Source organism: Phascolarctos cinereus, unplaced genomic scaffold (genome assembly GCF_003287225.1).
Source record: "Phascolarctos cinereus isolate Bilbo 61053 unplaced genomic scaffold, phaCin_HiC Scaffold_3;HRSCAF=262, whole genome shotgun sequence".
Classification (NCBI taxonomy): Eukaryota; Metazoa; Chordata; class Mammalia; order Diprotodontia; family Phascolarctidae; genus Phascolarctos; species Phascolarctos cinereus.
Genome location: NW_027555736.1, coordinates 2,380,683 through 2,451,491, shown reverse-complemented (window position 1 = coordinate 2,451,491; position 70,809 = coordinate 2,380,683). Strand labels below are relative to the sequence as shown.

The 70,809-nt window shown below is 48.0% G+C and overlaps 1 protein-coding gene across 2 annotated transcripts; it reads left to right on the top strand.

The window, feature by feature from the left end:
- The first annotated feature begins 24,521 nt into the window (after positions 1-24,521).
- PPP2R2D (protein phosphatase 2 regulatory subunit Bdelta) lies at positions 24,522-68,889 on the top strand. Of its 2 annotated transcripts, XM_020973092.2 has the most exons (10): positions 24,522-24,718; positions 24,922-25,032; positions 48,477-48,574; positions 54,499-54,664; positions 55,068-55,180; positions 57,448-57,625; positions 63,973-64,137; positions 65,944-66,113; positions 66,192-66,283; positions 67,060-68,889. In XM_020973092.2, the coding sequence occupies exons 1-10, from the start codon at positions 24,712-24,714 to the stop codon at positions 67,337-67,339; spliced, it is 1,380 nt and encodes a 459-aa protein (XP_020828751.1). In that variant the 5' UTR covers positions 24,522-24,711; the 3' UTR covers positions 67,340-68,889. The 2 variants fall into 2 exon arrangements, with proteins under 2 accessions (XP_020828751.1, XP_020828752.1); XM_020973093.2 differs by lacking the exons at positions 24,522-24,718; positions 24,922-25,032 and adding an exon at positions 49,919-49,991 and having other exon boundaries at positions 48,490-48,574.
- Positions 68,890-70,809: the final 1,920 nt, after the last annotated feature.

The window sequence follows — 70,809 nt, the reverse complement described above, 5'->3', positions numbered from 1 at the left end:
AAAGAATGACCTAGTTTCATGGGAAACAGTCAAGGAGCTCAACGTGACTCACTCATTAATGGTCATATGATCATTCTGCAGCAAAGGCACTTCCGTCATCTCTTTAAACAAAAATAGTGGCTTCTGTTACTCATGCATTTCGAGGGCCCCACAAGCTCTGCCCATGTGTCTTCTGTCAGGGAGCAGAGATCTTCTGTGATTCCCTTTCTTCTTGCCCTAGTGGGGTGCCTAAATTCCCCCTGGAGCACCGCAATCCTGAGCCAGCAGGCCCAACCCATAAATTTCAAAACAGGACATGCGCTCAGAAGGACCAATGCTGTGTAGAACACACGTTAAGCCTGAGCCAACTCTTTCCAAGCCCTGGGAAGGCATAGGGAGTATGAACTCTGCTGGTGTTGGGGAAAAGTTTGGTACCTCTACTAGATCTTACCAGCAAGTATCCCTTTGTGACAGCTAAATGATATTAATTGGTTACATGAAACTGGGGAGCTAGTCACTGGTGGTTACTAGTGAGGGGAACACATTGGAATAGGAGGGGGTAAAGCCATTAGCATTGACCATTCTCCAGAAGAATGAGGCCACAACAAGCCTGTCACAATATTGTCAGAGGATGTGTAACTAGAGAAGGAAGGTGGGCCAGCCATGTGGTAAGAATGCAGTTTCAGGGGCCTTTGGGTTTCCATGCTGTGTTTCAAAATTTGGCAGAAGCCCTCAAAATGTTGGGCACATGCCCTGGGGAAGATTTATGAGCAGATCTGGACAAGGTTTGTGATGCATTCTGTTGGAGGATCTGTATCTATGAAATAAAAAGAGGTGCCAAACCTCAATTACTGCAGGAAACGTCTGCAAAGGGGGCAGCAACCCCAAAGAGCCTGCAGGGCATCATCAGGAACAGGACATGATGCACTAACTTCACTGACTTTTTGTGCCAATGCAGTCAGACTCCTAGACAGGAATTCTGTAAGCAGAGCTTGCTTAGATTTCAGCAAAGCCTTTGGCAAAGAGTCTGTCCTCTTCTGTAACATCCTGGTGACAGGTACCTCGTCCTCCCCTGGAGACCTCCCAGGAGGCGTAACCCCTCACTCCAGGACATCAGCCTGCAGGGTGCCCCAAGAAGAGGAAGATCAGGTTAGAGAAGAGCTTTGAGATCCCACCACTTCCTGAATCGCAGAACGGGGAGAGCCGTGGGAAGATTGGGTTGGACAAGAGAAGACTGAAGGGCTGGCATGAGGAAAAAGGAGTTGGCAAGCATTTATTAAGCACTTACTGTGTGCTATGCACTGTGGGGAGAAAAAACCCCACAAAAGACGTCCCTGCTCTGTCGGAGCTCTCAGCCAGGGAGGAAGACGCCAAACCAATAACGATGCATGAGGAGGATACATAGAGGCTAATTTGGAGACATCCCAGAGGCACTAGTGAGGGAGCGCAAGGGGTTCGCTACAGGGACTGAGGCAGAGGGATCAGGCTTGTTCCGGCTGGCCAAAGGCAGAACCAGGAGTAGGAGGAGAGGGAGGTTAGGCTTGATGTAAAGAAAACTTAATTCACAAAGCAAGTTTTCTCAAGGTGGGAACGGGCTGCCTCCGAAGCCAGGGTACCTACTCCCACTATGGAGATTCCATTACCATGGGCCTCCAAGGCCCCCAGCTCTTAAATGCTGTGATACGCATTTTAATTAAGGCCACAAGTAAGAGGTGTAGAGACACGTGCCTAAGTAGTCAATAACAACAGTTATGGAAAGAGTTCAGGTGAGACCCGAGTTTGAATCTCCACTCTGCCCTGCACGTGCCTGATGTGGACAGACAGAGCCTTCCTGCCAACTTCACAGTGAGGACCGAACGAGAGGATTGTGTAATGCGCTGGCAAAGTTTCAACTTTGAACTCTGTCTCAGCTGTGTGCTGTCCTCCAAACAGAGCAAAGGATTGCACAACTGATTTTGGCCATAGACAGCAGAATAAGGGCAGCTAAGCTGCAGTGGATGGAGTGCTGGCGGAAGTCAGGAGGACCTGAGTTCAAATGTGCCCTCAGACATTTACTAGCTGTGTGACCCTGGGCAAGTCACTGCCCCCTGTTTGCCACAGTTTCCTCATCTGCAAAATGAGCTGGAGAAGTAAGTGGCAAACCACTCCAGTATCTTTGCCCAGATAACCCTAAATGGGGTCACGAGAGTAGAACACGACTGAAAAAAAAAAAGACTCAAGAACAAGAAAACCCAGAACACGATCACAGATCATCACAAAATGGTGACCCACAGTAAGGGATGGAGGTGAGTGTGACTGAGGCAGAATCCCTCCCGAAGCCTGCAGACTGGATCGGGATCTCCTGGGACTTCAGCTGAGCAGCAGGAGGAGTGTGGGCTCTCACATGCCCCGCCCTCCATTCCCCTGGCTGCAGGGCCCTTCCCATCCCCCAATCTACACCTGCAGGTGCCAGGCTCAGCCAGAGGGCCTCTCCGGCAAAAGACTGGCCAGCCTGTGCCTTAGCTGGCGCCTTCCCTTTTTCTGTCATTTCCCCATCTGAGGCCTGGCTAAAATTAGTCCACTCTTCTGACACCCGGGAGCACTCCTCCATTCTCAAGCTGCCTGCCCCTCCCCCAGCTGGCTGGCCAGAGGCCACATCATTCAGAAGGCTCACCAGCTAGCGCTCAGTCAAGTTCCCACTTCTCCCCCAAGGCACATCCATTTAGGCCCAGGAAGGACTTCCAAGGCAACACCTCCATTTTACAAAAGAATGACCTCGGGTCCAGAGAGGCCAACTTGCCCAAAGTCACCAAGGTAGTAAGTGTCAGAGGTGACCTGTGACCCCAGGAGATCTTGGACTCCAGAGCTAAGGCTCTTTCTCCTCTGCCACGCTGAGCCTGAAGGAGCCCCTCACTGGCCTGGGGTGACAGCTTAGGGGAGCCTGAGGAAGATGTCAGCACAGCCAGGATTGGGGGGGGAGGGAGAGGGATTCCCTAAATCACTGCAGAAAAAGCAGCAAAGGAAGGAGGGGGAAGAAAGTGGCAGAGTCAAGAGCCTTCAAGGCAGTCTTTTCCCAGCCCTTCCCAAAGGGCAGCAGAGTTGACCCAAGCACTGTTCTTTTGGTCTTCCAAGTGCCCATCGGACAATGGGATCTTTCCAGGGCCAGCGTCCCAGGACACTCCATCCTCCTCAGGGGCCTGCCACAAAGGGCCAGGCCAGGCCAAGGAGAGGGGAGAGGCTGCTCCAGATAAAGGAGAACTGGCCCAGCCCCTCAGGCCCGGGGAGAAGAAATGAGGCCAGACCCGCAGGGAGCTAGTCAGCTCCCTATAAGGAGAGTTAGTGAACCCAGTCCCTTCCAGGATTCCTCTCCAAGTCTGCCAGTGGGTTTACATCAGCGGAGAATCTCTCTCAATCCAGTCTTCAGGTGTTTCCTGCTGCCTCACCCCATCTCTTTAGGGGCTTGGTTCCACCTCATCACTTGTTCATGCAATCAGCCCCTCCCACAAACCCAGTGCCTTCTGAACCCTCCTGACCATAAACTCCCACTCCTTCCAGGCTCTATTTAGTTCCCTGCTCTCCAGCACATAGACCCTGTCCAGACAGTGCCTGAAAGCACCTGCTCAATTGGCTAAAAAGACCTAAAAGGAAAAAAATAAATGTTGGAAAAGATGTGGAAAACTTGGGATGCTAATATTAGCAGTGTCGGTGGAGTTGTGAACTGATCCAGCCATTCTGGAGAGCAATTTGGAACTATGCCCAAAGGGCAACCAAACTGTGCATACCCTTGGTCCCAGAATACCACTACTAGGTCTGTATCTCAAAGAGATCATGAAAAAAGGGAAAAGGATTTACATGGACAAAAAGAGTTACAGCAGCTCTTTTTGTGGTGGCAAAGAATTGGAAATGGAGAGGATGCCCATCCATTGGGGAATGGCTGAGCAAGTTGTGGTATATGAATGTAATGGAGTACTATTGGGCTATAAGAAATGACAAGCAGGATGCTTTTAAAAAAAAACTTGGGAAGACTTACATTAACTGATGCATAATGAAGTGAACAGAGCCAGGAGAACAATTACAAAGGATGCATGATAGAAAATGCTTTCCACATCCACAGAAGGAACTGATGGGACTCTGAATGCAGATTGAAGCATGCTATTTTCACATTATTTGTTTTTGAGTGTTTTTTTTAGTCTGTTTCTTCTTTCACAACATGACTAATATGGAAATGTTTTACATGATTGCACATATATAGCCTATATCAAATTCCTTACCATTTTAGGAAGAGGGGAGGGGAGGGAAGGAGGGAGAAAAATCTGGAACTCAAAATTTTGTAAAAAAACACATGTTAAAATTGTCTTTACATATAATTGGAAAAAATAAAATACTATTTAAAAATAAAACAAATTAAAAAATAAACCTGCCCTCCAGCCTTCTGTATTGCCTTGGGACTGCAATAAAAGAGCTTTTTTGCCCAAACAACTGAACAGTTAGATGGGACTTCAAGGCTAGCAAGCCCCAATGTCTCCTTTTACAGAAGGAAGCACTGAGGCTCAGAGAAGGAAACACTCCAGAGTCAATATGAGATGATTGCTTTGTAAAGGTTTTCCTCAAATTCATTGACTACATTAAAAAAAAATCAAGAACTTTGTTTTACTTTTTAATTCCATGAAATGATAGCTATTCTCAACCAGACACAACCACACATCCTAGGAACAAAAGACTTTGGGCTAGAATCAAGGTGGGAGCTAAAAGCACTATCATGTTCTAAGGAGTCCTGTGTCCCACCCCACATGTGGAGTCACAGAATATCACAGTTGGGAAAGACCTTGGATACAACCAGAGTCCAACTCCCTCACTCACAAAGGAGAAAACCAAGGCCCAGAAAAAGAGAAGGCCTCACCCAAGATCACCCAGTTAGTTGTTAGATTCAGTACTTGAACCCAAGACCCAAGGCTTTTGCAATGCATTCCTCTGCCCTACTCCTTTCCATTTCAAGCTGTAAGGAAAGCCTCTGGTATGTAACTATAAGGCTGCCTATACAAGCCGCCAAAGTGTTGGTGTGACAGGAGGCACTGGCCACTGGAGCCCAGTCCTGAGGAGCTTGCACGGCAGTTCTATTCTGTCTGACTTTGGTTCATGACCAGGGATGCTCTGGTTCCAGGAAGTTAACCATGTGATTTTTGATTGGCACTGGTTGGCAGTCATGCTGGAACCTGGGATGCATTAAAGAATCTTTGGGGGCACTCAGAACTTTCTCTTTTCTGGCAGTCAACCAGTAGGCAAAGCTGCTGTGGACTTTGAGAGGGTCCTTAGAGCCATCCTCCCTCCCCTGGAGCCAGCATGTAGCCATCAGCATATGGCCCTCCTGCTGCTGAGATGTCATGCCAGAGAAAACTCTTCTCACCAGAAGTGGCCTGAAGTCATGAGCTTCATGAAGACCTATTATAGTGCCTGGAGCAGCTATTTGCTGCCTGGGTAAATAAAGGAGGATTAGAGCTGGAACAGACTGGGCTGCAATCTTGGGAGCTTCAGAAGGCTGGGAGAGACAACAGAAATCTGAAGAGAACAGGGCCCAGCCCCTCCATGGACTGACCAACCTTCCAAAATTCCAGAGATCATCTCTACCCATTGGCCATGGGAAGTAAATTTGGTAGGGGCAAATATTTTATAGCCACTGCATTACACCCAGGAACCAAAGTGGTATAAGGGACAGTGTACCCCCAGGAGGAAAGGTTTTTGCTTCAGTTCTTGTGCTCTCTTCTCAATAAATATCTCTTTACAAAAGCTAATTGATTGTAACTGGTTAAATGATACTGGTGTACTAATCACTGGCTATTGATGTTGGGGAGAATGCACCATAATGGGGGCTTGAGACAATATCATTAGAAGACACCCCAGCCCCACAGAAGTCCCAGCAGAACCCTGACAGGGAGATCAAGGTCTCTTGGGGGTCTCAACTCTTCAAAGTAAGTCAAAGTTGAAATAAAAGTCCCTGGGGCTTCTAAGGGCTATCTGGTCAACTGACAAAGGCTTTGTCCTGATTCCTGTGCTGTCTGGGGTGGAGAGAGGGGAGAGGAAAAATGATGAAAAGCAATCGGTCCACAAGAATTTCTTAAGAGCCTATTATGTGCCCAGTACTGTGCCCTGGCATTTGGAGACAAAACAATGAAACAATCCCTATTCCATCCATCAAGCAAGTTGGGAGCTCAGCGGATCAAGCAGTAATTTAAGGAGTCCCCAGCACCACTATCCTCTGCCCTAGGCAGACCAGAGCTGTGGGTATCATGCTCAGGTCTGGGGGGTGCATTGTAGGAAGGTGCTGAAAAGCTGGACAGCAACCACAGCAAGAAAACCTGTATAACAGAGGGAGTGAGAGAGAGAGAGAGAGAGAGAGAGAGAGAGAGAGAGAGAGAGAGAGAGAGAGAGAGAGAAATCCTTTGGCAGTATTGCAAATATTTAATCTGGAGAAGAAAAGACTCAGGGCAGTGACTGCTGTTTTTAAGTACCTGAGTGACTCTCTGGTGGAAGAGAGATTGGCCTGTTCTGTATGGCCTCAGAATGCAAGGCCTGGAACAATGAGTAGATAGATGTTACACAATGGTACATTTAGGCTTGGAGTCAGAGGAAAAAGTTACCTAAATTTTAAAGCCATCCCGAAGTGAAGTGAGCCACTGTGGCACTTGGCACTGTGGTGCCAAGAGGGTTACACCTCACTGGAGATGAGCAAAGACTGGAGGAGCAGATGTCAAAAAATGTCATGGGGCAGGAGGAAAGTTTAGGGGAGTGTGGAACTGGATGGCCCATTCTGGGATTCTGGGCTCCCAGCTCAGGCCCAATCAGGTTCCATGGTTCCAGGGCACCATGCTCATCGCCTCTTCCACTTTGTCATTACAAGGGTATATTTATTCCATTCTTTCCTCTCTCTCTCTCTCTCTCTCTCTCTTTCTCTCTCTCTCTCTCTCTCACACACACACACACACACACACACACACACACACTCACAAAGAGTTATTTCAGAGGCAATGTCAAGTGATTCAGAGTTTTCTGCATCCACACGTTCTCTGATATATCTTCTGACAGACTTTGCCAGGCCATGGTGGTTAGCCCCAAGAGCATCAATGCATTGGTTCATCTACCTCTCTATCTAATCATCTGCCCCCTCTACTTATTGACCCGCCTATCCATCTGTGCCTAGTTAACTCTCTACATGCCCACATTTATCATCCACCCATCCATCCACCTAAGTCAATTCCTTATCAAAGGATCTCCTGTTCTTTCTCTACCCACCACTTTACCCATCCATGCCTAATTAGCACTCTAATTACCTGTCTCTACCTCTACTTCTGTGGGTCCATCCATCTCTATCTACATCCATCTCTAGATATATATCCATCAGTGGAGTCATGAAGAGAGAGCTGGTGTTAGAATCAGAAGGACACAGGCTGACTGTGTGACCTTGGACAAATCATTTAACTTCTCAATTCCCTAACCATCTCTCTTTAACTATAAATTGTAGAGCAGATGATGATCTGCTATGGGAAAGGGTTTTTTCTCTTTCCAAGAGTTGCCTATGCCAATGAAATTCTAGATCCAGTCACAAATTATCTATATCCTTATCTAAAGCAGCCCCATGGGTTCCATTGGCCCATCCTCCATCTTGCTACTCTGAGGCTGGGCTGGAGAAAAGAGCAAAGAAGTGACCCAGAAGCTGCAGTGGGGAGATGGTATAGTCAAGGTCAGAAAGAGGGAAAGGCCAAGGTGCCAATGGTAGTGTGAGGCTTCTCCTTGCCAAGGTCTGCTACGGAGCCAAGTGCCTTGCTGTCTGACAGCCAGAACAGGTTGGAGTTCTCTGCCACCCGCCAGAGACCTGAGAACCTCAAGTCCAGAGCTTTCCTAGAGTTTCTGCTTCTGCCTCTGATGACCAGCTGCCCAACCTGGCTTGTAGCAGGAGCACAGCCTCCTACCGTAGCTGCAGAGTTCTATACTTCATTACTTCCTCCAAGGGGTGCAACTGGGAGAACCAATCAGAATCCCAGTTTTAGATCAGAGGAGGCCTTGTGTGGCCTTCTAGTTAAACCCACACTCACTGGGCTATTTGTGCAAGCCTTTCTGGGCAGAAAATGACTCAAACTGTGAACTCCTCTGAATTCCCATCTCCTGTGAGGGGCTTCTGGGAGAAGCCCAGCTCTAGGCTGCTTGCCATAAGGTTACGCTTTGCTATGCTTCATTAGCTAATTATTGTCACTTTTTATTTCTCAAACCTAATGCTAAGAAGAAAAACAACTGTATGCAATATCCAGGCCCTGGGGTAGAGCTAAGGACAGCAAGTGACTCAAAACTGGTGGGAGTCCTCCTCCATGAGGAGCCACGTCTCAGGACACCACTACACCAGCTTCAGCCAAGAGGCAGGACCAGGGACTCACCATCCACCCTGCTAGCCAGAGGTGGGTTCCTAGGACACCACCCCCTTCCTTACTGATAATTAAATCAATACCCAATGGGGCATCTAGGCGGCACAGTGGATAGAACACCGGCCTTGGATTCAGGAGGACCTGAGTTCAAATCCGGCCTCAGACACATAACAGTTCCTGGCTGTGTGACCCTGGACAAGTCACTTAACCCCACTGCATAGCCAAAAATTAAATTAAATTAAATTAAATTAAATCAATACCCAAATTGCAATTGAGAAGGGTGTGACACTCTCCTGCCATTCATATGGCTCCACTTACATCCTGTGATCCTGGGTCATAAGCTGCCCAGAACAAAGTTACATTCCCTGACTGCCCCTCCCTATTCCCTCACATCTATCCATGTCAAGCCCCTCCTTCCTGGGTTCCTATTCCATTCTACCCTATCCTTGCATTGTGCCAATTGGAATCCCTTCCATTTGTTAACAAGATGTTTTCCATGTGTACCCTCCTTCTGAAAATTACTTTGCACCTATTTTGCATTTAATTATATGTATGTGTGTGCAATTTTTACTCAATAGAATATACTTATCTCCTTAAGGGCAGAGGCTATAATGATTTTGTATTTATATTCTCAGAGCCTTGCTTAGTGCCTGACACATAGTAGGCACTATAATTAACATAATACATGCTTGTTGAGTTGAATTGACCTAGGGCTCATTTGGACATGGGAAGTATAACCTTAATATTAAAGCTCATACAATAAAACAATTAGAAGAGAAATAGACCATATACCTCTCACAGCTATGGGTAGGAGATGGATTCTTAACCAAATAAGATATAGAAGCCATTACAAAAGACAAAATGGAGAACTTTCATTACTTGAAACTGAAAAGCTTCTGCCCAGACAACATGAATGCATGGAGGATGAGAAAGAAAGTGGTCAAATGGGGGAAAAATCATTAGTATAACATTTCTCTAATGAGGGTTTGACATCCAAATAAACAGTTCTCAAAAGAGAGACTGTAAAGTATTCACAATCACTTTAAAAATTGCTCCAGATCACTAATAAGAAAGGCAGATCAAAACAACCTGAGATTTGCAAATTGGCAAAAAGGACCAAAAAATGGCAACAATCAATGTTGGAGGGATTGTGGAAAGATAGGCACACTAATAATACATTGTTGATGGAACAGTGAAATGGTGAAGCCATTCTGGAAAGTAATTTTGAATTATGCAAAGTAAGTAAAAAATTGTCCATACCCTAAAACAAAGACTCCATAACTGGGCTTATACCCCAAAGAAGCCATCAATAAGGAAAAAGTCCCTATAAACTCCAAAATATTTATAACAGTATTTTTTTGATAACTAAGAAATGAAAGCAAGGTAAATACCCATCAACTGGGGAATGGCTAGACAAATTTGGGGTATGAACGCAATGGAATACTACTACGCCATAAGAAGTGATGAATGTGATCAACACAGAGAAAGAAGCCTGGAAAGATTTACATGAACTGATGCAGAGGGAAGGAGACAGTACCAAGAAAACCATCTACCCAATGACCGTGACTACATAAATGGAAAGAACAGCCATATACCTCAAATCAGAAGTGAATGGAACCAGACCATAAAGAGCAAGAATCAGAAGGAATGAGAAGATGCCCCCAAGCCAGCCTTTGTGGAGGTGGCAAGTCCACAGGTGCTACACATCGCACATGCTTCCAGACTTACTCAATGTATCCATCAGTTGTCCTGACTTTTTTTTTTCTGTAAAAAAAAATGCTATTTGTCATATATTATGGCTCTACAGGAGGAAGAGGGGGACAGATTCATGGGATGCTAGGGTGACATAAGAATTTATTTTTTAAAAAATGCGAAATAGAGTGGGGCTCAGGCAGGGAGCTGATCTAATTGGGTAAATCTATAGCTTTACATACACTCTCATGCAATGACTTGGTTCTTCCTCACCTTTAGAGGCAGAGATGAGGTATAGAATGTTGGTAACTCTCAGAGCACCAGACAGCAGAGCACTTTCACGTCTGCCCAGGAGGACAAGCATAAACTGCCAGGGTTATCACAGGACTCCCCAGGATCCAATGCTTAGCACGGAACAGGCTTAGGTGAGTAGCTGCCATCAAATACACCTGGCAGGTGGGCATTTGCCAGGAGCTGCCCCTCTAAATGCCTTCTGCCACTCCCTCCTTCACCTGGGTCTCTCATAATGCCAAGGCAAACTTCTCTACGTACACAAATGATCTCATCCCATCCTATCTTCTCCAACAGATTGTTCCCACTTTAATCCCTTCCCTCTCACACACACATCTTAAAGGTCAGTATCTCTGTCTGTCTGTCTGTCTCTAAATCATTTTGCTGAGACATACAATGTTTTTCAACAGGTATAACAAAACCAGACAGAATGGAGTTCTTGCTTTTTCTGAATTCCAGCCATTAGGAAAATGAAGCATTGTCAAAAGACATAGGAAAGCCATTACAGCTGCCATTGGCTGACCCAACCAGCTCTGTGTGTGTGTGTGTGTGTGTGTGTGTGTCCATGATATCACAGGCCAGTGATGAAGGGGTCATGGGACCAAGAGGGTGGTAGCCTTCCTTGGTGATACAGGACAATGGCATGGTGAGATGAGATTTCTGACTGTTTCCAAAATTGACTCAACATTCCTGTAAATGTTATAAAAAAGACCATGGGATGATTATTGCTCAATCTGCATCTTCTAAGAAATCATCCTCACTGGATATCCTATGCGATATCTGGCAGCTAAAACCCAGAAGATAATGAAGGCAAACAAGCTGCCAGCACCCCTCCAGGGAAGAGAACCTTCCCCAGAAACTGCCTTATTTAGGCTTTGTTACCTACCACAAGGGCTTTCTAACTTTTTCTGCCTTCAGATATAAAAGGCTGCTTTCTGGGTTGATAAACCATACAAAATACCTAAGGTTAGATTTCAATATAGACTCTCTGTTGACACACAGAGATGGTCACACTCTTGATCAAGAATTCTCCTTCCCTGTCCATGTACTCTGAACTCTTTATCTGATCATACTCTTTTATCATTCCATGGTTCCCTCTGTCTTATACCTAATTCTGTTCTTCATCCTCAGCATGGCTCCCAGACTCCCCAGCCCTCAGTTCTTCCACAGGTGCTAACTAGAGTCTTCTCCCGTCCAAGCCCCTTCCTTAGATCCCTCCCATCCTCTACAATTGCATTCCTATTCATATGCTGCTGAATGGAGTTAACTATGAATGGCTCCCAGACATCTGCAGCCTGATCTCACTTGGTGATCTTATCAGCTCCCATGGATTCCATTATCACCTATGGAGAAGATTCCCAGATCTATATAGACAGCTTTACCCTGTCTCCTGAGCTACAGTCTCCCATCACCAGCGTCTTTTTGAACTTCTCAAACTGGGCATCCCATAAGTATTTCAGACTCACTGTGTCCCAATCAGAATTGATTTTCTTTCCCCCTGGGGCCTAAATCTTCCCTTCTTCCCAGTTTCCCAATGACTGAGAGAACCATCATCCTCTCAGCCACACACACCCAGAACCTCTGCCACTCATCTTACAGTCAATCCACAGATCCAACCCGTTGCCCCAGGGGTTGTTTCCTCCTCTACAATATCTTTCATCTATATCCCTTTCTGAGCACCTGGTGCAGGCCTTCTTTACCTCACACCTGGAGTACTGAAGTAGCCTCAGATGGATCTTCCTCCTTCAAGCGTCTCCCCACTCCATCCATTCTCCCCTCAGCTGCCCAAAGAATCTTCCCAGAACCCAGGCTGCACCATGTCACTGCCATACTCAAGCCCAGTAGAGGCTTCCTCCCCCCAGAATCAAATACAAACTTCTTTTTTGACAGCCAGCCCTCTTCTGCCTTTTTCTCTCAACAATGCAGCGTGAACACTGACCTGCCCTGGCCTCCTTGCTGCTCCTCAAACTCAAAGCTCCATCCCCAGACTCATGCATGGAATGATCTTGCTGGGCCTCTTGGCTGGCCTTGCTTCCTTTGGGACTCAGCTCAGATCCTACCTTTCTGGAGGCCTTTCCTGGTTCACTCCCCATGCCCACTGCTCAGCCCTTCCCTCTGAGGTTCTCGCATGTCCATCATTATTGCCTGTTGTCTCCCCCATTCATTCCTTGAAGGCAGGGACCATATTTTGGCTTTTCTTTGTGTTCTCAGAGCTCAGTACAGTGTCTGGAACATAGTAAGTGCTTAATAAATGGGCACTGAGTTATGACATGTCCAAATACCAGGAATCAGGGTAATCACCTTGTAAAATCCAGGAAGTTATCACAGCCTTGGATTCAGAATAAAGAAACTCCCAAAAGATATTTTAAAGTACTTAACATAATAAAAGGGGAAACAAAAATACAAAACCCTTTTTCATCTTTCCAGTCGGCAGAGGCACAGTAGGACACAGAGAATGTAGCTCCTGCACTTTGAAGAACCACAGTCTGCCTGGTTAGTCTCAAATCTCTCTGTCTTCCCCATTTGTCTCGAAACCCTTCTACTCATGCTCTTTCCCCCACCCCCTCCAGGTTCCTCCAGAAATGGTCTCTTTGGTGTTCCCTTCTCCTCTCTCTCATCTTCCGTCGCTCCTTCTTCACTGGTACCTTCCTTGCTTGCCATAACCACACCCAGGTCTCCCATCCTTAAAAATAAACAAAACAAAACAAACAAACAAAAAAACTGGACCCCTTCCTTCATGGCATCTTCCTTTCTTTTTAAAAATACTTATTTATTTGTTTTCAGTTTTCAACATTCACTTCTATAAGATTTTGAGTCTAAATTTTCTCCCCCTCCCTCTGCTACCCCCTCCCTAAGACAGCATATAATCTGATATTGGCCATACATGTACAATCATATTAAACATATTTCCACATTAGTCATGTTGTAAAGAAGAATTAAAACTAGAGGAAAATCATGAGAAAAAAGAGAGAGAGAGAGAGAGAGAGAGAGAGAGAGAGAGAGAGAGAGAGAGAGAGAGAGAGAGAGAGAAATAGTCTGCTTTGATCTGCATTCAGACTCCATACTTCTTCCTCTGGATATGGATAGCATTTTCCACCATGAGTCTTTTGGAGTTGTCTTAGATCCTTGCATTGCTGAGAAGAGCCAAGTCTATCAATATTAGTCATCACACATGGCTGTTACTGTGTACAATGTTCTCCTGGTTCTGCTCACTTCACTCAGCATCAGTCCATACAAGTCTTTCCAAGTTTTTCTGAAGTCTTCCTGCTCATCATTTCTTATAGCACAAAAGTATTCCATTACATTCATATACTACAACTTGTTCAGCCATTCCCCAATGGATGGGCATCCTCTCAATTTCCAATTCTTTGCCACCACAAAAAGAACCACTATAAATATTTTTGTACATGTAGATCCTTTTTCCCTTTTCATGATCTCTTTGGGATACAGACCTAGAAGTGCTATTGCTGGATCAAAGAGTACACACAGTTTTATAGCCCTTTGGGCATAGTTCCAAATTGCTCTCCAGAATGGATGGATTAGTTCACAACTCCACCAACAATGCATTAGTGTCCCAATTTTCCCACATCTTCTCCAACATTTATCATTTCCCTGTTTTGTCATGTTAGTATGGCATCTTCCTTTCTTCCTCTCACAGTAAAATGCTTAGAACTGATTGTCCACACTTGTTGCCTCCACCACCTGCTCTTCTCAACCCTTTGGAATTGGCGTCAAAACATACTTTACTGAAAGTGCTTTCTCTAGTCACCAATGATCAGGCTGCTCTGGGCCAATGCCCTTCCCACCCCCACCCCTCCTCATTTTACTTGATCCCTCTGAAGCTTCAGACATGGCCAGACACCCCTCCTCCTCCTCCCATCAGTGGCACTGTTCTCTCTTCCCACTGGCCTGAGTTCTCTGCCTCATTTTACTGAAGCATCACCATCTCCTTCCCCTGACTGTGGCCATCCCTTCAGGCTTTGTCTTGGGCTCTCTCTACATTTCTATTCTTGCTTATCTCAATCAATCAATTGCTCTCTCCAAAGGCATTTATTGTCTACTACGTACCATGCAATGTGCTAGGATACAGAGACAAATATTAAACATCCCCTTCCCTCATTTTATCGGAGGAGACAACATGCTTGTGTAAAAGTAGCTGTGGAAAAAAAGTGTGCATACATACATACATACACGCAGAAAAAATCCCCAACACATACATAGTAGTTCTATGTAAGAGGTGGAAGTAGAGAGAGTGGGAGGGAGGGAGGGAGAGATGGAGGGTGGGAGGGACTACCAGTTGAAGGAACCGCAGTCTTCTGGGAGGAGGTGATACTTGAGCTGCATCTGGAAGGAAGTTGGAGATTCTGTGACATGGAGGTGAGGAGGGAGGGCATTCCAAGTGCAAGGAAGAAGTCGGGGTGGTTAGGCAAATAGAAAGGGTTGGGAGATGGAGGTAGACTTGGCTGTATGGTAGACAGTGGAAGAAGAGATGATGTGGAACGAAGCCAAGCTGGGAAAGGCACTCAAGATGGAATGGATTACTTTGTCCAAGAGTCATTAGAGCCCCAGGAGATTCCTAAGTAGGGAAGTGACAAAATCTGATCTGTATGTAAGAAAAACCACCCCATCTCCTCAGCTCCCACATGCTGAATGTTCATCACCAGATGACACCCAGGTTTTATTATCCATCCAAAGTGCTTTCCTGACCTCAAGTGTTGCTCTATCCATTGTCTGCTGAACATCCCCACCAGGATTACTGACTCACAGAACTAGGCGGTCTAATCCAGCCTGGATCTGAATGAGAAGCCCCTCTACATCTCTACAATACACCCCATACTCTGCTTTTGCCTGAAGACCTGGCACCTGAGGGAAACCATGACTTCTTGAAGACATCTCTGTTGGGGAGGGTGGCTTTTAACCTCAATATCTAAATTGGTCTCATTGAAACTTCGACCCACTGTTCCAGGACCTGGTCCCAGGGAAGAAAACAGAACCAACCCACTCCCTCGGACACATGGCAACCTTCAATTACTGAAGGCGGCTCTCATTCCTCTGAAGTCTTTTTTCCTCTAAGCTAAATGTCCCCAGGTCCTGAATTCAAGGCACAACCTCGAAGTGCTTCTGACTGTCCTGAACATCCTCCTCTGGACTGCCTCTAGCTAATCAGAGTCCTTCCTCAATTCATACCCTTCCAGATGGAGGCCTGTCATCACCTCTCTAGACCTGCACACCTACATGCTAAGCAGGCACTGAAATTGCCTCAATCTTCCTGGTGGCCACAAAGACCAGTGACCCATTTGGATGAACCAGTCCTCCCCCAGCTTGTATTTGTGACCCCAAGGTACTACTTCTTCCTATTAAATGCCATCGGATTGAATGTAGCCCAATTCTCTACCCTTCAAGATCCTTTGGGATCTCAATTCTGCAGCATCCAGCCTGTTAGCAATCTATCCTAGCTTTGTGAGAGCCAGGTATGTGATAAGCATTCCAATCAGTCTATCTACCCCTCCCAACAATATAAACAGCACAGACCATTGGGGCACTCCACTAGAGACTACCTGCCAAACTGCCATAATTAATTACCACTGGTTCTAGCCATTCAACCAATTCTGAATTCACATAAGCGTACTTTCATCTAGCCCACATTTCTCCATTTCTTCTACAAGAAAAGCATCAACAACGTTGTCAAACACTGAAATCTAGGCCAGCTGTATCTACAGCATTTCCCTGCTTGATTAGTTTAGAAACCTTGTCAAAGAAGAGAATGGGGCTAATCTGGCATGAACAGCTTTTGCTGAAGTCACCATTTTATTGAGTCTTTTTGGTTACTGCTTCCTTTTCCAGGTGTTCACTAACCATCTCCTAATGATATGCTTTAGAATTTCCTAAGGCACTGAAGTCTATTCCAACAGCCTCATGATGGTAGTCTGCTCATTTCCACCTTTAAAAACAAACCAGGGCATTTGTCTTTCTTCAATCCTATGGTCCATTCTCCACACCCACTCCCATTCTCCAGGATCTTTCAAAGATCAATGACTTTGGCTCAGCAATCACATCTTACCAGTTTTCTCAGGACCCAAGAACATAAAGTTCTTCTAAGCCAAGTGCCTCTTCATCATCAAGGACATTCTTAGTCTCTTCCTTCCTATCTTAAGTATCCGCTTGACCAATACCACCCTTGTCTACCATACTTTTGCACTTGGCAAGGAAATCCTCATTGTTAAACTTTTACAGGAAACAGTGGTGTCTATATTTATGTCTATTCTTTTATCCATTTCCCACTTTCAACAACAATGTCTGGTTAAATAGGTCAGTATGGATCTGACAACCTCTAAGATGCTTTCTAGTGATGTCATGATCCTATTAACTACTTAGCCATGTTTTCGTTCTGTCTTTTGCCATCCAAACATTATTATCCTTTCAAATAAAATGGAAGGAAAAATATAATCGAAGCAGTGCTGTCCCCTTCAGTCTTCAGTTTTCAGTCTTCTCCCATAGACTCTGGAAAGTAGGCTGATCCCTTGAGATTCTCCTCCTCCCTCAATGCAGCTAAACAATGCCCTTGTCTTCTGGAGCTTTCCTTGACAGTCTTGGCTTTGCCTGAGCCTTCGCTCGCCCTGGGCCCTGACAGTGCTCTGTGGTGACTATTCACTCAGCTCTGTGCCCTTCCTTCCAACTTCTGAACATTCCTTCTTTTAGAATTTTTGAATTTAGAATTGCATTCTCTGAGCACCCACACTCATCCTCTTCTGAAAACTTTCCTTTTTCATCCTCATAGGAATTATTGCTCTTTGAAACTGGAGAACTTCTCATTGCTTCTATCTTTTTGGAAACCCTTTGAAGTCTGCCCTTCTGAAATACACAGTGCGCATCAGCCACTGCCTGGCTTTGCTCTCCTCTTCTTAAACTCTTAACGTTGCTCATCATTTCTGCCTCAGCAACATGGAAGGAAGCCTTCCTTGTGCATAAGAATCAAATCTGGAATAGAATTTCCCCTTGTTGGTATTCCACTGTTTGAAACGTTCCAGGCAACTCCAACTCCAAATGTCCGGAATGGAATTCCTATTTCCCGTTACTACCAGCTGAGCTTCAAGCACCCCTGCATCTGTTGGGGTCACTCCTCTGCTTCCCATCATCCAGGAGCATGAACTCAGGCATCCTGGTCTCTTCCCTCTCTTGCCCCCATAGCCCATCAGTTACCAGGCTTTTACATCCCATCTCCACAGCATGAGTCACATCTGTTCCTTTCTAAGGGACAAATCTGCTCTTTTTTTAAGATATCTGGTAGCACAGTGGGTAGAGAGCTGGGCCTGGAGTCAGAAAGACCTAAGCTCAAATATAGCCTCAGACACTTACTAACTGGGTAACCCTGGGCAAGTCACAACCTCTGTTTGCCTCAGTCTCCTCAAATGTAAAATAGGGATAATAATAGTCCCTACCTCACAGGGTTGTTGTGAGGATTAGATGAGATCATATTTGTTAGAGTACTGAGTACAGTGCCTGCCATATACTAGGCACTTAATAAGTGTTTATTGATTATTGAATGCTTGCTATAAAGGATTACTCCCTTCCTTTCACTTTCTCTTTATTCACACAGCCTTGTTTCAACCCTTATGAATTCAAGCCTGGACCTTTGAAATGGTTGCCCTGCTCCTAGGATCTCCCCTCACCAGTCCATCCTTCACACAACTGGAAAAGCCATATTTCTAGGACATCTCCCTGACTTAGTCACTCTTCTGCTGTACAAGATCTTTGGGTAACTCTCTACTGTCTCTAGGACAATACAGACACATTATTTGGCCTGGCCTTGTGAGATTCTTCTCTCTTTTCAAACTCACTCCATCTTGCTCCCTTCCATGCCCTTCATAGGATGGCCTAATGAATAGGCCTGTTTGCAGAATTCCCTGAACATAGAACTTCCTCCAAAGCCATGCCTTTGGACACAAGGGCTAGACTCCCTCAGACCAGTGAGAATCCTTGGCTTCCTTCAGGGCTCAGACAAGGTGTTGTCTCTCAAAAGATGGAGGTATTTACTTATCTGTGTTAACATAGTAACAATCAATCCATAAACATTTATTAAGAGCTTATTAAGAGAAAGGCACAATGCTGAGTGCTGGGGATTTTGTTATAAAACAATGAAAGCTTAGCATCTTTGAAAATCATTGTGTAAGAGCTGAATGGGGTATTAGGTCAACCCTTGTGCTTTAAGGATGCCTTTTGGCAGTATGAAGAGGGAACAGGACTTGGCCAAAGTCACATAGTCACCATTCCCAGGCCTCCTGAATCCAACTCTCAGCATTTCCCGCTGCTTGGAAACCTCTAAACTAAGGGAAATTCTCTAAGCTAAATTAATTACCTTCTCACCACTTTGAAAGTCTTTGTTTTTCCAGATCCTAACCAGTGGTCCAAAGACAGTCCCATGTTTACCTAAGGTTGTCTCATCCACTATGTGCATGCCAGCACTGCCTCAGCTGCTCCTCAGCGAGGTCATTGCTTTCCTCTCAGAGATCGGTGGGCTGCCACTGAGGCTGCTGACTTTTTTCGACCAGCTGCTTCTAGGGAGGCTCTGGAAGGTTATTGTGACATAATGAGGGAAGCAGAGGTTCCAGGTAACCATGGCTGTGCTTGGATGGGGAAAGCCGGGGCCCCCTGGCAGAAGGGCCAAGTGTGGGTCTACACCAGGGCTTCTTCAACTTTTTGCACTCTCAATCCCTTTCACTCGAGAAATTTTTATGTGACCCTGGGTATATAAGTATATAAAATAGGTATACAAATCAAACATTTACTGATGATAAATCATAAAGAAATTTATTTTAAAACAATTCTTTGATATATATGCATGCACATATAATTTTACTGTTTATTACAGATGAAAACAAAGTTGCATACTAATGAGATGGATGTGCTTTTTTAGTTTTACATAAAGAATTAAATCTTGGCAGAATATTTGATACTGTGGGACACATAGCATCTTCAACATTTTTCAGAGTTGATCGATAATTTGATTTTATAATCATCGATGCTGAGAATGCCACTTCGCATAAAAACATAGCACAAAATTGCAGAAGTATGTTTAGGGCCATTCCCAGAAATTGTTGGAAATTCTGTCCTAATCCCAAGCCAAAATTCATTTAATGACTTTTTTAGGAAACTCAGTTTTTAATGCTGTGTTGCTTGATAACTCGGCAAATTCTTCTTGAACTTTTAATGGCAGACGACTGACATTTTTTATTTCAATTGAGTATTTGGTTTATGAATCCAACTGAGTTTTTTAGAATCAAATTTGAAGGGAAGTATTTCTGAAAGTGTGTCTCCAGGCACTTCAGGTGATCAATTACAATTCTTACAATTAAATCTTTGGGAAGGTTATTTTCAACTGTAAAAATCATCTGTAGCTGTAAACATTTCTAAAGAACCATTTGCAACCCTATTCTTCCCATATGTTCATTTTTTTAGTAAAACTTTCAATTTTATCTTTTAACATAAATATGTTACAATTTTTTCCTTGAAGCAGCATGTTTAAATCATTGAGTATTTTGAAAATATCCAACAAATAACAGTTTTGAAAGCCATAAGTCATTATGAAAAAAATTAACCCAAATAAGATTTCTGCTCAGTCAAAAATCTAACAGCTTCATCTTTCACTTTCATAACTGGAGCCCATGTCTTTCCAAAGGCTTGAAAACAAGTGACTGGTAAGGGAGCAGCTTCTAAAGGAGCAAGTGATTCTGATAATATCTCGTAGCATAACATCTGACTGAGGTGATTTTTTTTTTTTTGGCTATGAGTGCGTCCTGATGGATTATGCAGTGAGTAAAAGTGATATGCTCATTGCCATCAGCTTTAACTTTTGCTGCAAATCCAACATTCTCCCCCATCATTATTCCAGACTCCAATGCAATTTTTCCACTGTAAACTTTCATTTGTGAAAAATTCATTGATTTTAAGATATATGCCTTCCCCTCTTGTGTGCCCTCCCAAAGAGCAATAAAACAATAATTCCTCATAAACGTACCTTACACAAAGTAACAATGTGCCATGTTAGAAATATCAGTTGTTTCATCAAACTCAATTGCAAACTTTGGGCTGCCCCTAAGGGACTGGCGATAAGCTACTGGAATTGGTAGTTACTGATTTCAGAAATTCTTTTGGAAACAGCATCATTTGATAAAGGAATTTTATGAATTCCATTCCTATACTTTTTCCCATGAACTATTTCTGACATTTTAATAGTAGCAGGTAACACAAGCTTCTACTATTACATAGGGCTTTTAGTTTTTGCAATTAAATAAGTTTTGTAAGATGCAAGTAAATTTGTTGACAGTAACAAATTTCTTCAAACATTGTTTTTTCTTCATTTGAAGATTTTAAAAGACATTCAAAATATTCCTTTGGTTTATTGCAGCACACTGCATGTTTGGTATTAAGATGTCATTTCAGTTTGGCCTGTTTCACGCTTTCTGTAGCCAAAACGTTACTTATCCATAACTGAAAAATATATTTGTCCTAAAATATAAATAAATATTGCCAATAATTTCTCAAATAAATACTAGCTTTACTTTATGAAATTACATCTGTGCTTAATTTAAAAAACTGATGTTCACACTTACGTATACATACAGCAGTCATGGTAGAGAAATATTATTAAAGGGCTTTTGTCTTTACTTGCTGCAATTAAACACGTTTCTATAAAAGTAGATAACAGCAATTTTTAAAAACTTAAACATTTTAACACAACACAATTCAAAGATATACTAATATCTTACATGCTGAGGAATGGTGGTAGGAAAATATTAAAAGTATTTTCCATAATTAAACTATTACATTTCCATAAGAGCAGAAAACTTTGTATGTACAGCAAAAACACTGCAATTCATAACACATAATAGTCTCAAATTCTGAGCCGAAGTGTTTCTGGCAGTGTTTATTGGCATTGCGTGGCATGATGGCATGTGCGGTGCAAGGTGCACTTGTTGTATGTTCAAAACCAAAGCTGCAGTGAAATCACACGATGTAACACAGGCAAGCACTGCTGGAAACACCTTGGATTCATTATGCATTTGATTTTGAATTAATTTTTGGTTGCTGCACATTCAGAAACCTTTTACCACTGCCAAAATTTCCACCACCCCCACATTCAGTTATGGGACCCCACATGGCGACCGGTAGCAGAGTTTAACAGGCACTGTTTCCAGGAACCAGGCTGAATGCCTTAGGGCTGAACTAAGACCTTTGCTGGGTAGGACTTTGCAAAGGGAAATGAGGATTTTTTGTGTTTTCCAAGGCTTGGCTCTAACTTTTACTAGGGGTAGCACAGGGATTTGAGCTCTCTGAGCCTCAGGACCCACTCGGAACATGAGGAGAATAAAATTTGCACTCCCTTTCAGCAACATCTGAGAGATTCCATATGGAGGTATAGAATGACCTTCATCATGCTGGGCCCCTTTGAAAGCCTGCACCCAAGACTTCCACGGAGTCTCCCACGACTCCTTAAGCAGTAATAATAGTGACCCTTTCCATGAGCCATCTGCTTTGATCCTCACTGCCACCCTGCCAAGTGGGTGCTACTGGGCTGGGAAGAGTGGCGGGAATGAGCATTTACAGAGCACCAACCATGTGCCAGGCAGGTCCTTGGCTAAACTCTTTACCAACAGTATCTCATTTGACCCTTAATTATTGTTGTTTGAGACAGATGACATCATAACCTTCTGAGGTAGATGCTATTGTTATCATCCCTATTTTACTGGGGGGAACTGAGGCAAACAAAGGTTAAGTGACTTGCCCAGGGTCACACAGCTAGTAAGTGTCTGAGTCAGGATTTGAACTTGGGTTTTTCCTGACTCAAGGCACAGTGCTCTATCCATTAAGCTAGGGGGAAAGCTGTCTCAGATTGACTGAGATCCCTTGGCCAAGGTTAAAAGCCCAGCATAGAGGAAATGGCATTTCCCTGATTCTTCTGGGAGTTAGAAGATTGCTCCTCATGACTTAAGAGCTAAAACTAATAATTCGGAGCCAGCCCAGACTCAGGAAATGTTTTCAGGGGCCAAGGAGGCCACGCTCGGCAGAAGGCTCCTGGGTGCATTCCTCCCTCCCTTCTTCCCTCCCTCCATACCAACTGCTTTCATTGATAGGTCCATTCACCAAGAGCAAGTGGCAGAATGCCCCGGATCACATCAAAGCCTCTTCGATTAAACCCAGAGTGTCTTGGTCCAGGCCAATGAATAATCGGAGGCGAGCCAAGAAGCACTGATCAAATGCCCCCTTTGTGCCAGTGCTCACCCTGGGGTCCCCTGGGGATACACGGTCCCCTCCTCCACAGAGCTGGCAGTGTGCTGGCAGCTCCGGTGCACACTCCACTCTGCCTATGAAGTGCACGCAGGAGCAGAGAAGGCAAAGGCGCTGCAGAAGCCTCGGCATCCGATAATGCAAGCACTGGATGGGGAGATCACCGGGCAGCTCCATCCCTCCTTGTGGCTCTGAGGCTTGGGCCAGCAGAGCCATCCGCAAGGACCTGAAGGGGGGTCCTGGGCAGGAGGGGTCAGCATGCTTCTGCTAGGCCCAGAGGGGAGGATCAGGGGCAGTCCGGGAAGGGACAGACAGATCCATTTGATGTCAGGAAAACCTTCTTCCTAAGCAAGCAGTCCACGGGAGGACCGGGCTGCAGGTGGAGCTTTGGGGGCGCCCCAGCAAAGGCTGGATGGCTGACCGCTCATGGGGTGAGTGGCGTGGGCATTCAAGCTGTGTTCAGGTGCAGGTGGGACCAAATGACCCTGGGGTCCCTTCCAAGTAAGAGATTTAGACACCATAGATGGAGGAGGGTTTCCTTAAGCTTTGGGCAAGCATCTTGTCTTGTCTTTGGGAAACTGTGAAGCCAGACTCAGACACTTACTAGCTGTGTGACCCTGAGCAAACCACTTAACCTTTGCCTCAGTTTCCTCATCTGTAAAATGAGCTGGAGAAGGAAATGGCAAACCACTCCAGAACCTTTGCCAAGAAAAGCCCATATGGGGTCACAGAGAGTCGGACTGAATAACAACAAAGTGCTTTCAACAATAACAACCCTGACATTCACATCGCTTTAACGTTTTCAAAAGCCTCACATACATAATGAATAGAGGAGACCTTGAAGCCGAGAAGGGCTCTGGGTTCGAGTCTTGCCTTTAACACACAGAGGTCGACCTCCGGCAAATCACCTAATGTGTGCGTGTTCTCCGTACCTCTAAGTCATCCACCAGCATCAGGGGGAGAGTTTCCGTATGGAAATTCCCACCAGGGATGAAATGATAAAGTATGAACGTCCTGCTTGAGGTTCTGGGATTGTCTCAGGCTGGGGGGGGCGGGGTTCCCTGTCCCCTATGTCCCTCCAGGGTTCCCGATTGAGTGACCCCTGCTCCGAGGCGGAGATCCTCAGGCCTGCCGGGGAGAGGGGGAGGAAGGGAGCAGGGGCCCCGCCCCCCCCGGGACGAAAATCCTACCACAGCCCGTATCTTCCCCCCCCAGCCTCAGTTTCCCCATCTATGAAATGGATTTGAAGACCTGCAAGATCCTTTCCATCTCTTTGCCTTCAGAGTGCAGCAGCTGCATTAACCTCTCCTCCCCTTCTCCCCCCCCCCACCTCCTCCACTTCCTTGTCCTCTACCCCCTCCCTCCCTCTCCTCCTGGTTCTCCTCCCTCCCTCCTCCCATACGCCCCCTCCTTGTCTTCCTTCCCTCCTCCCCCCTCGCCCTCCCCGCCCCTCCCTTCGCCGAGGCACCTCCCCCTTCACCCAGGGCAGGAGGGGCCTAGGGCGGGAAGGGGACCGGGACTGGGGGGAGGGATCTGGACAGGAGGCAGTCACGGGGGTGCGGGAAGCGCGTGGCCCCGATGGCTGCTGGGGCTTGGGGAGGAGAGCGGGGCGGGGCCTCGGAGGCGGAGGTGTAGCGGAGCGGAGCCTCGCGAGCAGGTGTCGGGGGCGGTGCCTGGAGGGGGCGTGGCCATGGCGCCGTAAGGAGAGGAGCCTCGGGAGGAGAGTTCGGGGGCGGGGCCTCGGGACAGCGTATAGAGAGAAGCATCGGAGCCGGCGTCGGGGCGTGGCCTCGTCCGCATATGGAGCGGAGCCTCAGGAGGAGGGCTCGGGGGGCGGGGCAGCTCGGGGGCGGGGCGGAGGGCGGAGGGCGGTGACGCCATCGATCCGGGCGCCGGCTCGGGGCGCCATTTTGCGGGGGGAGGCGGCGCTCGGTCCGCGGCGGCGGCAGAGGCGCGGGCGGAGCTGCAGGAGCCCAGCCAGGGCCCCGCCGCCGCCGCCCACCTCGGCCCAGCCCGGCCCCGGCCCTGGCCCCGGCCACGACCCGCCGCGCAACCCGGGCCCGGCCTGGCAGCCATGGCAGGTGAGGCGCCGTCCCTCCCCCGGCCCGGTCCCCCCACCCCCGCTCCCGGGCCTCTAGCTCCCCCCCTCCCGCGCCCCCGACTCTGACCCCGCGTGACTACGCTACCCGTCCCCGCCCCCTCCTCGGCACTCCCCTCCCCCGTGACCCCTCGTGACCCCGCCCCCCCCCGGCCGGCCGCGCTGACCCCGGTGTGCTTGTTGCAGGAGCCGGCGGCGGCGGCGGCGTGGGCGGCGGCCCGGCCCCGATGGGCGGCAGCGACCTGCAGTGGTGCTTCTCGCAGGTGAAGGGCGCCATCGACGAGGACGTGGCCGAAGGTGAGGTTCCCCCCCCCCCGGGCCGGCCGCGCTGACCGCTCCCCCCCACGCCAGGACTGACCGCTTGGACCTCGGAGGTCCGGTCACGCCCGGCACGGGGCCTCCATTCTTTCTTGGGGCAGGGGTCCCCCGCCCCGGTCCGGACTCTGCGCGCTGTGCGGGGGAGGTGGGCCTGGGGGCGGGGGCTCCTCCCGGCGGGCCTTGGCCTCTGACGGGCCAGTTCGGGAGCCCCGGCACTTGTCCAGTTGTGCGGCCCTCCCAGGGACCCGGACCCAGGCTGGGCCGGGGGCTTCCGCTGTGCGACCACCAGGGCCAGGTAGCCGGGGACTGACCCCGCAGAGCTGGACCCCTCGCCGGAGGCTCCTGACCCTGCTGTCCGTGGTAGGTGGGCTTGTCAGAAGGGCTGCAGACTGCCCGAGTGCTCCGGAGCAGGCAGGCTGGCGCCTGGTGGAGAGAGGGGCCGGCCCTCCGGGAGCGCCTGTCCGTGGCCCCTGCCCGGCTGTTCTGGAGAGGCCGGGAGGGAGCGGGGGTCGCCCTGCGTTCTTTACTCTTGCAACAGTGATTGTAAATTTTTCTGTTAAATGGAGTCACTCAACAAGCATTTCTAAGTGTTTGCTGTTTGCCCAACGGTGGGGATCCTTGCCCTTGGGGAGCTCCCATTCTGGAGGGGGAGAGCATGCGGGCAAACGCCCATTGGTACCAGAGGACCATTCCTCCCTCAAAGCCTCTGTGGGAAGGGAGCGTTTTAGGCTGAATCCTGAAAGGCCTGGGGCAGGGGGCGGGGGCGGGGTGCCCGGGGTGCTGGGCCGAGGCTGGAGTTTGAGGTGGGTGGGGCCGCAGTCTGGTCTGATGGCCGGAATTCACCTGTGGGATCTGTTGAGGGACATTTGGAACAGAGAGGAGAGAAACGGGGCTCCTGGATAGACCCAGCCTGATGTCACCATAGTTAGTGGGCCCCGTCCAACGGCTGGAGGCTGATCCAGGGTCAGATGTTGCAGAGGTCAACATGGATGAAGACTGAGGAAAGGCTATTCAGTTTGGTCATTTTGGTGAGAGGCATTGGAAGCCATCTCGAGCAGGGTTCGGAATCAAGGGAGAGAAGTGGAGCCAGTGAGGGCGCGGGCTGCTTCCAGGAGGAGGTTAGCCAAGAAGACAAGACCAGCATGATAGGAAGCAGGGAGCATAGGATTAAATGGGGGTTGCTGTTTGTAGGGAGCAAGGAAGGAGACTGTAGGTGGGCAGAATGGGGGAGACAGGGGCAGTCTGCTGGAGAAAATGGGAGGGCACAGGATCGAGATTGTAGGAATGCGGCTTTGCCTTGGCAAGGCAGAGGGAGAGGAGGAGGTAAATGGAGGCTGTTGTCCAGAGGATGGACTGGAGAAAGGAAGAACTCTCCTGGAATGGCCTCACATCTTTTCTGTGAAGTATGCGGCAAAGTCAGTCCTCCTCTGGGAGGATGGAAGAGGGATGCCATGGTCAGCTTGATGGGAGTGAGCTGCAGGAAGAGACACGGGCTGAGTAGGATTGCCTGGGGCCCAGGAGAGATTGTTGCTCAGTACAGCTCCCAGCACACAGGAGGTGCTACATAAATGTGGCTTCCCTTCCCTTGCTGCAGAGAAGGCCCAGTTAAGATTTGACAGCCTGCATTGTAGTAGACCAAGTCAGCTCGGTGTCTAGACTTTCATCAACTCTGTCCATACGTGCAGAAGTTCTGAGTCATTCAAAGTTGGCAAGGCGCGAGGGATTAAGAGATCTGAAATAGAAAACAGTGGAGAGTTGAAGGGGGTCACCAAAGGGTCTAGATTGGGAATAAAGGAGGGGAGAGCATAGGGTCTGGGCAAAAAAAAATTGTATTTAGTAAAGATCACAGTAGTCATTTTTTAAAAGTGTTGGGTAACAGGCAGATGGATGACAACAGGTCATGATAGGGCCTGGTATTGTCAGCACACTCAGTGGAAAAGACAAAGATTCTTCTTTCTTTTGTTCTCCTGTGTCAGCGGTGCTCAACAGAGATACTTGGTGAAGGGGTAGTGGGAATTCCTTTGGGTGCCGCCATCATCTGTATTGTAGCGTGGACTTGACTCCATTTGAAAGCAGAGAAGGGGGAGGGAGTTCATAGAAAGCACTTCTAGCTTCCAGGGCCATGGCCTATGAAATAAATGCCTGGATGATTTTGAAACCCGCCCCTCCCCTTTCAGTGACCCTAACCTAGGAGTGGACTCCATATCTGGAGCCATGTCCCCTGGCACACTGCCTTTTTTTTCCTCTCTCTCTCTTCCCTCCCTTTTCTTAAACTTTGGCTCCTACACCTGAATTCTCATTGAGTCCTGTGGGGTGCCGACTGTGCAGCCAAAGATAAGAATTTGCTCCATCCTTTTTGCCACTCCTGTTTCCTGCTCATTGTCCCCAGGAAGGTGTGCCCCTGTCACAGTAGCCGCCTGGCTTGAGGGAGATGCGTGGTTTCCAATTCAAATTGAACATTGGTTCAGTTTTTGTCACTGATTTCGTTCTCACAAAAACTTGCCGGTAAAATGACATTTGTTTAGACAAAGGGCTGCCTGCCATGACTGGAGGAAGGTTGGCACCAGCTCCCAAACCCCCTTGGTCAACTTCACAGTTTCAGGCTGATGGAGAACATGTTCTTTGTAGAGGAATGATGAAAAGCCCTTGTTACATAATGTGGTCTTTCAAGGTCATTAAAGTACACATGGGTTCTGGTGCCAGGTAGGGCCATGTGGCTTTTGAGGGGACTCAGTTTCTGGGCTTATGTGATTCACTTTTAGGGGTGAGAAGATATTTTTCTAGAGGCTTTAATTCCATGTAAAGAGTATGTCTTCTCTTTTAAAGTGCTTCTCGAAATGAGGATCTGATAAGAATAATTGGGAAATTTCCCCATGTCAATCTAAGTTTGGTTAAGGAAACGTCTCCATTTCAGATTAGTATTCACAGTACTTAAGTAATCATTAGGAAGAGAAGGGACTGACCATTCATTTACCCAAATATAGATGCCAGAAGGTGAAACTGAGCTGGAAAGGGCCCTTGAAGGTGAGTCACACTTGTCCTGCTTGGGCCTGGTAACCTCGACATTGGAATTGGACTTCAAGATTGACTGGCTTTGGGGAAATGATATTCCCAGTTTTGCATCTCTTTAAAAAGCTGAGAGTGGGGGGGGGTTAATTTTATCTCATGACTTGAGGAATTTTGAATCTTTTCTCCCGTTTACTTACCTGCATTTAGTGAGCTTCCATGGGAAGAGCTAGGAAGGCATTCAACTGTAGGAGAGCCCCATCTTTAGACCCAATTTGTATGAAAGTTGTAATGAGTACCACTGGCCCAGAGTGCTTGCACATTTGTAGCATATTTTCAGTAATTCCCTCTGGAACCAAACTGCCTGAATTCCCAAGTGGTGATCTTAGTACATAGAAAACTTGGGAAAGGGGTGGGAGAAGATAGGAAGTCAACTCCTCTTGGCAGAGATCTTGGGGGTTGACATTGCTGGTCCAGTTCAGGGAGCTAGAAATGTTTTCAAGTTCATTTAATGCTCAGTTGCCTTTAAAAAAAACTTCTTGGTAATTTTCAACTAATGAAGGTTTGGCGTTTCATGATAACATAACCTAACTTTACTAATTTTGTGTAGACATGGGAGAGATTCTGATTCTTTGAAAGATTTCCATTCTGATTCTTATCTTTTTTTTTAACTTGAATTTTGCAATTTAATTTTCAGAAGCATTTAATACAAACCATCACTGGGGAAAGCAAGCCTGTCATCAGACTGCGTGATAAATCTAGTAAATCCATCCAGGATTCTCCAGGCTGTGTTTTTTGAATTTAGAGCTTCAGGATACTGTTTATGTGCCTCATTATGACTAATAATCTGATTAAATTGTTGACATATTTTGAACGTGTTTGAACTGCTTGAGGCTAGGGACTAGACCTTCTCCAGGAAAGCAGCGCCTCAGTGCAGTCTGTAGGCTTAGTTGTCAGGAGCATGGAGAAGGTCCTTTGCTCTGCCAGGACGTGGCAGAGGCGCTGATGCTTCCTTATGGAAGATGAGAGCTTGGCTTCTTGCTGTTTGGGGGGAGATAGTGGTTTCTTCTCTGTGTGGGGCTTATTTTTCTTCACTGGGAAATCTGTAGAGGGGCTGCCCTTGGGGTAGAGTTGAGACTTCTTAGTCAGGTGATTGAATATTCATTTCAATTGTGTACTTTCTTGTAACCCCCTTGGGGTTGGTCCTGGAGGGGTTTGCCATCTCCTCCTCCAGCTCATTTTGTAGATGAGGAAACTGAGGCAAACAGAGCAAAGTGACTTGCCCAGGGTCACACAGCTAATAAGTGTCTGAGGGCTGATTTGAGCTGAGAAAGATGAGTCTTCCTGATTCCAGGCCCAATGCCCTAACCATTGTGCCCCCTAAGTACTTAACTATATTTTAGCATTCATTTTATTTAACTACTACTGTAGGCAGCTGTCTTCAGAGAAGGTGCTGAACTGTATTGGTAGAGGGAATTTCCTGGTGTGGGACTTCCCTGGTCTTAGGAAATCGCAGGCCCAGCACCTGTCCTCTTGTGAGCGTGTCAGTGACAGTTTCTCGTGGAGCAGGTACCTTGATGCACTGTCTTGCTCATTTTTCATTAGGTCCAGGTTTAGGTCGTGAGCTCTCAGAAGCTTATATGCAGGCATGTTCTGGAGGCATCTTCAGAAATTCTAACAGCGATTTGCTGTTCCCCTTCCCCCGCTCCCTTCTTTTCCGTTTTTGTACAATCTTTATTTGTCCACACTTGCAAGGGGAAGTTAAGGCCCCCGGGAGTGGTGAAGCCCCTCATCTTCTCCTCCTCTCCCCCGCTCCCTTCTTTTCCGTTTTTGTACAATCTTTATTTGTCCACACTTGCAAGGGGAAGTTAAGGCCCCCGGGAGTGGTGAAGCCCCTCGTCTTCTCCTCCTCTCCTGGAAAGAACCAGGCTCAGTGAAGGCCAGGACTGGCACATGGTAGATGCTTAAGAAGTGTTTTTGAGTGGTTGATCTGAAGTGTTCTTTGGAAGGAGTTCTAGAAGGAAGCTAGTGACTGAGCTGGGTGTGAGCTCTGGCCTCCATCTTCCACCAGGTCACCCGACCACTCTCCTCTGATCCCCCAGGACTGGTCTCTCCTGTGGCCCAGAGGACTTACCTGGCTCTGTGTCCCTCCTTCATAATAATTCACATATACATGGTTATAGTTAAAAAGTGCTTTCTTCCTGACAAACTTGCGACATCAGTTGTTACACATAGCCCCATTTTACAGATAGAGAAATGGACAGTTCAGCGTTCTGCACAGGGTAATGTGATTGATGAACCTCGTCAGAGTCCAAACCAGAGCCAAGTCTTTTGACTCCCAGATCAGGGCTTGTGGCGCAGACACCCACGTGGCTCTGAGATGTTCTTGGACGATTCAGGCCCGCCAGCGCTGGTGACCCTGATGCCCAGATGAGGAAGGAGAGAGAGAGTGTTGTTGACAGGAGGAAGGAAGGAAGACAGGAAGACCTAATGGCTGGTTTCCAATTCTCAGTATGTGGGGAGCTCCCAGGGGAGGGGTATGATTCGCTTTTCCCAGGAACAAATGAGAATCGATGGATGGAGTGAGAGGGTAGGAGATTCATTTTCCAAGGATTAGCCTAGGAATTCCTGGGGGGCAAAGGCTCTACCCCCATTACCTGGCATGGTGCTGTACACACAGGAGGCACTAGATCTGAGCCACGTGCTGCCTCTGGAGGGAAGCGATCTCCCCATTGCAGAGAGCGTCTTCAAGCAACTATAGAAAACTTGGGGTGGGGGGACAATTCCATTCCTCAGGGGGTTTGTTATCTAACCAGGGGAGCTTGCAGATTCATCTGTCCGTGACTCCAGAAGATTGGACTTCATGTGATGTCCCCCTGCCCCCCACAGGGCCCTAGGAGAACACCTTGAGGGCGGAGCCCCATCTTTTATTCTTATTTTGTGTCTGGGCATAGGTGAGGCATTTAATAAGTGTTCAGTTGGTAGGGTCGTTCTGTGCCCCAGGGGATGTGAGGGACAATAGTAGCAGATACTAACACAGACCCCACATTAAGATGCTGGGGTTCCTTTACATACCTGTGGTTAGTGTGATCCTCCCAATATTCCAGTAAGGTGGGGCTACAGGTATTAGCCCCATTTCACATAGCAGGAAACTGAGGCTGAAAGTGGTGACCTGCCCAGGGTCTCACAGCTGGAAAGTGTCTGAGTCCAGGGGGTTCACCCCATTCCAGTCACAGCTCATACCAGATTGGCTTTTTATGTGCTTGTTTTGGTTTTGACTCCCCCAAAAAACCTTAAAGAAAAGAAAAATTTCTGTAGCAAATTCAGTAGAGTTCTGCCCAAATAGAAGAGATTGTCAGTGTGAGAGGTGCTTTTGCTGCTATTGTAAAGCTTTGTGATCACTCCATGTGTTTTATCAGAGTCGTTTGCCGAGTGCTGTATTTACCATGTAGAGAAATAGGGCTTTTGATTAGTCCGGCAGCTTTCAAGGTTTTGTTGGTATTTTCACCACTTCCTTACTCTGACTTGGATTAGTCCTTTTTTTCTGTTCTATTTACTTTACCTTGGAACAGAGTAGACAGTTCTCCAGAAAATTGGTCTTTACCACAACCCTAGTCTTGTACCTGAACTCATCACGTGGAGCTCATTCGCTCCATTTATCATGTTATATTGATAGCCAGAAGAAAAACGGAACTCTGAGGAGGCGCTTGTGGCGCTCGATTGTCTGGGTGACTGTCTTCCTGGACACTAGATTAGCTGCATTTATGAAGCCTTCAAAAATGTGTCCTTTCTTTATTTTGAAGTCTTTTTACATTCTGAGTTTCAATTCGGCTCGCCCCCGCTGAGAAGACAGGCAGAACGATACCAATTGTGCCAGCGCGTCTTGGGTTGCCGTGCTTGGCTTTGGTTTGTGGCAGCGCAGCCTGGCATGTGCTCATATCCTGTCTTTGTGACATCGTGGAAGTTTTGAAATATTCTAAACTTTTCATTGTTATTATATCAGTTAGGACTATCTGAGATCAGTGATCTTCGATGTTTCTGTTAGAACTGTTTTGGAGCCCATATAAGACAGCGACTTTAAGAGATAAATGTTACGTTTGTTCATATTTGTTCTGACCGCTCAACCAACCAGCCTGTTCCTTATCTCTCTCCCTCTCTTTGGACATCTCTTCCCTGAGACACAACAGTACTGAAATGTTGTCTCTTAGTCCTTTTTCAGTTGTATCCTACTCTTTGTGACCTCTTTGTGGGGGTTTACTTGGCAAAGATACTGGAATGGTTTGCCATTTCCTTCTTCAGTTCATTTTACTGTTGAGGCAAACAGGGTGAAGTGACTTGCCCAGGGTCACACAGCTGGTAAGTGTCTGAGGCCAGATTTGAAGTCAGGAAAAGGAGTCTTCCTGACTCCAGGCCTGGTGTTCTGTCTACTGCAGCACCTAGCCGTCCAAATATTGAAATTAGGCTAGTTAATAATTCCTCAGTGGCTTTTAAGTGTTCAGGTGAAAGGGTGGGGCAGACTTCACTGTTCTTGTTTTAAGAAAGTGCCATGGCCACCCCAGCCTTTGGCAGCCCCCACCCTGATCAGTCAGCAGCCTCGACATCAAGGCAAGACCTCCACCAGCACAGAGGTTTCAGCTTGCTGAAGGCTCAGGTGATAGTTAGCCTTTCTCAGTAACAAAGCATTTTTTAATTAAGGTAGGTGCACTACTGTTGCACACTTGATAAACTGCAATAGTGTATAAATATAACTTATGTGCCTTGGGAAAACAAAAAAATTGGCGTTACCTGCTTTATTGCGGTGCTCTGGCACTGAACCCGCAGCGTCTCTGAGGCATGCCTGTACATGGGAAATCATGCAAAACACGTGTTCGTGTTAGAAAATCAAGAAAAATAAAGTGCGAACACGCCGCTTCGTTTGCACTCGGAGGGCTTGGGCTCTCTCTCTGGAGGTGGATGGCATGATTCATCCCCAGGCTTTCGGGGCTGTTTCGGATCACTGTGTGGACCGCAGCCGTCCAGGCTCTAGAGGCTGATCATCACGACAGCATTGCACGAAGGTCTCCGAGTCTTCTCACTTCTCTTTGCTTCAGTTCCTGCAGAGCTTCCCTTATTTATTTCTGAAACCACCCACTCCATCATTTTTAATAGCACAGTAACAATCCATCATAATCATATTCTATAACTTGGTCAGCCCTTCCCCAACTGATGAGCATCACCTCAGTTTCCAGGTCTTTGCCTCAGCAAAAAGAGCCATTTTCAGTATTTCTGTACAAATGGGTCTTTTTCTTTCTTTGATCTCTTTGGGGTTGAGACCTAGTATTGGTATTGCTGGATCAAAAGGTATGCATGGTTTGTAGCCCTTTGGGCAGAGTTCCCAATTGTTTTCTAGAATAGTTGGACCAGTTCACAACTCCACCAGCAGTTTCTTAGTGTATCTATTTTCCCTTATTCCCTCCAGTGTTTATCATTTCTGATAGATATGAAGTGGTACCTCAGAGTTGTTTTAATTTGCATTTCTTTAATCAGTACTGATTTAGAGCATTTTTTCATGACTATAGATAGCTTTAATTTCTTCTTCATATCCTTTGACCATTTATCAACTGGGGAATGGCTTTTATTTTTATAAATTTGATTCTGTTCTCTATATATTTGAGAAATGGGGCCTTTATCAGAGGAATTTGCCCATTAAATTTTTAATATTCATTGTGGTATCTTTTAGCAAAATGTGGTTTCCCTGATTATCTATTTTAATTAGGTCTATTTTTGCTTTTGCTTTGTCTGAGATCACAATTACTACCTCTGCCTTTTTTGCTTCAGCTGAAGCATAATAGATTCTGTTCTAGTCCTTTATTTTAACTCTATGTGTCTTTCTGTTTGAAGTGTGTCTCGTAAACAACATGTTGTTGGAATCTTGTTTCTAATCCATTCTTGGTTTTGCTTCTGTTTATGTGTGAGCTCACCCCATTCACATTCCCAGTTACGATTACTAACTGTGTATTTCTCTCTGTCCCATTTTCTTCTGTTTCTTCTTCTCTTTGTATCCTGTCCCTCCTCAAAAGAATTCTTTGCTTCTGACCACTGCCTTCCTTAATCCACCTTCCCTTTTATCACCCCCATCCCCATCGCTTGTTCCTTCCCCTCCTGTTTTGCTATTAAGATTGATTTCTATACCTGAGTGTGTATATATAGTCTTCTCTTTCTGAACTAGTTCCTGTGAGTGAGGTTCAAACACTGCCACCTTTCCCATTTCCCCTCCATTATAAAAGTTCTTCTTTATGTGCCTCTTTTATGTGAGAAAATTTCCCTCATTCTACTTCCTTCACCACTGCATCCTTCTTTCTCATCACCCCCCCCCTTTTTTTGGGGGGGGGAGAGATCATCTCAACATAATCAGCTCCCATCTGTGCCTTCTGACTTCTAACTGCGTTATTAATGTTAAAGTTCTTAGAAGTTACATGTATCATCTTCCCATATAGGAATGTAAACGGTTTAACTTTGAGATCCTTCTGATTTCTCCATGTTTACCTTTTTATGCTTTTTTTCAGTCTTGGGTTTGAATGTAAAATTTTCTGTTCAGCTCTGGTCTTTTCATCAGGAATGCTTGAAAGTCTTCTGTTTCATTAAATGTCCCATTTTTCCCCCCCCGAAGGATTATACTCAGTTTTACTGGGTCGATCATTCTTGGTTGTAATCCTAGCTCCTTTGTCTTCTGGAATTGTATGTTCTAAGCCCTCTGCTCTTTTAATGTGGCAGCTATAAAATCTTGTGTAATCCTGACTGTGGCTCCACAATATTTGAATTGTTTCTTTCTATTTGCTTGAAGTAGTTTCTCCTTCACCCATGAATTCTGGAATTTGGCTGTAGTGTTCCTGGGAGTTTTCATTTTGGGATCTCTTTCAGGAAGTGATGGTAGATTCTTTTAATTTTTGTTATATCCAATGGATCTAAGATATTGGGTCAGTATTCCTTGATAATTTCTTGAAAATAGGGTATCTAGGCTCTTTCTTCAATCATGGCTTTCGAGTAGTCCTAAAATCCTTAAATAATCTCTCCTTGATTTGTTTTCCAGGTCAGTTGTTTTATTCTGATAAGACTTTTGACATTTTCCTTTATATTTTTATTCTTTTGACTTTTGTCTTATTGGTTTTTGACATCTCATGGAGTCATGAGCTCCCAGTTGTCCAATTCTAATTTTTAAGGAGTTCTTTTCTTCAATGAATTTTTGCCCCTCTTTTACCATTAGACCAGTTCTCTTTTTTCAAAATGGTATTTTCTTCAGTATATTTTTGTGCCTCTTACCAAGCTGTTAATTCTCTTTTCATAATTTTCTTGAACTGCTCTCATTTTTTTTTCCTCCAGTTTTTCTTCTATCACTCTTATCTGTTTCTTTAACTCTTCCAGGAATTCTTGTTGGGCTTGGAACTAATTAGCATTTTTCTTTGAGGCTTTGTTTGTAGCTGTTTTCATTGTTGTTGTCTAAGTTTAAGCCTTGGGCTTCTTTGCTACCACAGTAGCCTTTTATGGTCAGATTCATTTTTGGTTGTTTGCTCATTTTCCAGCCTGTCTTGACGTTGAACTTTACCTTAAAGTTGGGCTTTGCTCACCTGGTATGGAGGCACTTCCCCAAGTTTCAGGCTTTTAGTGTTGCTGTTTTCAGAGCTAGTTCTGGGGTCTACACGTTTTTGGTGCTTCCAAGGTGGTGTGATCTGGGAGGGGATTCCTGATCTGTGCTCTGGTCCTTATCCACTGCCCTTTTATTGGGCAATATGTCCAGAAGAGGTGTTATTTTAAAGTTGTTTGGTGGGGGATGTTGGGAGAGTTCACCTGGGCTGCTGCCTGTACTCTGCCGTCTTGGCTCTACCTCTGGTTCAGCTGCACTTTAGAAGTATGTGAATGATACCACAAAGGGGAGCCTCTTGAGCCCCTCCCAACCAAGCACATAAACCTTCAGTTTAGTACTTAAAACTTGGTAACAATCCATGTAATCATATTTTGAGTAATGTAATTTTATTATTAATGAGTGTTTCATGTTACTCTTTTGAGAAGTCTGTGGGTTGGGTCAGAGCTCGTGCATTGGGTTGAATACCAAAAGTTACTTCCCTTCAGTAATGCCTGTGGTTGCCTTGTGGAGCGTTCCTGGTGTCAGTCACGGTTCATCAAGGCTGTTAATGTGAGTGTGGTAATGTACCAGCCATTGGCCCAGAAGTATGAAGGCGGTGATGATGGAAGGTTTCACTTCGTCCAGTCTCTGCTGGTGCTTGCTGTTGGTCAGGAGAACAAGTAACAGACTCCCTGCTTCAGTGATGACTTCATCTTCCAGAGGGAGCAGACGACCTGCTCTTTGAGCCTGGCTTGGTCCTGTCTGGTGTGGGAGGGCACCCTGAGCAGAAGTGACCACCCTGAACATGGGCCCAGCCTGGCCTGGGTCAGTCAGCCAGGGAAGTCAACGCAGCATGGAGCGGACGCTCCCAAGAATAACCTTCTAATGACACAGAGAAACAGTTCCTCAGAGGAAGAAAAGGGGGACTTGGGTAGACAGCTGGATTGTGCGCAGGAAATTTGAGTGTTTGAAAGACGTAGGAGATGAAAGTAAAGGCCCCTCTGGTGCCGGCCCTCATCACCTCAGGCCTGGCCTGTGGCGGCAGCCTGCTGGAGGGTCTGCCTCCCTCAGTCCAGCCTCCATTCAGCCATCAAAGGGATCTTCCTACAAAGCTGGTCTGACTCTCATTCCCCTGCTCAGTAAACTCCCTAGCACCCCCAGGAGCAAATACAAATTCTCTACATGATAGTCGGAGCCCTTCCCAACGCGGCCCCCTCATCCCTTTCTAGCTTCTTAAGCGTTCCTCTGCCCTTTGATCCAGTGATGCTAATCGTGCCTGGATCAGGGCCCTCCCTCCTCTGCTCTGGCTTCCGTTAGGGCCCAGCTTCTGCTTGCGGGGCCTTCCCTCTCTGTCTCTTCTTTCTTATTGATCCCGGATGGTGCTTGTCTGCACATGCTTGTTTGCTTGTTGTCTCCTACCTTTGGGGTGTGAGCCCCTCGAGGGCAGGGGCTGATTTCTGCCTCTTCCTGTGTCCCTAGTGCTCAGCATGGTGCCTGGCACTGTTGTTTGTGGAGTGATTGGTAAACTGCAGGAGGCGAGTCTGGAGAGGAACATTAAGCATAACCAGAGCCCTTCTCTCCCCCCCCCCCCCGCCCGCAGCTGTATTAAGGGATGGGAGAGGAAAGAAGAGAGAGAACCAGGGTGGACGCTGACATGGTAGAGATGGGGAGGTGTGCTCAGCCCTTACTGCGCACCTGTGTTCTTGGCAGAGGACACCATCTAAAAGGAAAGTGGAAGTGAGCAGCTTGAATAAGAAAGCGAAAGGCTTTCTGACTCTTGAGGAGTCCGGGTTGCAGGACCAGAATCAGGGACTTGGGAAGGGCCTGCCCCAGGCACCCTACTCTGCTGGTGGGGACAGCCCCTCTCCTCTCCAATGGCCTCATCTACTCGTGGACAGCTCTCGACATCAGCTTTTCTTCGCATCGAGCCCACGTCGGTGTCTTTGCAGCATCCACCATTAGTCTTGGATTGTTCCCTCTTGTTCTAACAGAACAAATTGAATCTGTCTTTGACATAGAAGCCCTTCAGAAATGTGAAGACAGCTAGCATATCCCCCTAGTATTTTACTTCTACGGGTTCCTCCAACTGATTCTCACATAGCCTAAGCCAGGTGGTACAGTGGGTACAATGTCAGACACAGCTAAGAAACGACGGCACACCTTGAGTGAAATAAAATGGGTGAAAGCATTTTAGGGCAGCTGGGTGGTGCAGTGGGTAGAGCACCATGCCTGGAGTTGAGAAAACTCCTCTTCCTGAGTTCAGATCTGGCCTCAGGCCCTGGGCAAGTCACTTCACCCTGTTTACTTCACTTCCTCATCTGTGAAATGAGCAGAAGGACGTGGCAAACTGCTCCAGCATCCTTGCCAAGATAACCCCAAACAGGGGCACAGAGTCAGATCGCACTGAAAACGACCATCTTGGTCCTCCTTTGGGCGCCCCCCACGCTCTGGCTTTCCTAAACAGCAAGTCCTACCAGGACCTGAGTAGAAGCATGCAGGTACCCAAGAGCAGACTCATCTCCCAATGCCTTTCAACCCTGCCCCGTGTTTTAGACTGGATCTCCTTATCTCTGCAGGCCACAGGGCCAGACCCACAGCTCATGGGCAGGGAGCTTTGGCATCTGTTTGGGACCTGGCTGATTGTCTCTGCTTCAGGAAGGGCATGGGCATGCCTGTAGTACACAGGTCACAAAGCTCCAGTGATTTCTAGACTTTAAAATGCCGCGTAAGAAAGAACAGCAGTCGCTGGTGGCGTCTTCGCCTTCATTTGGTGTTGTCGTCGTGGTGAGATGGCCACCCAGGCAGCTGCTGTCATCTCAGGCAGCCTGACAGAAAGGATGGCGCAGCCATACCTACTGCGTTCTGTCCTGGCGAAACCACGTCATGAGGATCGTGGGCCTTCCCTGGAAGAGAGAACAGGAGACTTGGAAATGTGATCAAGATGCTGAAAGCTTGGGATAATACTGTAGATGATCCATGAAGCAAGAAGAAAGTTCTTGGCATGGGGGGGGACACATGATAGTTGTCCCCAAATAGTTGAAGGTCTGCTATGTGTTCTACTGGGCTCCGGGGAACGCTAGGAACTGTGGGCTGAAGTGGGAAGCCGTTGTTTGCACCTGGCACGAGAACACTTCCTGACAGACCAGAAGGAGGTGTTTCACTGGGGTTCTTGAAGCAAAGTTTAGACAGCTGTTTTCAGGGGATGCCCTGTAAGGGCTTGATGCTGGACATATAGGTTGGGCCAGGGAGCCTCAGGGCCCTTCCAGCCTGCTGATTGTGTTGCCTGGGGTTAGCCACAGTGAAGGTTAATTTTCCTGTGCCCTAGAAACTGCTTTGTTTCCTTTAGTGATGTGGTAGGGTGGAATCTTCAAACTGAGGAATCAGAAAAATTATACTCTTAAGTTAACAACTTTGAGGATATTCATTATTTTTACTGAGCAACAATCACACATGTTGTTCTATAAGGAATTGTAATTAATTTGAATTGTGAAAGTACTGGGTGAGAGTGAACAAGGTATTCAGTAATAATTCTCTGGGTAAAATTGTTCATTAATCTGGATTATGGTTTTTTGTTCAAGAACCAACATATTTATCATTTGAATTTTGTCTTAATGATGCTTGTAACTGGGGTAGTCTCTCCTAAATGACTCTAGATACATTCCAAGATTATTCCCTTGCTTTGCAAACTCTGTTTGACATTTGTGCCAGAGAACAGAGAAGGAAGAAGCAAAGACTTTGAGCAGGTCTCAGTCCTTAATGTTTTATACTCAACTGAGTCGTGGCAGTTTTTTGCATGCCTGCTTGGAGTTTGTGACCAGACAATAGACAGTGTTCCAGGCCAGAGGGAGGAAACACCGAGACTCTTCCTTGAAGGAATGAGTGCAGTGGGTTCCTTCTGAGCTTTGAGCTCCTTCTGCTCAGAGGTGGGCTGGGGGAGTGGCAGGGTGTGCATGCCTGCAGATTCCTCACCAGAACGCTTGTGTCCCACTGACCAGTAATGGCCTAGCTCAGAGCAGAGGAGGGCTGCAGAGGCCTTCTGGGCCAAGGTGAAGTGACGCATGTAAAGCTACGACTTACTGCCAAGAATGATAACAGTGACATTCTTCTAGCTCTTTTTAATTTTGTAAGACTCTTTACAAATTCTACCTCTTTTTGTCCTCACAACAAGTACGTGCTAGAATGATCCCCACTTTATAGATGAGGGCACTACTGGTATAATAATGTTCTCTCATTTAAACCCCTAAGAGCCCTGGCAGGTGGGTACTATCCTTAGCTCCATTTTACAATTGAGGAAACTGAGGCAAACAGTAACTTGCCCAAGGTCACAGACAGTGTCTGACTTTGAATTTGAACTCAAGTCACTGTGACTCTAGGCCTAATGCTCTGTCCGCTGAGACTGCACCAACTAGCTGCCCATATAAAATGAAGATCGCTAAACATTTATGAAGCCCTTGCTGTGTGCCAGGTTCTGTGCTAACTACAGAGAATTCAGACAAGAAAAAGTGAGCTGATCCCTGCCCTCCTGGAGCTTACACTCTGATGGGGGACGACCACACCAGGCCAGGGGACACTTGGCCCTTGGGGGAGGGGCAGGATAGCCTGAGCTACTGCTGGGGAGAATGGAGCTGCCTGGAACATTCTAATGCCAACCCTTTATAAAGGAAGCTTGGGGAGAAGCAGTGAGGGAGTTAATGGTCTTAAGTCCCTCATCCTATCCTGGGTGGGGCAAGATGTTCTCTGGAGTGAAACCTGGCAGAGTGGCAGTAAGAGGAGAGTTACTGGGAACTGAGGTTAACTGCTGTAAGTGCAGGATTTGAACTCAAGGCTTCTTCCTGCCTCCAGCTCCAGCACTTTTCTCCACTAGGACCCGTAGCCTGCCCAGATAAGGGTCTTTAAAAATTGGATCTAGATTAATCACTTCCATTACAGTGAGTCAATATTTCTTTAAAGGAATCCCATTGTAAGGGATCTGTCTGAATGGTATGTGGGCCACCTTCAGCTTTCATATACCTATTATGGCAAAACTGAATTTTACTCTAGACTCTCTAATGATCAGGAAATCTAATGAGAGATTACAGTTACATCTGCCACCATAGAATTGCCCAAGTCAGCAGCCTGCAGGATCCTAACCAGATCTGGGGTCTCCTGGGGTCTCCTCTGTGAAAACTCCAGTGTGGGGACCTTGGAAACTCCTGGGGTAGCACAGGACCAGGGGCTTTGAGGTCCCTGACGCTGTCCTGACACACCAGAGAAGGCCCTGAAGACCCAACACTTTGAACCTTCAAGATCCAGGGAGGCTGAGCTTCTGTGAGACAGCCAGAAACATTAGAATAAAATCAGAAGATTGAAGGAAAAAAATAGAATAAAATGTAAGATATCTAATCTCACAAACAACTGAGGTAGAAAACAAATCAAGGGGACACAATTTAAGAATCATCAGACTTTCTGAAAACCATGGTAGTTTTTAAAAAACAGTGATTTGGACACTGTACTTCAAGAAATTGTAAATGAAAATTGCCCAGATCTCTTAGAATCAGAGCACAGAGTAAAGGTCCACCCAGCTCGTCCCCAGTCAGAGTCCTAGGAATGTCAGAGAACCAGTTCAAGTACCAAGGAACTGGCACTGGGCTCATATGAGACCTAGAAGTGTCTGCTAAAAATCAGAGATAGTAGAATACAGTATTCCAGAGGCAGAGCAGCATATAGTCATAAAGAAGTAAACCTTTTGATGGAATGGAGCAATAGTGTCCAATTCAAAATAGAAATGGATCCCTGAGGGCCACATATTGACTTCAAAACCTACAGATGCACGTTTTCTAGGTTGTACTGCATTTGTATTTATTTTGTTAAACATTTCCCAAGGAGATTTTAATCTGATGACGGCCCCGCTAGGTCTGTAGCGGCCAGCGTGACCTCTGGAATTGAGGACTTCGAAGCATCTCTGATGAAAAGATCAGAGGTGAGCAGCAGCTTTGAAAGACAAACACAAGAGTCTGGAGAAACCTGCATTGATTTGATCTGTTGGAAGAATGATGTAGTACTAACATTTTAATAAAGGGAGAAGGCACCAGTCTCCCTTCAGTACTTTAAATGTCTTCAAAGGGCATTGAGAGAGTCCACCAAAAAAACCAGAGGTCCTCGGGTGGGCTGATTCTGTTCCGAGGGAGAGGAAAGCACTAGTGTGGGAAGGGAGGAAGAAGCAGGGGGGACTTGCCGTTTCACATAATTGGGATGCACGAGAAGACCATGCAAATGTGGAGGGTGGGCATCTGCTTGTTATTCAGATCTGAAGTGAATAAATGAGGGTGGATCACAGACACAGAGCCAGCCAAACGGGAGAACGAAGAAGGTGGGTGGATTCCAGTGTGATATTCCCTGTCCCCCAGTATATTATCTCTAAAACTGCATTTAATTCTCTTGCATTCTTCCTCCCCTCTCCCTCCCCCCTTTTTTTAAACCATTTTGCTCATTTGAAATTACCCTATAAAGACTTCGACTTCTTTTCCCGTTGCTTTTACCCCCATTTTGGTTTCTACTGATGGTCAGGATTTCACCTCATCTGTAGAAATAAGTCACAGTAAAAGCGGAATTTGAAAAGATCAGTCATCCTCATTTAGTCTTGGTGTCGTATATAAAAATGGTAATTGTCATTAAAAGCTAATTGCAGTAAGCAAGTGGGTGTCAATTGCCTCCTGTGTGCATAGTACTGTGTTGGGCACTGTGTGGTCCTCAAAGAATAACAGCTGGGCTTTGCAAGGCTAGTGGGGTTTTTGCTGGGGAAGTGACTCAAACAGCCCTGCCCTTTGACACAGAAATTGCACCGCTACTAAATTCCCAAGGAGATGAAAGACACCATTAGCACAGGTTGATCTAGTAGGCTTGCTTTCCCTTGTCATCTCTTTGATTCTCCCAGCAGTCCGGTGAGATGAGATGCCCCTCGTCATTGACGCTGGTGGCAAGTGAATGTAATGGAATTTATTGTGATGTAAGAAATGATGGGGAGGATGACTAGAAGAGGAGAGGCAGGCCGGCTGGCCGGCCAGCCAGAGAGCTTTGTCCTTCTGAAGTTCTCTCCTCTGCATCTTCTCTCTGCGTCTCCTTTGGTCTTCTGGGACACAGCAGAACCTCCCTGAATCTCCTTCCAAATGACAACTCTTTACCTGTGAATGAAGGCCGCCCACTCCAGCCATCTAAGGGAAGGCTTTCAACACCTAAGTTTGGCAGCAGAGGCCTTTCTGAGCAATTCTGTGGTAACAACATCCTCCCTAGTGAAAGAAAAAGGGAAAAAAAACCTCACCCACAGACTTACACGCCAAGTGAGATTTATTAAAGGCTGTTTAGAAGACCATCTGGAGATGGGAAGGGGCTGCATCCGGAGGTGGGCAGTAGCTTCAGAGCTAAAAAGATTGCTTCCTGGCCTTCCCTTTTTATGTAGAAGAGATAGCGGGCTCCCTCCTTTCAGGGACTTGCAGGATGGCAAATGGTAAGGGAGCAGGGCACCTCCATTGCTGAGCTGTGGCATGTGTGAGCACAGGACTTGGCTGAGGGGGTGGGAATGTGAGATGGGAACATTGCCCAATACTGGAGCGTGGCTGTCTCCAGAGGAGAGGGCGATCTTGGGGGCTCAGGTAAACACTTACCAATCAGATGCCAATTCAGTGGGGGCACAAAGGCCTTCCTTCAGCTGTTAGAAGAAAAGTAAAAGAAAATGAGGAGTGCTTTAGACAACATTGGGGGGTGTGGTTGCAGCTAAAATGTGCCGTAGATTTCATAGGGAGCTCGTCCTTGGCTGGCCTTGGCATTCTGCCAAGTGATGGCACAATTTAGAGCTTTTTCCCTTGAGATTGACCCATGAATGCAGGAGTAACAGAACACTGATTATCTATCCATCCAATCATCCATCCATCTGTCTGTGTACACACACACACACACACACACACACACACACACCCCCTCCCTTTCTTCATAAATGTGACAGTCCAGGACCCTGAACCCAAGAGCCTTGCAAATACCCAGGCTTCCAGCCCAGTGCCCTCAGCTGCCATCCTGGGAATCAGCCCCTGTGGAGATGTAACCAGGACCTGCTCCAGAAAGGGAAGTCCTTGGTCCTGTCCCATGGTTCAACATCAGAAGCTGGTACTATTTAACATGGAAATGACCTGAAAGAAGAACCATCCCCCACTGCTTTGTGGCTGCATCCTAAAGGCCCCAGCACCTTTCCACAGGCCTTGCGGCTGAGACCTTGCCTGTGCACCGTCCCCTCCCCCAGAACAGGTGCCCTGTCAGGCTGTGACAGGCTTTCCTATTTCTCTAGTACATAGTAGGAGCTCAATATTGCAGTGATTCGTAGACTCTCCAGCTTTGTATTCCTCGGAGGGAGAGTGGCATGGGGAGTAAAAATCCTGAGAAGCAAATGTATCCTTGGATACAATTGTAGGAAGAGTCATTGAAAGCACTGAGCAGACTCTGTGAAAGAATTGTGGTCGTTCTAACAAATAGCGGGAGTCTTCGGCCAGACGCGTGAGCTCCGCTGCCAGGATGTAGCCTGTCCTTGTGTGTGGCTAGTGAGTCAGAGGGACTGCCTCTGTCTGGCTCTTAACCCAGGCCAAAGTCACCTTTCTGTGTGTGTGTTCATTCCCAGCCTCAGGCTGTGTGGCCTTCCTCATATTCAGGGTGTTGCTGATTGTTGAAGAGCGTGGCCTTGGCTCCACAATTGCAGTGTCCCACCCGTAGCTACAGAATCTGGCTTGGGATGGGTCACCTGTGCGTGAGCAGGAATCCCAGGGGTCGTCATCCAGCCATTCCTGGGCAGACCCCAGAGGGGAGGGATCAAGAACTAGGACGCCGTGTGTTGTTCTTGGTCAGCCCCTCCGATGGGCCCAGCGCCGAGCAAATGCTGGGGATGCAGACGAAGGCAAAGGACGGTGCCTGCTCACAAGGTGTGCCCAGTGTAACAGAGGTGACCAGAGGCACACAGCTCGTGCACGTGAGCTGCACCCACGGCAAGTCAGAGGTTGTGTTAGCTGGGATGTGTAGGAAACCAGGAGGCAAAGACGAGGAGGGGAGGGCATTCCAGGTGCTCAGGAGGATGGCCACCAAAAATGCCCCGAGGCTGGTGATGGGCACAGCCAGGAGACCGAGGCACTGGATTGCAGAGTGTGTCGAGGGGAATTGGGTGGAAAGTTTAGAAGGGACCAGGTTTTGAACACACCAAATGCCCTATAGAGGTGATGGGAAGCCACTGGAGTTTTATTAAGTGTGGGTGGGGTGAGGTGATCGGACCTGAGCTTGACTGACCGTCACTTTAGTGGCTGCATAGGAACTGGACTGGAGTGAGTACCACTGCTGTGGTCCAGGGGTGAGGTGATGAGGATCTACAGCAGTGTGGGGGCAGAGACAGAGGGTGCAGAGGGGAGACCAGCGGGCCTTGGCAACAGTTGGGATGTGGAGGGTGAGGGATGGCTCCGAGGTGGGGAGCCTGAGGGTCTGGGTGGGGCTGACAGGTTCCCTTTTTGTGTCCATTGATGCCAGTCAGACTAAATCTACTCTTCTATATAATTGTTTACATGCTGGAAGCTTTTTCAGCCTTGTCTCCAGAGAAAACATGCCTGCTTCCTTCATGATTTTCATGTTGTGTGATCTCCAGGCCACTTCCCTTGTTACTGGCCTTCCCAAGCACATGTGTAGCTGATCAGTGGCCAGAATCGAGCGTGATCCAGTCGAGGCTGAACCCGGATTTGCCCAGTCCTTCCTGCTGGTGTAACCTGAGGACGGTGTTGAACGGGATTGCCTTTCCTGTCCCTTCTAGCTCAGCATCTGGGATCCCGGCATCCGTGGTTCTTCAGCCTGGGCCCTGGGCCTCTCTCCATGTCCCAAGATGGATCTCCTCCTTGGTCTTTGAGTTATGTTGCTGGCTGTTAGGCTGGGAGGGCGTGGAGAAGCCCGAGCGTTGTCGCGGGAACAGCTTCTCAGCAATGCCTTTCTCCTCGTGCCTGTGAAGCTAAATTTGTAAGCCCACTTTGAGCCTTGCTTCTCACAGCTTTGAAAGGAGAGGTTTCAGCTGGCTTGGCAAACCTGGTCGTTTTGATCTTTAAAGCTCTCACTCCAATAGCTGAACTTTATGTGGTGGTCACATCTGTGGGCAGGCCTGTGCTGAGCGCTTCACACTTACTGTTTTGTGTGATTCTAACAGCAGCCAGGAGGGGGAGTGGCTGTTTGTAGCCCCATTTTACAGTTGAAGAAGTCGCAGCAAGTGGAGCTGAAGTGATTGTCCAGGGCCATTCATGTAGCTGCTAAGTGTCTTAGTCTGAATTTGAACTCGGGTCTTCCTGCCTCCAGGCCTGGCCTGGCTCTCTGTCCATGTTATCTTGTGAGTATTTCTTACAAGATTAATCTCGGGGGCAGCTAGGTGGTGCCATGGATTCTGCTCCAGCCTTGGGGTCAGGAGGACCTAAGTTCAAATCCAGCCTCAGACACTGGTAGCTATGTGACCCTGGGCAAGTCACTTAACCCCAATTGCCTCACAAAACAAACAAATAAATAATCTCTAATAGCAGTGCTTGAGGAGAAATTTGTTTCTGTTAAATTTCATGTTAGTGAGTTACCCCAGCATTCGGGTCTATTAAAAATAGATGGTGTAGATCCATTTATCCGGTGTGTCAGCTCCCCTTCCCAACTTGGTGTCACTGCTGATCTGCTGGGCTATGCCATCTCTGTGCCTTGTTTGTCATTGATCACATAGTGAAGGCACACAAGGTAAAGCCCAGATCCCCTGGAGCCTTTCTCCAGAGCAGGCATCTGACCATTAATGGGCCTTCTCTGGGTCCGGCCACTCCCACCAGTTTGCAGTCCTCCTGGTGGTACGGCTCTCTAGCCTCCATCTCTCCATCTTCTCCAGAGAGCTGTTCCTAAACTACCTTGCGTTTAGCTACGGTTATTCTATCTCAGAAGTCAGTGTATTTGCTCTTCTCTGATCCTAGAGCCCCTCCCAAAGATGCCGCTAAGAACAGCTGGCTGTTTTGGGCCTGTGTGGCTGATTGGGCCGCGTGCACTTCTTCTAGCTCTCATGAGCCATCTGTAAAGTCCCTGTCCAAAGAGCTGAACAGCTGTGGTCTGTCATCATCCCACCCCGCACCCAGCGTCTGCCCTTTGCCCACTACAGCCCCCCATGGGGGGGGCTTCCCTCACCACTCGAGTGTATTTGAAACTGGGATGTTTTGGTGCTGCCCCTTTTTTTAAATAATTTTTTTTCAATTGACAAAAATCTGGCTCCCCCTCCATTGAGAAAGAAAGAACGACAAATTCTCAAGCTGGCCATGTCCAAACAAGGTCTCGGTGAGCGCCTGGAGTCCATCCAACCATCAGGAGGATTTGCTGGTCTTCGTGTGGAGGAGAGTCCTCAGCTCTTTGAAGGTTGGCCTTTAATGTGCTGCCTTCTCTCCACATTGGCTCATATGTGTCTTCCCAGGTTTCTCTAGAGCTGGCCCCTCACCTTTCTTACAGCATCTTTCTTAGTTTATTCAGTTGTACCATGACAGTCTTTCCATCTCACACAGACTCTTTTACTTTTGTTAACAAATCTAAGAATTATCAGTAGCTTAAAACTGAATTATGGCTCTTCTGGGAAAGAGGCTTGTCATCGTTTGCTCAGATCACAGTAATATAATGTCAGCAAACAAAGACAGAATCAGTAGACTCTTTCCCTGTATTTGTAGAACCTTTAAAAAGTAGCTAGATTGTATCAGCTTAGAAAATCCTTTGTTTTAAATATCTGCAGGGGAGTCTGAGGCGTAGGGCTTCTTAAACTTGTTTGTAATCTCTTAGTTTAAAAAAGAAACCTGTTAAGATGCAATAATCATGTATTTGTCTTTCCTTTCCCATTAGTCACACGTGTAATTTTTTTTTTTTTGGTGAGGCAATTAGGGTTAAGTGACTTGCCCAGAGTCACACAGCTAGTGAGTATTATGTGTCTAAGGCCAGATTTGAACTCAGGTCCTCCTGACTCCAGGGCCGGTGCCACCTAGCTGCCCCACACACGTGTAATCTGAGCTGTTAATCAGCAGAGCTATGTGCCTGGTGGTCCATCAGAGCTCTCTCACCTGGCCTCCATCATCTCCTGTGAGTTAGAGTTGCTGGGAAGCCAGGGGGCATTGGAGCAGAGCGTAGCTGACTGGCCCAGCAGGGAATCAGACGCAGGGCTTTGGCCTCAGTATCTTGGGAAAACGTAGAACCAGAGGAGACATGTGTTTCATTTGAGAGTTGTATGTTTAATCCAGATTTCTATGAAGTGGTCTTGTGTCAGGTATGAAGCAATAAAATACTTTTTCATCAACATGTCAGTGGGTTTCCTTCTTTGTAAGATCAAGAGCTTTGGACTAGATTATTTCCAAAGGCCCTTTTGCCTCTGAAGGGCTGGAGGTCTATTTTCCTGTTGGCCTTTTCCACAAGGAGGTAGACTCCCAACATCTGTGGGGGAGGGTTTGTGTTAGAAAACCTGACCTACTTCTTGGCAGGCATTTCTCAGCGATGATGTTGTGTCAGCCCTGGGCCTTCGGTTTCAAGTGGTACACCTTGTTCCAGTGTGGGGGGCGGGGGGGGGGGCAGGGAAAGGTGAACACCACACCAGGCGCAATCTCCTGGGACGTCAAGGGGCAGCCCATCAAGTTCATTTTAATATCTAACATATTGTCAGCATAAGAGGATTTTGATTCTTCCATTAAGAGTTTGGTTTCTGTTTACTGTTGTTTGGGGGCTTTTTTATTTGGTTTGATTTTTTTTTTCTCCAAAATAAATCATGTTATTTGTGTTTTGTTAACAGCTGATATCATTTCAACTGTCGAATTTAATTACTCTGGAGATCTTCTTGCAACTGGAGACAAGGGCGGCAGAGTGGTTATATTTCAGAAGGAACAAGAGGTTAGTGACTTCAGAGCCACAGAATGCATGTGCTTACTTCACATGGGCCAACATTACACGGAAGCAGGTTGGAGCCTGGACACGTATCTGTGCAAAGTGTTAGAAGAGTTCTTGGGGAGATTTTCAGAGAAGTCTTCATTTATTTGTACTCATTCTTCAATAGAAATCACCCACCCCAGAAGAACCATTTTCTTACTCTAGATGGTTAGGGTTAACATTTTTCTATAATAGCAAAATATTGAGGACACAATTACTGAATCCTTGCGTAGGCTGCTTTTAACTTTAGAAAAGAGTTGTAAGTCATCCCTATATACTGGACCTGAGCAGAGGGAGAGAGGGCAAGCAGGACCTTGGCTTTCCTACAACATTTGCAGACTTGTTTGGGAGACGGGACCAGCTGAGTTCTGCTGCTCTTGTCCTCATGGTAATTCACAACCGTCTCCTGGGGGGCGCAGGCTCTGGTAAGGGATACTCACTTAGCCAGATTGAAGGGAGCCACATGCTTGAATCGTCTTCAGATTTTCTGTGTTTCTAACACATGGGCATCACCAGCATTGCCAAATGTAAAGGCTGCGATGAACATCTTTTTACAGTCACCAGAGTTCCCTGTCCTCAGTGGATAGAGCCCCACACCTGGAGCCAGAAAGACCAGAGTTCAAATCTGGCCCGAGACGCTAGTTGTGTGACCCTGGGCAAGGTGCTTCACCCTGTTTGCCTTGGTTTCCCCATCTGCAAAATGAGTTAGAGAAGAATATGGCAAACCACTCCAGTATCTCTGCCAAGAAAACCCCAAGTGGACATAACTGAAATGACTGAACCACAGATTTACTCTGTGTGTGTGTGTGTGTGTGTGTGTGTGTGTGTGTGTGTGTGTGTGTGTATCCCTCCTTACAAGGAGCAGAAATGACTCTGGTTGTTTGGGTGTCCCTGCCTGGCCGAGCCTCAGTTTCTTCATCTGTAAAATAACAGCGGTGACGCTCACACGCCCCATCTTGTGGAAGCATTGTGAGGATAGTGCTTGGTACACCATAAAGAGTGTAGAAACGTCAGCTGAGCCCCAGGCCCTGAGGCCCTCACCGGGCCTCGTCCGCACCTAGTGGGGAGCTCTCAGTGTCCTTATGTCAGAAATGAGACGTCTGTGCCTTGACAACCTGACGGTTTTGTCAGCTGTCCGATTCCATGGTGTGTATTTCTCACACTCCCCCCCAGAAGTGTCTCCTTTAGCACTTTGTGGGGAGCCTTGTCCCCACCTTTTAAGGGGACGGCGGCCTTGGACTGGCTTAGCCAGGTGAGTTTGGCGCTCCCCGTGGGCCCCTCCCAGTAACTGTCTTCTCTTCTGCCTAGCTCATGCATGGCGGTGCTGGTCTTGAAGCTGCTTGGCCTGGGATATCAGAGGAGGCTCAGTCTGCAGTTTCCTGTAAGTGGCTCTTGAAGCCGACCCTCCATGCTACCAGGGTTGGTGCAGCACTTCCTGCAGAAAAGGGCCTCTGCAGCTAAAAGACGGGGAGTGGGGGCGGGACAACCCGGCCCTGCCTCCCCCCTAGAGCCGGGGTTAGCGCTGCTGGCCGGCCCCTACCCCTGCTTCCTGGGGGAAGGGCAGAGATGGTAGATGGTTTCCAGGGGTGCATCTCACCTTCCTAAGCACCATTCCCTGGGACCCATTTTGTCTCTCGGTAGCTCCTTGTATTTTCTGTAAAAGCAGAGGGGTGGGGGGTAGGGGGTGGGGTATGAGTACATGTAGCCAGCTTCCTTGAAACTCTGGCTTTTTGAGCCAAGTTCAGGAGGGAGGGTCTTCTCCAGCCAGGACCAGCCAAGAAAAGGATGGCTTTGGGAAGTGGGGCCAGCATCAAGCCATCTAGCATCAAGGGTGAAATTGGGGTGCCCCCTTACCTGCTCTGCATTACAAGTGTGGGGGCAGTGGCCAGAGGGTCCGGGTTCCCCTTGAGCCTCAAAAGGAGTCTTCTAACTGCAGAAGAAGATGATGTGTTTGTGTTCTGCAGCCAATGCTGGCGCCCCTGCTAGCAGCGAGGATTCACTTACGGGAAGCTGTAGGGGGGCCATTCTTTGATGTCACCAGTGGGGGAGGGGGGAGGCACGGGCTGGGCAATGCGAGATTCTCTGCTGCCAGCAGGGAAGAGAAATCCAGGGAGCTGACAACCACTGGCTCGCCAGAGTCGCTCCTTCGTGCCTTTGGATGGCAACATCTGGTACGCAAACGCTGCTGTTTGAGAATCTCACTTGGTATCTCCAGGTCATGGACAGACTGCCTGACGTTTGAGATCCACCCCTGACCTTGACTTTGGCCCCTCACTGAAATCGGAGGTTTTTCTCAGTGGTTTCATAGAACACTTGACGGCTCTGGCAGTGGTAGGGAAGCCACACGCACATGTGCATGCACACACACGTACATCCGTGCATTAGGGGCCATTCTGTGGTTCTGGTGCATGTGACTGTGGCCCCACCCCCCAAATCCTGAATGGTTTTTGTATTAATTATTCAAAACTTTTGCCCCCAAAAGACTTTTGAAACTGGCATGCCAGGTGGCCCAGGCGCCCCACACGTCCCACTGCTTGAGCGGCTGAGGCTGGTGGCAATGCTGACCCATGTTCCTGGGAAATCAGACATGATCGCCTGCTGGCTTCTCCCCATCACCTTTGCTTTGTGAGGGTGGCCCCCCCCTTGGCAAAAGGGCCGCCTTCTCCCTTGTTCAGGACTTGCCCTGGTCGCTGGGTCCTTGTGCATTCACATGTGATCTTTGCCAAAGTGTTCAGTGAGTAGAAAATGAAATGTTCACTTTTGCTTAGCTGATCACATCCCTTGAACATTCAGAAGAACCATTTCAGCTGAAAATTCTAGATATTTTTAGTATCCGCCACTGACAAAGGAATCCACTCTACAGTGTTTTGCAGACACGATTCTTGTCTCCATAGGATCCTAGCAGCAGAGCTGGCGGGGTTCTTAGAGGGCATCTCTGCTTCAGCCTCCTCCTTTTACAGGTCAGGAGACTGAGGCCCACATCACCAGCTGCTAATGGACAATACCCATGTCACACTTTAATGGGCAGTGTCAGGAACAGAGTACTTGTCTGTCCCCATAAATAAAGTTCATTGAGGTTGAGTTTTCATGACATATAGAGATTGCTTTGTCTTAGTGTAATTTCCTGGGAAAACATACAGCTGATGATGTGGAGGACGTGGCTGTTGGCTTCTCTGCACATGCTCAGCAGGAAGGGAGGCTTTGGGGGGCTTTGTCCCAGTAACTGGAACTGGTGGGGGCTGGATTTGGCTACCTCCCTCTGCCTCCCGTCGAACCCACTGGGGTCTCAGGCCGGGACCCTGCAGCCTGGGGGGCAGTGAAGAGCATCGAGTGCCCCAGAGGATCATTGATAAAAAGCCTGAAGTGAGGAGCCAGGATGGGTGTGCTGGGGAGGTTTGATGGGAGGGGATGAGTGAGGAAGAGTGAAGGGACAGAGGGGGGATGATGATGGCCCGGAGGAGCCAGGCAGTCACAGCAAAAGGAGGCAAGGAAGCATACCCAGAAACAGGCTTGACCGCTTGGGCTGCTGTGGACGGTGGGGCTAAGAGAGTAGAGGGTGCTGCCAGGTGAGGAGGGCCTCGATTGCGAGCCTACTGTGTGCAGGCATTGCGCTAAGCACTGGGGAGTCTGAGACGGGCTGGAGACCGTCACAGGGAGGAGGCAGCTGGAAAAGTCGCGTGGATGACATTTATGGAGTAAGCTGAAGGCAGGGACACAACCCGGGACCTCTGGCAGACAGGCTTCGGCTTTTTGCTCTCTCCAGTAGAGAGCCAAATGGTAGAAGCCCCATCTTACAGATGAAGAAAAGGAATGTCAGGACTTGAACCTCCTGAAGTAGGGAAGTTCCTAGAAAAGGTCAGAGGCCATGCTAGTGCAGGGAGGGAAAGGGCAGCACGACGCCTGGCTGCAGAGAGAGCCCCCTTTGCAGTTGTGTTGATTGTGGGATTTGTGTGGGATTCCCTTTCTTTAAACACCTGCTGGGTCTGAGCTGACAGAGACACACAGGTGAGTGAGTGAGCGAGCGAGGCTGGGCTGGGGCACAGCCACCTCCTTGGCAGCGCGGATGCACTCGCTTGGCTACGTTTGCTGCAGCCTGTGCTTTCCTTGGCTCCGGAAACTCCCTTCCCGTTCGTGACTCAAGATGCCCTCCCCGCCCCCCATCCTGGGGTAGCTGGTGGGGCCTCAGGCAGTGCCTTTCACCTCTGACTGCCCCAGTGGTCATTTCCAGAGAGAAGCCCATGCCTTATGGCAGGTGGCAGGTAACTCAATGCCTGCGTCATCAGAGACTCTTGGGGATGGCTGTTGGTTGATGGGTGGGGCCCAACTGTACCCACAGTATTCTCTGCAGTCCCCAAGGGGAGCGGTTATGAGTGAATACTGCTTTCTCTCCTCAGCTGGGGTGGTGGCTGCTCAGAATGTTGGCATTTACACGTTTTGGGTAACGAGTAGTACTGCGCACCAAAAGATCCCCAAGTTCTGGCAGTGGTTTCACTAATTCCCAAGAGTACTTTGGACAATTCCCCAAAGCTTTTATTGTTATTGCAGTTTTTAATCAATAGTCAGAAACTTTAAAGGCATCTTCTGTGTGTTTATTTTTGTCTTTTCTTCAAGTTTTTCACTGTTTTATATTGAAACAGTGAAAAAGTATAACTGTATACTTAAATATCTTCAGTTTCTCAGATCTGCCTTTCCTACTCCAATTTCTGCCATCCTCCAATCCTGTATCTCCATCTGCCTTTTAGATGTCTCAAACTGGATGCCCAGTAGACATCTTAAACCTAACATAACCACAACAGTACTCATTCTCGTTCCCCCTAAATCCTCCCCCGTCTTCCACCTTCCCTATGCTGTTGAGGACACCACCCTCCTTCCGGTCCCTCTGGCTCCCAATCTAGGAGTCAGTCTGGACTCCTCACTTTCTCTCACCCCCCGTAACCAATATGGTGCCAGGCTTGTCAATTTCACCTGTGCAACACCTCTCCCCTCTGCCTCTTTCTCTCCTTCTCTTGACACTGGCCCCAGTGTGGTGCCAGCCCCTGCTGCCTCCAGGAGCAAATATAGAGTGTTCTGTTTAGCACTCAAAGCCCGCCATAACCCAGGCCCCTACTCCCTTTCCTGGGTCCCATGACCCCAGCTTTCTGGCTGTCCCACAGACAACATGTTCCATCACTGGCCATTCTCTCTGGCTGCTGCACATGCCCCAGTGCTTTCCTTGCTCCGCTTCCTCTGACTGCTAACTCCCACCTTCTACAGAGAGTCTTCCCCAACCCTTTTTCCTGCTAGTGCCTTCCCTCTGTTAATTCTCTATTTGTCCTGTATATGACTTGCTTCGTATATATTTGTATGTCGTCTCTCCTATTAGATTGTAAACTCCTTGAGGGCAGGGACTCTTTGCCTCTTTTTGAATCCCTAGTGCTTAGCAAAGTGCCTGGAACATAGCACTTAATAAATATTGACTGATCGATATTTCCTGGTTAAGGGGAGTAGTAATTAGGACCAAATAATTACCCTTGTTATATTTAGAAAGTTAGGTGATTTTGCATGTGAATGGTTAAATTTGTTTTTTTTTTAACCTGATCCTCCCTTCCCGAGGCCAAAGAGAGCCTGGCTCCAGGTATGAAGACCATCACTGGCTGGATGACCCTGGGCTAGTCATTGTAGGCGGCTGCACCCACCTGCATTGCTAGAGGGAGTTTTCTCCCCTGGGGAGCTCCCTTTAACTAGTGAAATCACAGGTCACTCTGCCTCTGGCTGTCCCTTTATTTGTCATCTGCTCTTTGATTTCCTTTTCATGTGGGATTGTTTGACTTCATAGATTATATAGTAAATGTTTCCTCCCTCTGGATGTGTGTTTGTTCATTAAAGCAACTGTCATGTTTTCCTTTCAGAATAAAAGCCGTCCTCATTCTAGGGGCGAGTATAATGTTTACAGTACCTTTCAAAGTCACGAACCTGAATTTGACTATCTGAAAAGTCTAGAGATTGAGGAAAAAATTAATAAGATTAGGTGGTTGCCGCAACAGAATGCTGCTCACTTCCTGCTGTCTACTAACGGTAAGGCTTCATGCCCCACAGGAGCTTCTTTGGGCTCTGGTACTCAGGTTGCTAGGTCCCTCTTGCTGCTGCTTGTGTGATCCCATCCTGCTACTTTTTTCTGAGTTAAATCTTCTACAGAAAGTCATTAGATAAGTGGGAGGTGATAATGGGATTAGTCACAGGATAAAAATATTGAAACAGTATTCTGTGTCCTAGATATATTTATTTGTGGTTCCCTAGATGCAGAAACGACAAGCTGTCGAAGCCTGAGAGGGCAGGTTAATGGTCTCAGAACCCTCTTGTAGCCCAAACACAGACTCTCCCTCCCGGGGTTTGGGTTTGTGATTGCAGGAGCCTCAGAGTCATGTGATCAATGTGAGTTTCTCATCTGCATGTAAAGACGAAGACCTTTTATTTTCAGATAAAACTATTAAATTATGGAAAATCAGTGAACGAGATAAGAGAGCAGAAGGTTATAACCTGAAAGATGAAGACGGGAGACTCCGAGACCCTTTCAGAATCACAGCACTACGGGTATGTTTACTTACTGATTTTGTTTCTGTGCCATTTACCTTTTACGTATCATTATGCATTTGTCCCAGTCAGAAGGAGAAGGAGGTTGTCTTCGGACTCAGGGATGGTGATCTGGACTTGTTGATGGCTTGCGCGTGCTGGGAAGGCTACCAAGCTGTTGGCGTGGTAGAGGGCTGGAGATCTACAGACCATGCCTCATTTTGCATGTTCTCTGTACTTCTCTGTGCAGATGACATATCTGTCCTCGCTAGCCTCAGAGCTCTGGGGCAGGAGGGCAGGGGATGGTTCATTCTTGTTTTTCGAGCCCCAGTGCCTTGTGCTTAGTAAGTGCTTGCTGATTGACAAGATGGCCTTGGGTTGGGCCAGATGGTTTTGTCATCCCTTCCTGCTCAGAGGCTGTGAGTGAATTGAGATGATTTAGGAAGTGGGTAGTTGATGGAATTGCTATAAGCCTCTGTCCTTCACTTTGGACTCTTTCCCAGGTTTGACCCTTTCTTGCCATTGCATTCTTAGAGGACTAATTCCAGTTGCAGACAACAGAAAGGGGAAAGAGCCATTACTTTGAGGATAACACAAGAGATCATCAAGGGTTTCCAAAGGGGGAGATGGTAAAGTGCATGAAAAGGGCTGCCTCTCAGAGTAGGGGCTTCCTGTCGCTGGAGTGTTCTGCCCTAGGTCAGATGGCCACTCTCGGGCCTGGCGTGAGTACTTCCTAAGGCTCTGCAGTAGATTTCAGCCTGCATTAATGTAAATTTTTAAATAATTTTTTTTAAGACTTCCAACAGTGACTTAACTGTTTGTAGAGCTCGGTCCTCTGAGACTCTGAATAGATGTCATCGGTAGTTATGTCAAAAATCACTTTTCTATGGAATGAGTTACTGATGTTACAAAACCACATGAATTGTACTAGCAGATTGTGATGGTTTACCTTCCTGAGTGCTTTAAAAGTTGGGAAGAAACTCCGAGCTGTTCTGGTGAGCCTGGGGAGGGGGTGGCGAGGCGTGAACCTGCACCAGGTGACCTGGAGGAAGGCTGCTCCTCATTCACTGTGGGCCCACAGCATTCCCTCAAGTATCTCTTACTTATAAGGCATAGACTGACTGGTTGCCGACAAGGAGCAAAGACGTGTGGGTGGCAGGAAGGTCCAGACAAAAATTTCAGTCTTTTCCTTCCACTAAGAAGGCCTAGCGAGATCCCAGGATTCCAGGGTGGAAGCTCTCCCAGAGGCCGTCCAGCCCACCCTGCCCATACAGGTGTCTTGTTCCACCTTTGCTTGAAGACTTGCAGGGAGAGAAGCCCCCCTTGGTCCTGAGGCAGCACTGGGTGACTCTTGAGGGCCACCTGCTCACAGCTCTGGGGCCCAGAAAGATGGGCCTTTAACTCTTGGTAGCAGGTCCCCAGGTTTTCCTCATCTTGTGCCCTAGGGCCCAGCATAAGTCCCATCTCTCTACCACAGGCCAGTTCTCCAGATCTCATAATGTCTGAAGGGCAACTGGAAAGAGTCGGATGTGTTCAGCACCCTCCCAGGTGGCTCAGGTTAGGCCGGGTGTATTCCAGACCTCAGGGAACACAGGCACACTCCAGTGAGTAGGCTTGTCTTGGACTTGGTAGGGAGATCCATCTCTTCATGTCTCCTTCCCCCATTTTTTAAAGGGATGAGGGATCGGTCTGGACTAGGGCCACTTAGGGGTCTTTAAACAAGGCCTCCTGAGTAGAGCACCGAAGAAATTTGTGATTCAGTAGGTGCTGCCCGCAGCAGGTGCTTATGTTAGGTAGTATTTCCTGCAAATAGGCTTTTTGTTCCGCATTTGAGATTTATTAGCCCAGTTCAGGTGCTTGAAAAACATTTTTCTCCCCAGGTTAAACATCCCTTCTGAAACCTTGTTGACCCCACAGTTTACTCTTGAAAGCCTTACGTTGTAGCTGGGACAGCACCAGCCCAGAACCTGATGACATGATGCACATTCCACCTGGGGCGCACAGTAAGGGCTTCGCAAGTGCTCGTTTGCCCCCTTCCTGAGAGCAGGAGCTGGCTTCCTTTCCCGTTTGGGCGCTTAGCACACAGCAGCAGCAGAAACAGGATGCCAGAGGGCACCTCATAGGTGCTGTTTCTAAGAATACCTCAAGCCGCAGCTCTTCTTCTGCCTAAGATAACCCTGTGATGCAGTCTGCTGCCTGTGTTGTGAATGCAGATGTTTTCTTGGCCCATTTTGTACGTTTCTGCACACCTCTTTGATGACTGGTCTTTCTTTGTCCCTGTCTTGTAGGTTCCCATATTGAAGCCCATGGATCTGATGGTAGAAGCGAGTCCTCGAAGGATATTTGCCAACGCTCACACCTATCACATCAACTCCATCTCTGTCAACAGTGATCATGAAACATACCTCTCTGCCGATGACCTGAGAGTCAATCTATGGCATCTAGAAATCACCGACAGAAGCTTTAGTATCCTTCTTGTGCGCTCTGCTAATAGACTTCGTCTAGGGCAGGGATGTAGCAAGTAGCCCAAATCCTTGGCACATAGGAATCTCTCAACAAATTGGACTTGGGCCCTGAGATCTGTAGGTGGATAGAAGTTTTAAACTCCATTAGGAGAGGGAAAAAAACAATGAATCTTGACTCTTACTGGAATCCCTTAGTTATTTTGCAAAAAAAAAAAAAATCCAGTACATATCCAAGCTTTGCCAGTGTTGTTCTGATGGAACCAGTGCAGCAGTGTTTAGAGTCTGGGTGAGCTCTGTGCATTCCTCTGTCTGGCTCCTCAGTACCTCATGCTGGGCGAGGAAGGGGAGTGCTCATCCTATCACCTAGCAGGTGAACCTAGCAGGTTCATGGTAACATCCTGCTGCTCCATGGCAGCAGTAACTGGGTTCAGATCCAGCCTGTAGCCTAGGGCATGTCATTTGATCTCAGACCACTGTCTTAAGACTCTAAAGGTCAGAAAAGGTGCCAGCCTGTTCCGGTAGAGGGATTTCCCTCATCTGGAAGTTCTCTTGCCTGTGAAGTCGCCAGAGCTAGTCCACATACCTAAGCACACAAAATCCTTTGAAGAGAACTCAGATACATGCAGGCTTTTTAAAATTTAGTAATAGTGCTAGTATTTAAAATTTCATCGTATTCGTGTTTTGACTGTCTTAGAGTGGTAATCTATGGCAGAACATTTTTATTACATTATTCAGGAAGCACTTATTTAACCCTTACTGTATGCTGGGCTAAGTGCTAGATGAAAATGAAACAGCCCTGCCCTCTAGGAGCTTCCACGCTGCACAAGGGCAGGCTGTTTGTATACAAAGAGATGAAGAAGTAACGCCTCCAGATTCAGGGGAAGCACAAACAGGTACTCAGATTGGGGAAGGCCAGACGGTACAAGGGGGCCCCTCCAAAATTGAAAAGAGCACCGTAAGTGTGGGGATGTCCAGTGCCAGGCAGGGAGATGGATCACTGAGTGGGAGAACAAACATGGTGGCCTAAAAGGCTGCGCTGGGCTAGAGAGGAGCTGTCGGTAGCATGCCACAGGGAGGAGCTTGTCTTTGACCCTGGAGTATACGGCACAGTGGGGTGACCTGAGGAGACCTGCACTGGAGGCAAAGGGCTCTGTCAGAGCGTGAAGAGGAGGGGGAGGGTCCCGAGCTGGGAAGGCCCAATATATGCCATAGTGGGGCAGGGAGAAAGCACTTCTGTAGCGCTTGCTGTGTGCCCAGAAGGCCCTGGGCTAAGTAAGCCCTTGACAGAAGCAGTCCCATTGGACCCTCCCAACAATCCTGGGAGGAAGGGGCTGTTGTGATCCCCATTTGACAGATGAGGAAACTGAAGCATAGTGATGCAGCTAGCATATGTGGAGTCAGCTTCCATGTCAGCCTTTACCCAGCTCTCTGTGCTCACTGGCACCCCCAGCTGCCTAGTGTGTAACCTGCATGTAATGTATATTCTGTGTAGAATATCATCCCTTGCTGACTTAGTTGCCGAGGTCAGTGAGTAGTTACTGACCCTGCTGGCCCGTGGTGTTCTCTTTTCTTCCCTTGTCCAACTTCTTCAGTGAGAGCTCTGGCCCCAGCTTGGCTCAGGAAGACTTGGGGCCAAATTCTGATCTCCACACTTGGGAGCTGGGTGACCCTGGGCAGGTCTCTTAGTGTCACAGTGCCCAGCACACAGATGCTTCCTGGATGCTCGGGCAGCTTGGCATTGAGCCGGGCTTGCCAGGCTCAGGGGAAGGAAGCACTCACTAGCCATGTCACCAAGGTCCAGTTGTGTGGAGTTTCTGCAGGCCTCACTTTCCTAATCTATACCTACCTTCTGCTAACATTGCCTAGGCTGTGGCTTCAGAGAGACGTGGGTAGGGTGGTGGAAGGGCATTGGTGACCTTTGGTGCCAGGGTCTCTCCCAAGTCTCATCCCTAGAATTGTTCCCTGCCCTGTGCCTTGGAGATCCCCTCGGATCCCCTGCGCTGTTAGATGCGATCATGCCTGACCTACCTCCCCAGCTTCCATGCCATTTCTCTGGCTTGTGTGGACCCACGGCTCGGGTGGGCCTCTGCCACTGCTCCATCACACAGATCTACTCCCTCAATGCATAGACAGACTGGATGTTTTCTGCCCCCCTCCCCTCCCCTTTCCCTCCGACTGTCCCAACCTGGTCTTCTGGTCCTGCTTCACTTTGCTAGCATTACGTATCTGAGAGAACGTCCTTGCCTTGACTTGTGAGCAGAGTGTCTGTAAATCAGGCTCGGTCACCCTCCCCTGGGCTCAGAGATGGTCAGCCGTGACCTCCGTGCCCTGCTTCTCCTCTCCCTCCCTGCCTTCTGTGGGTACTTGTGGCCTTGCCTGGCAGTGGCCTCCTTGCCTTTGTGCTCTGTGGCTGCCCCTGGGGCCCCGAGCACAGGCTTTCTCCATGGTGTGTCCTAAATCCACATTGGGAGTGTGCCATCTTAGTATTGCTCCCATAGCCAAGGAATGAGGAGAGCAGTGTGCTGTTGGCTTCAACCAGTCAACCCGCTCAGGAGGCTCTCCGCCCCCCACTTCAGGACTCAAGGACCTCTCCTCAGAGAGAAGCCACTGGAAAGGGCAGGGAGTGTTATGGACGCAACGGCCAAGGCATCAGTTGTCCTCGAATAGAGGAAGTCTGCACCAGCCTAGGTCTGGATCTCTCAACACTGAGCTTAACAAGTCAGCAACACAAAGGGTCAGGTGTTAGCTCTGACCATGCAGGATCCGTCTGGCTAGATGAGATGGTGGAAGCTTTCATTGGAATCCAAGGACAACCCTACAATGACTTTGGGTCCATAAAAAGACTGAGTGTGTTCCCTTGCTGATTGAGCATCATTGGCATTGTTCTGGGACCTGGGCTGGCTGAAGAGCCATTCTGGCCGCAGCCATGCGGAGTTTGGGCATCTCATGGGATCATGGGTGGAGAGTCTGGGGGACCATGGAGACCGTGGAGGCTGGCCCCTGCGCATTACAGATGGTGAGACTGAGTGAGGCCCGGAGAGGTGTCCAACCTAGGGCAGCTCTGTTCCCTTAGATGGTTATCTCACTTCTCAGCCAAGACCTGGTACTCTCAGAGCTCACCAGAAGCCCTTAGGACAATTAGAGTAACAGGTTTGGGTTCAAATCTTGCCTCTCCCTGGGCAAATCACTCGCTTCTCAGAGACCTTATCTCTAAAAGGGGGGTTGAGTACATTCTGCCCAGAGTTCTTTTGGGAAATTGAATTAGGGCCTTATACACTTGGCATTTGTGGTTATTCTTGTCAGATGCTGACAATTCCACTGACCTTGGGTGTCTTTCCCTGCCCCTTGGGGACCTTGTTCTGCTGTGGGCTGGAGAGTGTTCAGAGGAGGTTCCCAAGGACGAAGGCAGGGATTCACAGGCCCATCTTGCTCCGTTTGGCCTCGGAGGCAGAGCCAACAGCCGTGGGAAGGAGCTGCAGAAAACCCTTCCTGCCCCTGGAGTGGCCTGGCCCGAGAGCTCATGGGCTCCACCTGGGAGGGCTTCAGGCAGTGATGGGGTGACCCCATGTGAGGTGGGTGGTAGCGCAGGGAGTCTTTCTGAGTTTAGTTGGGACAGGAGGCCTGGGCAGTCCCTTCCAGCCCTCGGGCTCTGGCCTGCTGCTCTGCAGCAATCAGTTGGAGGCAAGGACCAGTGTCACTATGGGCATAGAGCCCCCAGATGCCCCCATGTCTCATCTTCATTGCACTAAGAAGATTCAAGCCCTCTGGGGGCTCCCCAGCTGGATCCTGCCATTTCTCACCTTCCCTCTTTTCCTTCAGCCTCAGTTATTGAGGCTGATATTCCAGATGTGCCACTTAGCCGTGTAACCATGGGCAAGTCTTTTCCCCTCTTTGGACCTTGGTTTCATCATGCGTAAAATGGTGGGACTGTCCCAGTAACCTCCATGCACAGGCTGCCAACTCTCAAGTGTGCTTTTGAGAGCAGGGCTCCCCAGCACACAGGACCTGGCCTCTCCTTCCACATGCCAGGTGCACAATGAAGCCTGTCTGGGTGAATCTGGGTGTTCTTCAGCACGGATTCCTGCCTTCCCACCCCCATGCGCAGGTCTCCAGTAGCTTCCCGCTCCCCTTTCCCCACACACCTGTGGTCACGTTCACTGCTCCAGAGCCTTCCCTTTCCCACCACCTCACTCTTGGTGGCCCCTTCCCGAACACTTGGCTTCTGCCTTCACAAATGGTGTTCAGTATATTTCTTTTCAGGCTTCCTCTTTGACCTCTTGGCAGCATCCCCTTCCTCAGAATATTCTCTTCTCCTGGCTTTTGAAATTCCCCTCTCCTCCCTCCCTAAATCTTCTTTGGGCCTTTTACTGCTTTCTTTCCCAATCTGATGAATTGGGAATTTCCTCTGGAATTCTGTCTTTGCCACTTGGCCTTGGCAATCAGTGCCTCTCCCACCTTGCCGCTCTCACCCCCAGGTAAGATCCTCCCCTGTTTCCTGGACTCCAGCCCTGCAGTCCAGCTGTCGATCTGGAGGCCTGTCTCTGCCTCAGTGTCCCAGGTGCCAAAGGTGAATTAACCCAGGGTCCTGGAGAGGGCACCAGGTGGGCCTCCATCATTCTGTGGATGAGGCCACTTAGCAGACACACACCTGCGCATGCGCGCCCCCCCCCCCAGCTTCCCTGTTTGTCCGTGAGACCAGCTAGAGCTTACTCTTCTGGCTCTGTTACCTCACACCTGAAGCCACAGCCTGGTGTTCCTGCCTCCGCAGTATTAATTACAATATCAGGACTAGTAACAGTGAGCAGAGGGGTGGAGTTCTGACAGTTGCAAAACCCTCCAAATATCATTTGGTCTTTACAGTAACTGCGGGAGGTAGGTGCCAGCCCCGTAATAACAGGCTGACGGGTTAAGTGACTTGCCCAGGGTCACCCAGCCAGTAGTTTGAGGCAGAGTTCAAGCTCGAGCCTCCCTGCCTGTCTTCCGCCTGGCTGCTTAGCTACTTGAGCCCCTCCTTGGCTCTGACTCCTCCTTGGCCTTCAGAGTCACATTCAGTCCCCTTGAAAGGGTTAAGGCTGTTCTTCCTCCTTCCTTCCTGGGTGTTCCCTGTGGCCCAGGCACTGTGCTGGGCGCTGGAGATACAAAGAGAGAGGAGGATAGTCTGGGTGATGAAGGCGGGGCCGAAGATGGAGGTGAAGGCAGGGGTGGTGCACTCTGGCAGCTGCTGGGATCGGGGACTGTGAGAGCGTGGGCGAGGGTCTAGGGTGACGTCCAGAAAAGGCTGAGACACCACAAGGAGGGGGGTGACTTAGAAATAGGGAATTTAGAAGAGGGGTCCACAGGCATGATCGTCCAGTTTGCTGGGGTGCTAAAGCTCCCCGGGGACTGGGGCTGGGTCTGTAGCTTCGACATCATCTCAGATGCGGCTTTCCCTTCCGCTGACACTCCATCATCCAGTTCATGGTGTGGGCACTTTCTTTGGGCATGCCCTCCCTGTTATTGAATTCAAATGGCACCCGTTCCAGGCAGCCTTCCTTGCTTTGTCTCTGCTGGTTAGTAGTGCCCTAACCTCACACTGTGCCACTCAGCCCCATGTTATCTTGTCGTATTGTAGCTGTGTGGGAGCTGTGTTCCCTCATCTGATGGTCCGCTCTGAAAGGGGCATGGCCACCTTCAGCATCTTCTTTCTGTGCCCTCACTCCTAGGGCATCGAGAGGTTCAGGGGCTCAGCTGAGGTCTCAGAGTCAGGAGACACAAAGGAAAGCCTGGCACCCAGAGCTTGCTGGTTCATGACGTGGTCCTGGGCCATCAGCCTGGTGTTAAGTACTGTTGGAAATGGACTGTTCTTTTTTGGAGCAGAAAGTGTGTTTTGAAGGAATTCTGTTTCAAGCCTGCTTTGGGCCAGAGACCCTTTGTCTGGCTGTCCCCACTCTGTCTACATGTAGAGTCAGTGACTTTGCCTTTTGTCAGGGTCCATTTCTTGCTTGGCCGGATTGTGTGTGTCGGGTGCCTCGGGAATGGCCTTCGGCGTACCAGCTTGCTAGCCCCGTGGCTCCCTTCCTAGGTGTCCTTGGTGACGCTGGAATGAGTTGGACCAAGTGGGCTCTTTTCCATCTTCCTGGGAGCTGGGACTCTGTGTGGGTGTGCACCTTCCTCACAGCCAGTCTCTTCCAGCTGATACTTCTGGGGGCTCCCAGGGGAGAGCCGCTTATAGAAGGACGGGCTTTGGGCTGTGGGGATCACTTGCCAAGGAGGCTGCCTCCCACTTAGGAGTAATTTCAGGTTGAATGATTGATTGCCTGATGACCGTCCAGAACCTAACTGCCATTTGCCTTAACCGCACGCTTGCAGACATTGTAGACATTAAGCCTGTGAACATGGAGGAACTGACGGAAGTGATCACTGCCGCGGAATTCCACCCACATCAGTGTAACGTATTTGTGTACAGCAGCAGCAAAGGAACCATCAGACTGTGTGATATGCGCTCCTCAGCCTTGTGTGACAGGCATTCCAAGTGTAAGTGGCCCCTTCTTCCTTCATAGATTCAGTCTGGCTGGGAGGGAGCTGGTCATTGAGCTGAGATCATCGTTCATTGTCCTCACGGGTACAGCATGAGCCACTGACTTTTGGGTCATCTCTGTCCCTTTAATACATATGAAATAATGGGGTGGAGGCTTTGAGCCACTCTGAGCCTGGACTTGTGCCCAGAATCTTGTGCTTAATCAGAGATAGCTGAAAACTGGGGTCAGGTTGCCAGAACTCCTTTCATTTGTGACCATTTCCAGCTACCAAGTTGAGTTCTGTTCATTTTGAAATTTAAGTGAACAGCTAATGTTTTAAGCCATTGAATTAGATGAAGCCCTGGCTGGGAAAAGCAAGATTGATTTTTAGCTGTAAGTAACCAAAAGAAATATATGCAGTGAAAACTGTATTCTTTGCACATTATTGATATTGCTGGGCTAAAATACCTTTGTTAAGTGAGCTGTTGAGGGAGAATCATTTGATTTCTAAAACTGTGGGGGAATTGGTCTTCATTTTCCATAGAATGGGTCTGCGTTACATACATGTGGGCAGAAATGATGTGATTATTGCCCTTTTTTTTCTTTTCCCATTTTCGGGGTCATAATTGAACCTAAGAAATGATAATTCATTATCACCAAATGACTGTTAGTCTATGAGAGGATACCATTGATACCATTTGTAAATGAATCGTGTCTGCAGAAGTGCTGCATCCCTCCGCAGATGGACACCCAGCCAGGATAATCTCTGCTCAGACTGTTTGGAAAGTAAATGACGCCTTGCAGGGCTTAAATGTATCCGAGTTTGTTTATGAAACTTAAGAACTAACTCAGAATCCAAGGCGGGGTGGGGAGAGCCCTGAGTGAGACACTGAAGGGGGTACTTCCCATCAGCCCAAGCAGTTGGTCTGGAGGGACTCCTTGTGGGTGTAGGCACAGCCAGCCTAAGGTTCTCCCCTGGAAGAAACTTCACGACCTTTGGGGAGAACATGAGCTCGTGGTCTTGACAAGCCATTGGTGACCAGTGATAGGAGACCTACAGAATCTTTCTCACAGTCTTTGGCTCAAGCACAGCCTAAAATCGGCGGTTGTGCAAATGTCTCTGAATCCCCAATCCGGCAGCCACTAATAGTTGAGATCAGAGAAGCCCTCGGAGGGATGTGGGCAAAACCCAGTGGCCCTGGTGTTGAATTCTGGATTTTCATTGGTCTCTTGCATAGAGGCCATAGATGTAGAGTGGGCTAGGGTTTTAGCATGCCAGACTTAGAGTCCAGATAAGGCAGGCTCACACTCCGCCTTAGACCTTTATCTTGGGCCCTCTGAATGTCTTCCCCCCCTTCCTCAGACTTCCCTACTAAGTCTTAGCCAGGCTCCCCAAGTGAAGACCCACAGATTCTTTGTTAATCTTGCCCCAACGCTCAGATGCGTTGGCCAAGGACAGCAGGCTCCTCATTGAGGGGTCTGCTCATCCCTCTGTTGGGGGGATTATGAATCTGATGTTCTAATGATTCTCTGTGCTTGGATGTGAAAGGGCCAGAGGGGCCTGGATGCCCTGTTAGAGGAGCAGAAGAGTTTTAAGTTCCATCATTTTCATTTACTCGGAATGGCAGCTGCCAGGGCAGAAGGTCTAGCTTGAAGTAAATGGTAAAAACAAAAGAAACCTTGATCACACAACGCTAGCCCAGATGCTCACTGAGGGCACCCACTGAAGGGTCCTTGAGAAAGAGCCTGTCTTCTGGCCCCTCTGCAGCCTCTCCTGACTTCAGAGTGGGCACTAAAAGCTCTTTGCTGTTTCCATTTCCAGTTTTTGAAGAGCCTGAAGATCCCAGCAGTAGGTCATTCTTTTCAGAAATCATTTCTTCAATATCTGATGTGAAGTTTAGTCACAGTGGCCGATACATGATGACGAGAGACTACCTTTCAGTTAAAGTGTGGGATCTCAACATGGAAACTAGGCCTGTGGAGACCTATCAGGTGAGTGGGGGGATTTAGGAAGCCCTTGTCTTCTTGAAGAGTTCAGCATTGTCACGTTGGACGTGCTCTCGCCTTCAGGTTCATGAATATCTCCGGAGTAAGCTTTGTTCTCTCTATGAGAATGACTGCATCTTTGACAAGTTTGAGTGCTGCTGGAACGGCTCTGATGGGTGAGTTGGACAGAGTCCCCAGGAGGGCCTCGTCCAAGCAGACAGGGAGACCCCCGGGGAAAAGCCATTTTCCTCTGTCGGGGCCAGGAAATGTGGGGGGGTCTTTGACCAAGCGACGTACCTGGCACCCTCTTCAGGAGGCCACCCGCCTGCCTCCACGTGGTCTCAGCTCAGTCAGTGCTCTGCTGGATCTTCTCAGCTCTGTTGGGGGACGAGGGCTGCCCGAGCCCAGGGCGGGGAGGTCCCTTTGGAAGGATGCCCTTGGGGAGGAGGCCGCTTGAGTCCCTTGGATAGCCTAGAAAGCACCTTCCTGTCCTGCTTCCCTGAGACAGTGACTCCTCCCCCTCTCTCCATGGGCAGAGCCTCAACCCGGATCTGGTTGAGATAGGGTACTGCTAGAGAAGGAAAGTCCCCAGTCTGGGAGAGGTGCCGAGAGCAGTGAGGGGAAAGTGACTTTGTCAGGGTCCACTGGCCGGGGTGTTCACGGCCCTGTGCTGCCTCTCAAGGACTAATTCATCATACATGTTAACAACATTCCTGACTAGTCTCTGAAGAAATCAAATATTGTATAAAAATTAGTCTGTGGTGCTAACATCCGTGCCCCTTGGATAGAATTTTAATGCATGAGAATTTGAGGCTTTGAGTCAGGATTTCCTGACTTGAACTACAGCCTGAAGGGGCCCGCTTGGGAACTCAGTGTGTGCATCAGGGCGTGGCCTAGAGGCCTGGGGACTGTCTGACTTATGAGGATCTCCCTTTCTTTTGCCCAAAAACAGTGCCCTCATGACTGGGTCATACAACAATTTCTTCAGAATGTTTGACAGAAGCACTCGGAGGGATGTTACTTTGGAAGCATCAAGAGAAAGCAGCAAACCTCGGGCCATCTTAAAGCCTCGGAAGGTGTGTACTGGGGGCAAGAGGAGGAAAGATGAGATCAGCGTGGACAGTCTGGACTTTAACAAAAAGATCCTCCACACAGCATGGCACCCCCTCCAGAACATCATTGCTGTTGCTGCCACCAACAACTTGTACATATTCCAGGACAAAGTCAACTAGAGACACATCTGGGGACGCTGTCGTACTCCTGGCTTGCAAAGCCCGGGTACTTTTCTGTTCAAAGAAAAGACATTCTCGTCCTCTCCATGAAGAACACTGATGCACTCACGTCCCTGGGTAGGTAGAGGAAAGAAGCTGGCCTGGTCTAGGTTCGGTCATTCTGCCTTCACCCAGGTGAGAAGAAGCCACGAGAAGCAAGGTTGGTGGACAGTGCTCAGTAAAGGCCTTTATTCAGAATAAATGTATTTATGTAAGTCCGAGCCTTCCTTTCCGGTTTATAGACCAAAAATCCGACATTCAAGAGAAAAGCTGTCAAAGCTCGCTCTTTTTCGCTTACTCTCTCTTTTTTCCCTCTGCTGTACTGTTTGGGCCTTTCAGAACCTATATTGTGCATCATGACAATACGAACATTCCTTCTCTGGCCTTCTTCTGGGTCTCGGTGGTTTTACCAGTGGATGCTTAGGTCGGCCTTGAGTTGGGTCCGGCAGCAGGTTTTTCATGTGTATTTACTCTCCCACTGTATTTAATCACACCTTCTGGTGTAATCACTTAATAAAAATAAGAAACTATAAAAAGTGTTTTTAAATCTGGAAGTATTGAATCAGTCTTTTTATTTTCTTTTATTGCATTATTTGAAATTGTGCAAAGTTATCCTGATGGGAAGCTATGACCAGTTTTTGTCCTGAATCACTGACAAAATGGCACTGTGTGCAGTGTTCTCCCCCCACCACAAGGCCATGGGTTGGTGTTGTTACAATTGTGTGTCATCGGGCTAGGGTGTGCTCGGCTCTTCGGCGGCAAGGAGCTGACGGGGGAGGCTGCTAACAGCCAGCAATGACCAGAGTCGCTGCTGCTCCAATACTAAAACTAGCTGGCTTTCAGACTGCCTCCAAGTTGCCACAGTTGGGGTACCTGATGTCCTCTGCTGTTCTTTTTTCCTTTTTAACCTTTTTCGTACTTGGGGGGTGGGGGAAGGGAGGGATGTGCCGTTTAAAATATTGTTACAGTTACCTGCATGCTGAATTTCCTATTGCAGTTCAAGCCAGCGTATAGAATTTGTTACGCCCAAACCATCAGTATGAATGTGTAAAGATTTTATCAGCAGAGTGAAATGTCTGGCGTGAGGAGTCAGGATGTCCCAAGACTAATGCGGGTATAAAAGTCCATAGGTGATGGGTGCTATGGCAATACTGCTGGGCAGTTAAGGAATAAACCAGAGTCACAACTTGGTGCCTCCCACAGTAGGGGCGGGAGCTGCAAATCCTGCTCGTGGCGGTGCAGATAAACATGCGTCTAGCCCTCGTTTTGTGTCCCCTGCTCTGTCCATTGAGCCCCCTAAGCTGTGAATGAACTGAGAGTCTAAGAGGAGTTCTTACTCCCGTATCTCCTGGCTGGGGCACCGTTCCCAAGTCTGAGAGGGCAGAACAGAGCTGTGGAAGCAGCGGGGCCTACCTTGTTCCTAACACTTCAGTACTAACACAATGGGATTGTATATACTTGTTCAACTATTTTGATCAAAAAGTTTAATAAATTTTAAATGTTTAACTGAATCTTCGCTGTGTATGTGGACATTTTTCCATTATTTAAAAGGTGAATTCTGTGAAATTAGCCAACAGTGAATCTTAAAAAGCAGCATTCTACTCGGGGAGGGGGACCCATCAACAGTGGGTTGGGTATTTCGTCTCATTTTGTGAAGTTGTAGACAGCCAGCCTGCTTGGCCAGGTCGTTGGCCTGTGGTTGTTTCAGGGGGATCAGCAAGAAATACTGTGAGGCTTAATTGGTGTCTAGTTGGTGTGTTCATGTGTAATGAGAGACAAACCAGAATCTGTCTGTCCTTGGCAGCTATGAGGAAACAGTCTGTCGGAAAGGTGTTTATCCTTTTTTTTAGTTCAGTGAGAATCTTCCTATATTAAGAGTCTTTCTTCCATGAATGCCTCCATGACAGCTGCTTTTGTGGGGTTTCACTGGTGAGTCTTCTCTCTCTTCTAACATGGGGCAAATCCTTCCCTATTTTCTCCTTCTGGGATATCCTGACTTGGGTCTTTAATGAATCCTTCCAAAGGATCCACCCAGCAGCCTCAAGGCCCTCATCATCTGGGCCCTGAGGGTATTCAAGAACAAAAGTCCCATACAAACACACACACACACTCTCTGTCTCTCTCTTTCTTGTCCTCAGTAATCTACAGAAGGCAACTTGATGGTAAAAGAAGTCTTCCCTCATTACCTTACTGGTCAGTGTTCTCTCCCTTTAGAAATCACTTCTCGGGAGATCAAGGTATCCCACAGTACGAGGACAGCCTGTCCCAGCATTGGCATTCTTAACCTGGCATCCATGAACTTGGTGGGGTGGAGGTTAAATATATCTGGATAACTTTCCCTCTAATAACTTTTCCCCCTATGCATCTATCTTGTGTCTTTAAAAACGTTATGAGAAGAGATCCAGTATTTCAGCAGGTTGCCAGAGGGGATCTGTGGTTCAAAAAGAGGTTAAGAACTCGTGGGCCAGAGGGATAGGCACCAGTGCAGGCTGCACCTTCTCTGCAATGTGGAGGGTTACCTAGAGCAATGAGATGTCAAGTGGTTTGCCCAGGAGCAAAGAAGAGGGAGCCAGGGAGGCCTTGAACCCAGCTGTTCCCGACCTTGAGGCAGGCTGTCACAAGTTCTGAGAATCCCTCTCCCCATTACTTTGTTACCATCCCTTTAGAAGCAGATGGGACAGGCATTGAAGTGGGTGGGTATTTTGTCTGGTGATTCGTGTTGGAGGTCATGGTTTGGGGCCCAGATGTGCCTCACATCCATCCTGGGAGCCTCTCCTGCTTGGAAGGACTTTGCAGGCTTTCCACTCCACTGGTCTAGCCTGGACCTTTCCACTCCACTGGTCTAGTCTAGGCCTTTCTGCTCTGCTGGGTTAGCCTGGACCTTTCCGCTCTGCTGGGTTAGCCTGGGCCTTTCTGCTCTGCTGGGTTAGCCTGGGCCTTTCCGCTCTGCTGGGCTAGCATGGGCCTTTCCACTGCACTGGGCTAGCCTGGGTCTTTCCACTCCCTGGTGGAGATTGGGATATTGCTCCTTACAAGTCATGTTGCCAGGAGCTGTTAAAATTCTAGAGAGCAGAAGTGTGATGAGATGACAGATGAGAGTGTTGTCCCCGGGCGTTTCCCTGTGCTGGCTCCTTCATCCCAGTTTTTCCTGTTCCAAGGACATTCTGAGGGCAAAAGGACTGTGTGATGGAATAGCCTCTAGGTTCTTCTCTTTCTATTAGTGTACTTGGAAACGTTTTGTTCTATTCCACTGGAAACTTAGGGAAAGATTTCTCTTCCCCCTGCCCATAAGGCTTAGCAGTTAGTAACAATTGGTTAGGTTGGTTTTCCTGTGGGATGAGGTGGTCCTCTCGGCCATGTTCTTCATCCTCTGCCTCCTGGGGAGCAGTCTGAGTGGCTCTCTCTTTGGCTTTGAGGTGTGCTTGAATGCT

What these genes read in the sequence shown, in the direction of transcription:
- PPP2R2D (XM_020973092.2), top strand. An exon ending in CTTCCTGCTGTCTACTAACG is followed by an intron (nt 54,665 to 55,067) that starts GTAAGGCTTCAT and finishes TTTTATTTTCAG; the next exon opens with ATAAAACTATTAAATTATGG. An exon ending in TCAGAATCACAGCACTACGG is followed by an intron (nt 55,181 to 57,447) that starts GTATGTTTACTT and finishes CCTGTCTTGTAG; the next exon opens with GTTCCCATATTGAAGCCCAT.